The 70,828-nt window shown below is 41.5% G+C and overlaps 1 protein-coding gene across 1 annotated transcript; it reads right to left on the bottom strand.

Moving 5' to 3' along the window:
* Positions 1 to 34,211: 34,211 nt before the first annotated feature.
* On the bottom strand, positions 34,212 to 55,232 carry SELENOT (selenoprotein T). Its single transcript, XM_080656215.1, has 6 exons — positions 54,947 to 55,232; positions 45,361 to 45,471; positions 44,684 to 44,810; positions 40,009 to 40,096; positions 37,570 to 37,723; positions 34,212 to 36,664 (listed from the first exon to the last, which is right to left on the bottom strand). The coding sequence occupies exons 1-5, from the start codon at positions 55,081 to 55,083 to the stop codon at positions 37,599 to 37,601; spliced, it is 588 nt and encodes a 195-aa protein (XP_080512341.1). The 5' UTR covers positions 55,084 to 55,232; the 3' UTR covers positions 34,212 to 36,664; positions 37,570 to 37,598.
* Between the last annotated feature and the right edge of the window lie 15,596 nt (positions 55,233 to 70,828).

The raw sequence follows: 70,828 nt of genomic DNA, 5'->3' as shown, positions 1-70,828 counted from the left end.
TATATATATATACACATATATATATATATATATATATATATATATATATATATATATATATATATATTAGAGGCCTGGTGCATGAATTCATGCATGGGTGGGGTTCGGCCAGCCTGGCCAGGGGGAGGGGACATGGGCAGTTGGCCGGGCTGCCTGCTGGTCGAACTCCTGGTCGAGGGGACAATTTGCATATTAGCCTTTTATTATATAGGATATACACTGAGTGGCCAGATTATTATGCGTTCAGAGATCATAATAATCTGGCCACTCAGTGTATATCACCTCTTATTTATCCACTGGTCTATTGATGGATACTTGGGTTGCTTCCATAGCTTGGCTATCTATATATATATAAAACCCTAATATGCAAATAGACCGAACTGTGGAACAACTGAACAACCAGTCGCTATGACATGCGCTGACCACCAGGGAGTGGGTGCAGAACATGGCGGGCATCAGCAGCAGGCGGCAGAGCACAGAACATGGCAGGCATTGACCATGGTGGGATGGTGGAGCAGGTGAGCAAGGGCGCCAGACCAAGGTGGGGCGCCGGTCGCTGTCATTGGGGCAAACCTCTAGTGGTTACTGAAAAGTCTTTGCTCCTATGCACTGTGGTCCCACCTGGTGCTTGCACCTGCTGCCAGTGCTGGCCATGCTCGCACCCGCTGCCAGAGCTAGAGCTGCTTCTCACACCTGCTGCCGGTGCCCAGCACCGGCCCCAGTCGCTCAGCACCATTAGCAGGTGCGAGTGGCGGCTGCTGGGCCTGATCGCCCCTTCAAGTTTCTCCACCTCCCCTTGCTCCTGAGGGGCAATCAGGGTCGGCAGCTGCCTCTTGCACCTGCTGCTGGCACCAGCCCCGCTTGCATCCGCAGCCAGCGCCAAAGCTGTAACTCGCACCTGCTACCGGCACCTGGCATTGACCCTGATCGCCCCTGAGGGCTTCTCTACCTCCCCCTGCTCCTGAGAGGTGATCGGGGCAGCAGCCACCACTCCCACTCACTGCTGGTGCTGGCTCCAATCGCTCTGCACCATCAGCGGGTGCGAGTGGGGCAGGCATCATCAGCATGAGGGAGCAGTGGCAGCGGTGGCAGGAGTGGGGCTTCCAGCAGACAGGGGACCGGGAGACATGGCAGGAGGGGCTGGGCGGGGTCACAGAGATGGGCCAAGACCCGCCCCTGTGCCCACCGCAGCCTTGCAGCCCACATTTCCTTTCCAGGTGCACGAATTCATGCACTGGGCCCCTAGTCTATATATAGAAGCCTAAGCAGCCATTACCACCAAACGACTGGAATGACTGGAACGACCCATCGACCAGTCACTATGATGCGCACTGTCCACCAGGGGGCAGACACTCAATGAAGGAGCTGCCCCCTGGTGGTCAGTGTGCTTCCACAGTGGGAGCGCACTCGTCTTGGCAGCCCACCAGCCCGGCAGCAGCCACTCACTCCCTCAGTATTCCTGCAGGTCCAATCTCCAGAGAACAGGCCAGGCACTGATGGACCAGTGCCGCCAGCACAATTCCAGCAGCACCACCAGCCTCGGGCACTTAGACGCTCCTCAGGAAGAAACAATATAAAAGTGGCCGCTAGGTGGCTCCCAACAACCAGCATGAATGTCAACCAACGGATCTGGATCCCAGGCCAGCAAGGGCGTCCCACCACCCACCTGGATGGCCAATTGCATCCTGGCCCCCCACCCCCCTTTGGACCCCACCCGTGCATGAATTCATGCACCAGGCCTCTAATTATAAATAATGCTGCAATGAATATAAGGGTGCATATATTCTTTTAATTTAGTGTTCTTTAATTTAGTTTCCTCAGATATATACCTAGAAGTGGAATCACTGGGTCATAGGCAGTTCCATTTTTAATTTCTTTAGGAACCTATATATTGTTTTCCACAGAGGCTGCACCAGTCTGCAGTCTCACCAGCAGTGTACTAGGGTTCACTTTTCTCCACATCCTCACCAACACTTGTTGTTTATTGATTTATTGATGATAGCCATTCTGACAGGTGTGAGGTGATATTTCATTATGATTTTAATTTGCATATCTCTTTTCATGTTGGCCTCTTAGGAGAAGTGTCTATTAAGGTCCTCTGCCCATTTCTTAATTGGATTGCTTGTTTATTTTGGTGTTAAGTTGTATGAGTTCTTTATAACTTTTGGATATTAACTCCCTCTCAGATATATCATTGACAAATATATTCTCCCATTCAGTAGGTTGTTTTTTCATTTTGTTGGTGCTTTCCTTTGCTGTGCAGAAACTTTTCAGTTTGATGTAGTCCTATTTATTTATTTATTTATTTATTTATTTTTATGTACTTTTATTCCTTTGCCCAAGGAGATACGTCAGAAAAAAACATTGCTATGAGAGATGTTAGCAATTTACTGTCTATGTTTTCTTCTGGGAGTTACATGGTTTCAAGTCTTACATTTAAGACTTGATCCATTTTTAGTTTATTCTTGTGTATGGTGTAAGTAGGTGGTCTAAGTTTTGGTTTCTTTTGAGTATCTGTCAAATTTCCTTAACACCATTTATTGAATAGAGTGTCTTTACCCCATTGTATGTTTTTGCCTCCTTTGTCATGTACTGATTGACCATATAAGTGTGGGTTTATTTCTGGGCTCACTATTCTGTTATTTTTATCTATATGTCTGTTTTTATGTCAGAACCATGCTATTTTGATTACTATGGCCTTGTTGTATAGTTTGATATTAGATAGCACAATTCTTGCAACTTTGTTTTATTCGGGAACTTTTGTGGTTCCATATAAATTTTTGAATTATTTGTTCTAGATCTGTAAAAAATGCTATTGGTATTTTGATAGGGATTGCATTGAATCTATAGATTTCTTTGGGTTGTGTGGACATATTTTAATAAGACTAATTCTTCCTATCTATGAGTACAGTATATGCTTCCATTTATGGTATTTGTATATTCTCTAATTTCTTTTTTTATAAGAGAACATTTATTTATAAAGTCATAGAGGTAGAAGTAACTTGTAGAAGAAATTGACTTAGAAAACAAGTTATAGAGGTAAAGGAAGGGCCCTAGGAACTTGGGAGTGAGGTCAGTCATGGTCTGGAGTGAGGAGGAGGGGGAGGGCTGAGGAAAGGCCTGGGTATGCTCCCAGGAGGGAGAGCGCCTATTTTCTAATTTCTTTCATTAGTGTCTTATAATTTTCCTAGTGCAGATCTTTCACCAGGTTGGTACTTTATTTATCTTTATGCAATTGTAAATGGGAATTTTTTTTTTTTAGTTTCTCTTTCTGATAGTTCATTGTTGGTGTATAAAAATGCAACCAATTGCCCTGGCCAGTGTATGCAGTGATTAGAGCATCAGCCCATGCATGGAAGGATCACAGGTTTGATTCTGGACAAGGGCACATACCTGGATTGCAGGTTCATCCCCAGGTCCCAGTCAGGGCACATTCAGTAGGCAACCAATCAATGTCTCTCTCTCTCATATTGATGTTTCTCTCTCTTTCTCTCTTTCTCCTCCTTTCCTGCCCCCTTCCAATCTCTGAAAATCAATGGGAAAAAATATCCTCAGGTGAGGATTAAAAAAATATGCAACCAATTTCTGAATATTTCTTTTGAATCCTACTATTTTACTGAATTCATTTATCAGTCTTGCAAATAATGACAGTTTTACTTCTTCCTTTCCAGTTTGGGTGCCATTTATTTCTTCTTGTCTGATCTTTATGGCTAGGACTTCCGGGACTATTTATATATATAAAACCCTAATATGCAAATAGACCAAACAGTGGAACAACTGAACAACCAAACAGCAAGTCACTATGGCGTGCCCTGACCACCAAGGGGTGCACACGGAACATGGTGGGTGTTGGCAGCAGGTGGCAGACTGCGGAACATGGCAGGCATCAGCCACAGCAGGGTGGTGGAGCAGTTTGAGCAGGGGCGCCAGACCAAGGTGGGGCACCAATGACTGTCATTGGAGCAAGCTTCTGGTGGTTATTGAAAATTCTTTGTTCCCCCACGCCATAGTCCCACCCGGCACTTGCACCTACTGCTGGTGCTGGCCCCGCTTTCACCTGCTGCCAGTGCTGGCCCTATTCACATCTGCTGCTGGTGCTGGCCCCAATTGCTCCGCACCATCAGCGAGTGCGAGCGGGGCCGGTGCCTTCAGCATGTGGGAGTGGCGGCAGCAGGCATGGGGCTACCAGCAGACAGGGGAGTGAGGGCGTAGCAGGAGGGGTTGGGCAGGGGCACAGAGGATGGGCTAAGACCTGTCCCTGTGCCCACAGCAGCCTCGCGGCCCACAGTTCCTTTCAAGGTGCACAAATTCATGCACTGGGCCCCTAGTCTCTCTATATATATATGGCTAATATGCTAAGTGTCCAACCCTCCAACTGGTCACTAGGATGCACACTGACCACCAGGGGGCAGATGTTCAACACAGGAGCTGCCATGACCCGCACTGGCCATTTACAGAGAAATGGCACCACAGACCTGGCACCCTCAAAGCAACACTCGGTTTCCCCCAAGTGGGACACAGGCCCTGACACCACCCTAGCGTGACAGCCCACCAAATTGCAGCCAGCACTGCCGAGACCCCATGGCACAAAATGCAGCCCACAGCCCAGCCCAACCCAGAAACGGTGGCTGTGGGTGCTGGGTAATGATGTCATGTGGCAACACCCAGCTTCCTCTCCCTGGTGATTAGCCTCCTTATAGTTTATTTAGCCCAGGAACACGAGTTGCTTTACAGCCAGGTGCAAACATTTACACTTTAACCAAATGTCTGTGAAGCATTTTCCCATGCCTCATCTCATTTGATCCTCACAGAATTCCTGGAGTAGGTAGATAGGAGACTCAGTGGAATCCTATTTTCTTTTCATTAGCCAGAAAATGGAGATTTAAAAAGCTTAGAAACTTGAGCCAACTGAAAAGAAGAAAGAAATGCTGGACCTTGAAAACGACTTCAGGTTTTCTCACTGCACAGTTAAATATTAGTCAAACACTGCTGCAGTTAAATATTTTACCCTTTGTTCTCCCTACATGATCTACAATAATAATCTACTTCATAGAAACCAAGATGGCGGCATAGGTAAACACCTAAACTGCTGCCTCGCACAACAATTTCAAAACTACAACTAAAAGACAGAATGGACACCATCCAGAACCACAGGAAAGCTGGCTGAGTGAAAATTCTACAACTAGAAGGAAAGAGAAAAGCTCACAGAGAATTGGAGGTACGGCAAAGGGGCTTTGTGCGCGCAGAGAGGAAGGGCGGCTGAGAGCCTGGCTGACTTTCTCTGGCGGAAGGGGGAAGGAAGCCTCCGACCGCACTGAACCCCAGTTCTGACGGCACTGAACCCCAGTTCCGGGCGAACCCCTGGGGACCCACGCTCTTACGGGGGAAGTCTGGACTCTCGGGCGGAGACTCGAGCTGGGAAAGGCAGAAGTCTGAAGGCGCACGCGGGCCAGTGCGCACAAAGGTGGGAAGGTTGCCACAGGCTTTCCCTAGTGGAAGGGAGTCAGAGGATCCTGACTGCACTGAGCCCCAGTTCTGACTGCACTGAACCCCAGTTGCAGGCGAGCCCCTGGGGACCCACGCTCTTGTGGGGGGAGTCTGGACTCTCAGGCGGAGACTCGAGCTGGGGAAGGCGGAGGACTGAAAGCGCACATGCGCGCAAGGGCAAGGCTGACAGGAAGCCAAGACTGAGACTCCACCCCATCCAAGCTGAGCACAGAGGCTATTGCAATTTGGCAAGTCTAATCCTATAAGGCTGTCTCCAGCACTGAACTTCTCCCAGCATAGACACAGCTGATCCTTGCAGCCAACTGGCCCGGAGATCAATTCTTCCCAGTGATACCAACAACAATAAAGACTTAATTACAACAAGGCTGTACACACAGTCCACAAAGGGGTGCACCAAGAGTGTCCACCTCAGGTTAACTGGGAAGCAGACCCACTGGGCCATATTGGAAACCTAGCACAAATATCTACCTTACCAACTCAGGGAATCAGTGAAAATGCAGGGTCAAAGAATCAAATCACAAACGAAAGAAATGGAGGAAAACAAACGACTGGATATAGAATTCAAAACCACTGTTATAAGACTTTTTAAGAATATCCTAGAAAAGGCCGATAAATATAACGAGACCCTCAAAGATATGAAAAAGGACCAACTAGAAATTAAACATACACTGACTGAAATAAAAAATATTATACAGAGACCCAGAAACAGAATAGAGGAACACAAGAATCAAGTCAAAGAATTGAAATACAAAGAAGCAAAAAACACTCAACCGAAAAAGCAAAAAGCAAAAAAAAAAATCCAAAAAGTTGAAGATAATGTAAGAAGACTCTGGGACAACTTCAAGCGTACCAACATCAGAATTATGGGGGTGCCAGAAGAAGAGAGAGAGCAAGATACTGAAAACCTATTTGAAGAAATAATGACCGAAAACTTCCCCCACCTGGTGAAAGAAATAGACTTACAAGTCCAGGAAGCCTACAGAACCCCAAACAAAAGGAATCCAAAGAGGACCACACCAAGACACATCATAATTAAAATGCCAGGAGCAAAAGACAAAGAGAGAATATTAAAAGCAGCAAGAGAAAAACAGTTAATTACCTACAAGGGAGCACCCATACGACTGTCAGCTGACTTCTCAACAGAAACTATGCAGGCCAGACGGGAGTGGCAAGAAATTTTCAATGTGATGAATAGCAAGAACCTACAACCAAGATTACTCTACCCAGCAAAGCTATCATTCAGAATTGAAGGGCAGATAAAGAGCTTCACAGATAAGAAAAAGCTGAAGGAGTTCATCACCACCAAACCAGTATTATATGAAATGTTGAAAGGTATTCTTAAAGAAGAGGAAGAAGAAAAAAGTAAAGAGAAAAATTATGAACAACAAATACATATCTATCAACAAGTGAACCTAAAAATCAAGTGAATTAAAAACCTGAGGAACAGAATAATCTGGTGAATATAATAGAATCAGGGGCATAGAAAGGGAGTGGACTGATAATTCTCAGGGGGAAATGGGTATGGGGGGTTCATGAAGAGAATGGACAAAAATCATACACCTATGGATGAGGACAGTGGGGGGGAGGTAAGGGCAGAAGGTGGGGTGGGAAATGGGTGGAGAGGAGCTATGGGGGGAAAAAGGAGAAATAATTGTAATAATCTGAATAAAGATTTATTTAAAAAAAAATCTACTTCATGTTGATATTTACTGCTGTGATGCTGACAATTACCTGAAAGAGAAATTGGGGTGCTTCACTGGGCTGGAAAAAGTTTAGCTAAATCAGAAAGTAGGTCTAATTAAACAAGTTTACCTATATATATAAAGCTCTTGCTGGCGCCAATCACACACGTGTGTTTCCATCTGTCATTGACGATCGTGAATTTGGTTTTTACTTCTATTATAGAGAAAGGGGGAATAGCGATATTAAAATATTTCTTCTAATTAATTTATTTTCAATGTGCACTAATTCGTGCACTGGGCCTCTAGTGTTGAATAAGAGTGGTGAGAGTAGACATTCCTGTCTTGTTCCTAATCTTAAGGGAAACACTTTCAGTTTTTCCCAGTTGGGTATAATATTAACAGTGTGATGAGATGACATCTTAAACCATGTTACTTCTTTTTTTCTTTAAAAAATATCTATTTTTATTTTCCTTGGAATGTAAAAACAGTCAGAAGAGGACAATCCAGGATATGGATAGCTGTTCTGTGATGTCATGTCATCACTACCATAATTTCTTGGTCCTTATAATTTGCTATCCTGAGAAAAGGCCTTTATCTTCCAGTTACCTCATAGTCCAATAGGGTACTGGAACTCCTGCAACATTTCTTTTAATTTCAGACATGAAGGAAGGGAAAGAAAAGGGGGAAAACAAAGACAGGATGCTCCCAACTAAGGTAGCTTTATAGATAGAGCTCTTCTAATAATCTTCAACTTAGTCTAGTATATGTCTCATTGTCGTGCCTAGGTGTAAGAAAGGCTGTGAAAAATGGTCTCTTAGCTGGACAATTTGACTCAGTGAATAATGGTGTATGATCATTTTAATGTATTGCTTAATTTGGTTTGCTAATATTTTGTTGAAGATTTTAGCATCTGATAATGGTGTATGATCATTTTAATGTATTGCTGAATTTGGTTTGCTAATATTTTGTTGAATATTTTATTTCTCCTAGAAATATGTTCATTTCATCCAGATTGTCCAATTTGTTGGCATATAGTTGTTTGTAGTATTTTCCTACAATCCCTTGTATTTCTGTAGAGTTGGTTGTTATTTCAGTGAATAAAATTGAGGTTCTGTTACTAAAGAAGAAGGGGTGAATGAATTTAGTTAGCTAGCCAGCAGCACTATGCTACCTCAGTGGGGGTTTAGCTCACTGCTCTCAAACCCATAAACTTTTAAGAATTTAACTTTTAGATTTCAGGTGTTTTGTTTTTGTTGTTCATTTACATATATTTTTAAATTGAATTTATTGGGTAGCATTGGTTAATACAATTATATAGGTTTCAGGTATATAATTATACAGTACATTATCTGTATATTGTATTGTGTGTTTACCACTCCAAGTTTCCTTCCATCACCACTTATACCCCCTTTACCCTCCCAACCCCCACTTCCCTCAGGCAATCACCATACTGCGCTCTGTGTCAAAGAGTTTTTGTTTTTTTCTGTGCTTAATCCCTTTACCCATCTTGCCTAGCTCCTACTCCCCATCCCTGACAGCTATCATTCTTTTTCTGTACCCATGGGTCTGTCTCCACTTTATTAGTTTACTAGAGGCCCAGTGCACGAATTCATGCACGGGAGGGGTCCAACTGGCCCTGCCCCCGATCAAGGTGGGGGGGATGATCAGGGGTGAAGCCAGGGGGAGGGGCCACGGGTGGTTGGCCAGCTGGCCCCACCTCCTGCTTGAACTCCCAGTCGAACTCCTGGTCAAACTCCCGGTGGAGGGGACAATTTGCATATTAGCCTTTTATTATATAGGATTTTGTTCACTGGATTCCACATATAAGGGAAATCACATGGTACTTGTCTTTCTCTGACTAGTTTATTTCACTTACATAATAATTTCCAGTTCTTTCCATGTTGTCACAAAAGGTAAGATTTTCTCCTTTCTTACAACTGACCAGTATTACATTATGTAAATGTGTAAATGTACTACAGCTTTTTTATCCACTCATCTACTGATGGGCACTTGGGCTGCTTCCAAATCTTCACTACTGTAAATAATGCTGCCATGATCACAGGGTTGCATATATTCTTTCGAATTAGTGTTTCAGGTTTCTTTGGATAAATTCCCAGATATTAAGGGAAATACTTATTTTTTGCCCATTAAGTTTGATGTTGTCTGTGAGTTTGTCATCTACGGCCTTCAATACATTGAGGTATGTTCCCTCCATGCCTGCTTTACTGAGAATATTATTATAAATAGATCCTAGGAATAAATCCCCCTTGATAATGGTGTATGATCATTTTAATGTATTGCTGAATTTGGTTTGCTAATATTTTGTTGAAGATTTTAGCATCTATGCCAGCCGTGGGCAAACTACGGCCCACAGGCCGGATCCAGCCCATTCGGCTGTTCTATCCAGCCCGCGGAGCCGAAAGAGCGGAGGTTTCTCTTGCTCTCCCCTCCGCTCCTTTACTTTGAATTTATATTAGTTCACACAAACACTCCATCCATGCTTTTGTTCCAGCCCTCCGGTCCAGTTTAAGAACCCATTGTGGCCCTCGAGTCAAAAAGTTTGCCCACCCCTGAATTCTATGCTCATCAGAGATATTGGCCTGTAATTCTTTCTTTGTAGTCTTTATCTGGTTTTAGAATTAGGAGAATGCTGGCCTCATAAAATGAGTTTGTTAGTGTTCTTGAATTTTTTTGGAATACTTTGAGGATAGGTATTAGTTCTGTGAATGTTTGGTTAAATTCTCCTGTGAAGCCATTTGGTCCAGAGAGAACTTTTGTTTGTTCTGAGTTTTGTTATTAGAGCTTCATTTTCATTAGTTGTAATCAATCTATTCAGATTCTCTGATTCCTCCTGACTTCATTATAGAAGATTGTATATTTCTAGAAATATGTCCATTTCATCCAGATTGTCCAATTTGTTGGCATATAGTTGTTTGTAGTATTTTCCTACAATCCCTTGTATTTCTGTAGAGTTGGTTGTTATTTCTCCTCTTTCATTTCTGATTTTATTTATTGGGGTCCTCTCTCTTTTTTCCTTGATGAGTCAGGTTAAAGTTTTGCCAATCTTGTTTATCTTTTCATTGATCTTTTTGTATTGTTTTAAAAGACTCTTTTCTTTATTTCTGCTCTGATCTTTATTTTTTTCTTCCTCTGCTCACTTTTTTGTTATTCTCTTTCTAGTTCCTTTAAGTATAAAGTTAGATCATTCATTTGAATTTTTTCTTGTTTCTTGAGGTAGGCTTGTAATGCTATGAATTTCTTTCTTAGGAATGCTTTTACTGTGTCCCATAGGTTTTGGATTATGGTGTTCTCATTTTCATTTGTTTCAAGGTATCTTTTGATTTCTTCCTTAATCTCATTGTTGATCTATTCGTTGTTTAGTAGCATGAAATTTAGCCTCTATGTGTGTGTTTTTCAGTTTTTTCCTGTGCTTGATTTCTACCAGTAGTTTCATACCATTATGGTCAGAGAAGATGCTTGATATAATTTCAATTTTCTTAAATTTATTGAGACTTGTTTTGTGTCCTGCCATGTGGTCTATCCTAGAAAATGTTTCATGTGTAGATAAAAGAATGTATATTCTGCTGCTTTGGGGTGAAATGCTCTGAAAATATCAATTAAGTCCATCTGATCTAGTATTTCATTTAACACCCCACTGACATCAATGGGTAGATCTTCCAGACAAATAACAACTAAGGAATAGACAAATAACAGAAAAATAATTACCTTAAATGACACACTAGATCTGATGGGTTTAGTTGATATTTACAGAACATTTCATCTCAAAGCTGCAAAATATACATTCTTATTAAGTGTACATGAAACATTCTCAAAGATAGACCACATGTTAGGACACAAAATAAGTCTTTACAACTTCAAGAAGACTGCAATATCAAGCACTGTCTCGAATCATAATGGCATGGAAGTAGAAATCAACACAATAAAAACACTCAAAAACATTCAAACACAAGGAGGCTAAATGGCATGTTATTAAACAATGAATGGGTTACCAATTAGATCAATAAAAAAATTCCTGAAAACAAATGAAAATGAACACTCAATAACCCCAAATCTATTGAACACAGTGAAAGCAGTCCTGAGAGGGAAATTCATAGCATTATAGGCCTACCTCAAGCAACAAGAAAATCTCAAATAAACTATCTAACCCTACAACCAAAAGAGAACAAGAAAAGCCCAGAGTAAGTAAAAGGGAGGAAATGATCAAGATCAGAGAGGAAATAAATGACATAAAGACTTAAAAAAGCAATACAAAAGATCAATGAAACCAAGTGCTGGTTCTTTGAAAAGATAAACAGGATTGATTAACCTTTAGCCAGACTCATCAAAAACAAAGAGAGAGGGCCAAATTTATAAAATCAGAAATGAAAGAGGCAACGTAATAACTCACATCACAGAAATACAAAGGATTGTAAGAAAATACTATGAATTACTATATACCAACCAATTTAATAACCTGGGCAAAATGGACAAATTCCTAAAATATACAATCTTCCAAAACTCAATCAGGAAGAATCAGGGAAAAAAATAATAACTAATGAATAGACAAATAACAACTAATGAAATGGAAGCAGTAATTTAAAAAAAATCCCAGCAAGCCAAAGTCTGAACCAGATGGCTTTACAGGCAAGTTTTACCAAACACTCAAAGATGAGCTAACACCTATCCTCCCAAAACTATTCCAAAAAAATTCAAGAGGAAGAAAGACTTCCAAGTTCTTTTAACTAGGCCAGCATTATCCTAATTCCAAAACCAGATAAAGGCACTACAAATAAAGAAAATTATAGGCCAATATCCCTGAGGAATATAGATGCTAAAGTCCTCAACAAGATATCAGCAAATAGGGTCCAGGAATTCATTAAAAAAATCATATACCATGACCAATCGGGATTTATTCTGGGAAGGCAAGGCTGGTACAACATTCACAAATCAATAAATATGATACAACACATAAACAAAGAGAAGGACAGGGATAAAAATCACATGATCATAACAACAGATGCAGAAAAGCATTCAACAAAAGCCAGTACCAATTTTTGATAAAAATTTTCAGCAAAGTGGAAATACAGGGATCATACCTCAACATAATAAGGCCATATATGACAAACCTACAGCAACATCATACTCAATGGGCAAAAACTAAAACTATTTCCCTTAAGAACAGAAACAAGACAGAAATATTCACTCTCACCACTCTTATTCAACATAGTACTGGAAGTCCTAGCCATACCGATTAGACAAGAAGAAAAAATAGAGGGGAGAAATCAAGATGGCGGCATAGGTAAACACATGAACTGCTGCCTCACACAACAATTTCAAAACTACAACTAAAAGACAAAACAGACATCATCCAGAACCACAGGAAGGCTGGCTGAGTGGAAATTCTACAACTAGAAGGTAAGAGAAAAGCACACTGAGACTCATAGGAGCTGCGGAAGGCAGAGGTACGGAGGCGCGCGCTGGGAGAAGGCTGGCAATTGAGTACGTAGCTGGCTTTCTCAATCAGGAGGGAGACAAAAGCTCCTGACTGCTCTGAACTCCAGTTCCAGGCAAGACTCTGGGGACCCAGACTCATACGGGGAGAAACTGGACTGTCTGGCAGCAGGCAAAACTCGAGGGCAGCTTTCTCTCAGAGGTGCTTACAGCAATTACCACAGGACACTGAGATCCAGGGGCCTCTTAGGCCAGGGATGACGGGAAGCCATTGCTGTTTACTCCACCCTGAGACTCCGCCCCATCCAAGCTGAGCGCAGAGGCTTTTGCATATGAATGGCCTGGTCCTTTGAATTCCAAACTTACCTAACAAACTGCAGCTGAGTCAGTGAGACCCAGAACATCCAAAAGAAGGCCCAAGACCCCGCAGCAGTTTGTATTAGTTCACAGCTGAGCCTCATCTGGGCACCTCCAAAACCCAAACAAAGAAGAGGAATCTGCAGATCTCTCTGTAGCTCCTGCTGGGTGGCCTCAGGCAGAGGCTAAATTAGCACCTTCTTGGAGATCCAAGAGCCAGTGTACCCAGGGGTCAGAGTGGGATCATCCAGATTACAACTCCTCAGCTCCATAAGGGACACACTCAGGGGGCAGACTCAGTGAGCACCAAAGCCCCACTAAAGCAAGTCTTGCCCCATAAGGGTATCTCCAGCACAGAAATTGTCCCATCGTAGACACAGCTGATCCTCACAGCCAACTGGCCTGGAGGTCAATTCCTCCCAGTGATACCAACAACAATCAAGGCTTAACTACAACAAGACTGTGCACACAGCCCACAAAGGGGTGCACCAAGAGTGTCCACCTCAGGTAACTGGGGAGGCTGAGCCACTGGGCCCTATAGGACACCAGCACACAAAGCCACTCTATCAACTCAGGGAAGCAGCCAAAATGCGAAGACAGAAAAACAGGTCACAGATGAAAGAAATGGAGGAAAGCAAACTACTGGATATAGAGTTCAAAACCACGGTTATAAGGTTTTTCAATAATTTTCTAGAAAATGCCGATAAATTTAGTGAGACCCTCGAGGATATGAAAAAGGACCAACTAGAAATTAAGCATACACTGACTGAAATAAGTAATAATATACAGAGATCCAACAACAGACTAGAGCAGGGGGGGGCAAACTTTTTGACTCGAGGGCCACAATGGGTTCTTAAACTGGACTGGAGGGCCGGAACAAAAGCATGGATGGAGTGTTTGTGTGAACTAATATAAATTCAAAGTAAAGGAGCAGAGTGGAGAGCAAGAGAACCCTCCGCTCTTTCGGCTCCGCGGGCCGGATAGAACAGCCAAACGGGCCAGATCCGGCTCACGGGCCGTAGTTTGCCCACGGCTGGACTAAAGGTTTGCAAGAATCAAGTCAAAGATTTGAAATACAAAGAAGCAAAAAACACTCAACCAGAAAAGAAAAAAGAAAAAAGAATCCAAAAATATGATGATAGTGTAAGGAGCCTCTGGGACAACTTCAAGCATACCAACATCAGAATTATGAGGATGCCAGAAGAAGAGAGAGAGCAAGATACTGAACACCTATTTGAAGAAATAACACCTGGTGAAAGAAATAGACTTACAAGTCCAGGAAGCGCACAGAACCCCAAACAAAAGGAATCCAAAGAGGACCACACCACGACACATCATAATTAAAATGCCAAGAGCAAAAGACAAAGAGAGAATATTAAAAGCAGCAAGAGAAAAACAGTTAGTTACCTACAAGGGAGCACCCATACGACTGTCAGCTGATTTCTCAACAGAAACTATGCAGGCCAGATGGGAGTGGCAAGAAATATTCAAAGTGATGAACAGCAAGAACCTACAACCAAGATTACTCTACCCAGCAAAGCTATCATTCAGAATTGAAGGTCAGATAAAGAGCTTGACAGATAAGAAAAAGCTAAAGGAGTTCATCATCGCCAAACCAGTATTATAAGAAATGCTGAAAGGTATTCTTTAAGAAGAGAAAGAAGAAGAAAAGGTAAAGATAAAAATTTTGAATAACAAATACATATCTATCAACAAGTGAATCTAAAAATCAAGTGAATAAAAAATCTGGCCAAAACCGGTTTGGCTCAGTGGTAGAGCGTCAGCCTGCGGACTGAAATGTCCCAGGTTCGATTCCGGTCAAGGGCATGTACCTTGGTTGCGGGCATGTCCCCAGTGGGGGGTGTGCAGGAGGCAGCTGATCGATGTTTCTCTCTCATAGATGTTTCTAGCTCTCTATCCCTCTCCCTTCCTCTCTGTAAAAAATCAATAAAATATAAAAAATAATAATAATAAATAAAAAAATAAAAATAAAAAATCTGATGAACAGAATAAACTGGTGAATATAATAGAATCAGGGACATAGAAAGGGAGTGGACTGACAATTCTCGGGGGGGGGGAAGGGATGTGGGGGGTGCAGGAAGAGACTGGACAAAAATCGTACACCTATGGATGAGGACAGTGGGGGTGGGGGGTAAGGGCAGAGGGTGGGGTGTGAACCGGGTGGAGGGGAGCTATAGGGTGGGGGGAAGAAGAACAACTGTAATAATCTGAACAATAAAGATTTATTTTAAAAAAAGAAAAAAGAAAAGGCATCCAAATTGGAAAGGAGGAATTAAAACTGTCATTAATTACAGATGACAAGATATTGTACACAAAAACCCCTAAAGACTCCACCAAAAAAGTACCAGATTTAATAAATAAATTCACCAATGTAGCAGGATATAAAATTAACATCCAGAAATTGATGGCATTTTATACATCAATAATGAACTCTAAAGAAGAGAAACTAAAAAACAATCCCATTTAACATTGCAATAACAATAACAAAACAAAAAAATAAGATACCTAGGAATAAACTTAACCAAGGAAGTAAAAGACCTGTACTCATAAAACTAAAAGACATGGGGAAAAAATAGTGAACGATATAAACATTTGGAAGCATATACTGTGTTCATGGGTTGGAAGAATTAACATCATTAAAATGTCCATATTACTAAAAGAAATCTATAGATTCAATGCAATCCCTATTAAAATACCAATGATATATTTTACAGATCTAGAACAAACATTTCAAAAATTTATATGGAACCAAAAAGGACCCCAAATAGCCTCACGAATCTTGAGAAAGAACAAAGTTGGAAGGGTCACAATACTGGATGACATACTATACTACAAAGCCATTATAATCAAAACAGCTTGGTACTGGCATAAGAACAGACATATAGATCAATGGAACAAATTGACTCACACCATTATGATTTATTAATATTTGTCAAAGGAAGTAAGTGCATACAATGGAGTATAGTTTCTACATCTCCTAGCGCCGTGGTCGGCAAACTGCGGCTCGTGAGCCACATGCTTGGCCCCTTGAGTGTGGCTCTTCCACAAAATACCATGGCCTGGGCGAGTCTATTTTGAAGAAGTGGCATTAGAAGAAGTTTAAGTTTAAAAACTTTGGCTCTCAAAAGAAATTTCAATCGTTGTACTGTTGATATTTGGCTCTGTTGACTAATAAGTTTGCCGACCACTGTCCTAGCGCAAGGGCAACAAAGGAAAAAAATAAACAAATGGGACTACATCAAACTAATAAGCTTCTGCATAGTAAAGGAAACCATCAACAAAATGAAAAGGGAACTCACTGTATGGGAGAACATATTCACCAATGACATATCTGGTAAGGGGTTAATTTCCAAAATATTTAAATAACTCATACAACTCCAAAAGGAAGACAATTAAATTTTTAAAAAGAGGCAAAGGACCTAAATAGATACTTTATTATATAAAATAGATAAAAAATATGCTCAACAACACTAATCATCAGAGAGTGGCAAATTAAAACTACCATGAGCTATCACCTCACACCTGCCTAAATGGCTACCATCAACAAATCAACAAACAGCAAGTGCAGATAAGGATGTGTACACTGCTGGTGGGAATGCAGACTGGTGCAGCCATTATGGAAAAAGGTATGGAGTTTCCTCAAAAAATTAAAAATGGAACTGCCATTTGACCCAGCAATCCCACTTCTGGGAATATATCCTAAGAATCCTGAAATACCAATCACAAAGAATATATGAAACCCTATGTTCATAGCAATAACTAAGATTTGGAAACAGCCCAATTGCCCATCAGTAGATGAATGGATAAAAAAACTGTGGTACATTTACGCAATGGAATACTATATGGCTATAAAAAAGAAGGATATCTTACCCTTTAAGACAGCATGGATAGACCTAGAGAGTATTATGGTAAGTGAAATAAGCTAGTCAGAGAAAGACAAATATCACATGATCTCACTTATATCTGGAATCTAATGAACAAAATAAGCTGGTGAACTAAATAGGTCCAGAGGCATAGATGCATGGAACAGACTGGTAGATATTGGGAGGGAGGGTGGGCTGGAAGAGATTAACCAAAGAACTTATATGCATATATACATAGCCCGTGGACACAGACAATACTGTGGTGAAGGACTGGGGTTGGGTGGGGTTGGGGCTGTATGGAGGGGTCCAAAGGGAGAGAAAACTGGGGACATCTGTAATACTGTCAACAATAACAAATAAGAGTTTGAAAATAGCAGCAGAGTAAGTGGAAACTACACTGACACTCTCCCAAGACAAAACTGGAAATACAACCTGTTAGAAGGGTTATCATCAACAAATCAACAAACAACAAGTGTTTGCAAAGATGTGGAGAAAAGGGACCCCTAGCACACTGCTGGTAGGGATGCAGACAGGTGCAACCATTATGGAAAACAGTATGGAGTTTCCTCAAAAAATTAAATATGGAACTGCCACTTGACCCAGTGATCCCATTTCTAGGAATATATCCTAAGAAACTCTAAACACCAATCAGAAAAAATATATATGCACCTCTATATTCATAGCATCACAGTTTATAATAGCTAAGATCTGGAAACAGCCCAAGTGCCCATCAGTAGATGAGTGGATAAAAAAGCTGTGGTACATTTATACTATGGAAAACTATGCAGCAGTGAAAAAGAAGAATCTCTTACTCTATGAGACAGCATGGGGGGACTTGGAGAGTATAATGCTAAGTGAAATAAGTCATTCAGAGAAAGACTAGTATCACATGATCACACTCATATGTGGAATCTAAGTAACAAAATAAACTGATGAACAGAATGGATCCAGAGACTCAAAGCATGGAACACAGTGTGGAATCTCAGAGGGAACTTGGGGGAGGGTGGGGGAGTGGGAGGTAATCAACCAAAGACCTTGTATGCATATATGTATAACCCATTGACACAGATAATAGGGTGCTGAAGACCTGGGGTGGGGGCAAGGTGGAGGTGGTCAATGGGGGGGGGGGAGGACATATGTAATACTTTCAACAATAAAGAATAATTTAAAAAAAAATAAAAATTTAAGTATGGAACTGCTATTTGACCCAGTGATTTCATTTCTAGGAATATATCCTAAGAAATATGAAATACCAATCAGAAAGAACGTATACACCATTTTCATAGCAGCACAATTTACAATAGCTGAGATCTGGAAACAGCCCAAGTGCCCATCAGTAGATAAGTGGATAAAAAAGCTGTGGTACATTTACACCATGGAATACTATACAGTATTATAGTAGAAATAATACTACTACTATAGTAGAAATAATAATACAGCAGTAGAAAAGAAGGGTCTCTTACCCTTTGAGACAGCATGAGGGGACTTGGACAGTATTGTGCTAAGCAAAATAGGCCAGTCAGAGAAAGACAAGTATCACATGATCTCACTCATATGTGTAATCTAATGAACAAAATAAACTGATGAACAAAATAGATCCAGAAACATAGAAGCATAGAACAGACTGTGGAACCTCAGAGGGAAGGTGGGAGAGGGTCAATGGATAGGAAGAGATCAAACAACTTTATGCATATATGTATAACCTATGGACACAGACAGTAGGGTGGTGAAAGCCAGGGGTGGTTGGTGGGGGCAGGCTAGAAGGGGTCAATGGGGGAAAGAAGGGGACATCCTAATAAAGAGGGAATATGCTAATTGACTGCCACGCCATCAAAGATGGTGGTGCCCACAGCCACAAGATGGCGGTGCCCAGTCCCCTCAGCCCCGCTGGGGCTGCAGGCGCGCGGCCAGGACCTGGCCCACTCCCAGGTAGGTCCGGCCGCTCCGCACGCCTGCCTCCAGAGTCCCCCAGTCCCCTTAGTCCCTCAGGGCCGGCCCAAGGCGCAGGCAAGCCTTGGATGTCAGCTGCCCAGCCGAGGCTTACGCTGCCGGCAGTGGCAGCAGCAGAGGTGTGATGGGGGCATCGCCTTCCCCTGATCGCCGGTCGCCTCCTGCCCCTGAGGGCTCCCGGACTGTGAGAGGGGGTAGGCTGGGCTGAGGGACCCCCCCCTCCAGTGTATGAATTTTCATGCACCAGGCCTCTAGTATGTAATACTTTCAACAATAAAGATTTAATTTTTTAGAAAATGAAAATGAAAAAATAATAACAAATGAAATAAATTAAATTAAAATTTAACACATGCAAGTCATTAGACATGCCCTCATGGTGTTTATCTTCCAGTGAGAGAAACAAGGAAGTAGATAATTTCAGATTGTAATAAATGCAATGATAAAACCAAAGAGAGTAATGTGGATGAATGTGTGCCATGGTGTAAGTTGGGAGACTATGTTATGTGGTCAGAGAAGACCTCCTGGAGGGGCCAATATATAAAGGTTGAGAAGAAACCAGTCATACAATGAGTTGGGAAAGAGTGGAAATAACTTTGCAAGCATGTTCCAGTAATAGTAGGAAGGCCACTGTGAATAAGGGGGAGTGTGGTACCAGGTGAGGCTGGCCACATAGGAGAAAGCCAGATAAGCCAGGGCTGTGTGCGCCAAGGTAAGGAGTTTGGATTTTATTTCCCAGACACTTGTCCTTCTCTTAAAGGAACACTAATTTCAAATGCCTGCAAAGTTGACCTAACAACTCATGGCCCTGTACTTTTTCTCTGCCCAACCATTAATGAAAGCTGGGAGCAAGGATAGAAAGCAACTGGAATGCTCGATTGTATTTGCAGAAAACATAAATTGTTGTCATCTTTGGAGAGCAATTCACATTATCTAGTAAAGCCGAGGGTGTGCATACCCAGCACATGGAAGTTCCTTTGCTACAGAGCTAAATCCTAGAGAAACCCACCTTTACACAGAGACAAAAATAAGCTTGTTCATTGCAGCATTGTTTGTAATGCAAAAAAACAACCAAATGTCCATCAGCAGAAGACCAGGTAAATTGTGGTGGGTTGTAAACTGAATGTTTGTCTCCCTCCCAAGTCATTTACTGACATCTAATCCCCATGTGAGGGCATTTGGAGGTGAGGCCTTTGGGAGAGAATTGGGTCATAAGCTGGAGCCTTTAAGAATGGGATTAGTGCCCTTATGAGAAGAGGCCCACTCTTTCCTCCACGTGAGGATACAAGGAGAGCTTAGCAGTCTGCAACCTAGAAGAGGGTTCTCACCAGAACCCGGCCATGCTGGCACCTTACCCTCAGACTGCCAGCCTCCAGAACTTCGAGAAATAAATTTCTGTTGTTTATAAGCTGCCAGCCTGTGGAACTTTGTTAGAAGAGTCTGACTGACTAAGACATGGTTTATACATACAGCAGAGTTCTGTATAGCAATGGGAAGACATGAGCGGAATCAATATGAACAACCCTCAAAAATATTTTCACTTTGAATAAGAACATCAAAGGGGCAGAGAAACACGTTCAGTATTTTTCTATTTACATGAAGTTTTAAAACATGCAAAACAATCCCGTGTATCAGTTAGTTAGACATGCCTATGCAGGAACCGTATAAAGAAAGCATGGGAATTCCGTCAAACTCCTGACGGGTGCTTCGAACTGTAGGTGCATGTGATGGGGAGGTTTACAAGGGGTGGGCACTGAGGAAGGTAATTATTTTTTTGTATATTTTTAATACCTGCAATTGTTCTTTTTTCCTTTTTTTAAAAGACTAGTCAGAAGCAGGCAAGCAGACAGAGAAAGGCCATTTGAAGCAGTTAGTTACTAGTATTGGGGAGAAGCCGCAATTCTGAGTCAGCAGAGGCTTCAACTGAACCTTGAAAGCAGAACAGGGAATCTGCCACAAAGAGGGAACTTACAAAATTTTTTTCTCCTTATCAAAGGTTTTCTCCTTATTCAAACGTTCCTTTAACACAAATGTTATTCTTGTTTTTTAACTCCATGCTTACATAATTCTCCAGAAATCAAGACCAGGTCAGAGTTTAACAATGAACAACGTAGGCATTTCCTACCCACGTTCTTGCAATGCTGGATGATCTGGAATGCACATAGGTAACATCTCCCTATCTAAGAAGGTGTGATACACTCTCCTGTGTCCACACTACCTGACTTCCTCACCCAATGCCAAAGCCAGATGGGGATGCCACACACTTCAAGTTGTGACAATGCATTCACTGCAGCATTCACAGGTGGGAAAACACTACAATTCCTCAAAATCAAATGGTTCTTTTTAAAAAAATATGTTTTGGACCTGGCCAACGTGGCTCAGTGGTTGAGATTCTACCTATAAACCAGGAGGTCACGGTTCAATTCCTGGTCAGGATACATGTCCAGGTTGTAGGCTCCATCCCCAATGTGGGGTACACAGGAGGCAGCCGATCAGTGGTTCTCTCTCATCATTGGTGTTTCTATCTCTCTCTCCCTCTCCCTTCCTCTCTGAAATCAATAAAAAGATATACATTTTTAAAAAATGTTTTTGCCCAACCAGCGTGGCTCAGTGGTTCAATTTCTTGGTCAGGGCACATGCCTGGATTTCAGGCTCAACCCCCAGTAGGGGGCATGCAGGAGTCAGCTGATCAATGATTTTCATCATTGATGTTTCTCTCTCTATCTCTCTCCCCTGTCCCCTCCTCTCTGAAATCAATAAAAAGATATTTACCCTACTAGGGATTGAGCCCGCAACCCAGGCATGTGCCCTGACCAGAATCGAACCGTAACCTCCTGGTTCATAGGTCGATGCTCAACCACTGAGCCACATCGGCCAGGCCCAAATGATTCTTTAAGAATTCTTGTGACCAAAAGGTGATATGACAGCTTTTCATGAATTCTATAACAAAATAAGGTCTAGGAGACAAGATAAAATAACTCTTCATATTGATATAGTTGAAGTCTTACATAATCCTGCAAATTCCCAGCAACACTAAAACTGAAAGATGGGAGTTCTTAGGTCTCATAGCTAACCAGGGAGTGAATCTGGAAAGTGAACCTGGATCTTCAGATCCCACCTCCAATGTTCTTCCCTCCTTCCTCACCTGTGCACTCTTTGCCCAGGGCCTGAATGCTAAAGTGGAAACTGTCAGACAATCCTGGGGCAAGGCCCAGCCCTACCAACTAGCTTGTGCCCTTGGAACAGTTACTTAACCATCATGAGGCTCAGTTATCTCTCTGTAAACTAAAAAGGAAAAAATCAACTGCCCATGGTCATAGTGACCATTAGAGAGAACATATGTCCTCTGCCCTGCCTGTTGTAAGCTATGCCCAGTGATGGGAACCACGTGATTATTACAGAGCCTGGAACAGCTTGTGCAGAGTTGGGGAGAAGCCGCAATTCTGAGTCAGCAGAGGCTTCAACTGAGCCTTGAAAGCAGAACAGGGAATCTGCCAAAAAGAGGGAATTTACAAATTTCTTTTCTCCAGCCTCTCATTTATACAGTCCTGACTGAACCAGGGAATGCAACCACCTTTCTTCTGAAGACAGAAATGGATTATAGAATTCGGTTAATTTGATTAAATAATCAATAGGAACTGAAACCTAGTATCTAAATGGAGTGATTTAATTATTGCTATAAAGTAAGCTATATTAATAAGTATTAAAAATGGTGAAGGTGATTTTGTACCATACCAACATTTTTTTTCTCCTTTACCAACAAAGAATCCATTTAAAAAGTGCTGTACGAAGCACATCCACACATTTTTGCAGCCTTTATTGTTTATCAACCCTAAAGCAGATAAAGTTGTATATATGGATCAAATTATGCTTCATTAAATTATAAAGATAAGATTTAAAATAAATTACATTCTGAGAGAGAGAAACCAAGATGGCGGCATAGGTAAACACCTAAACTGCTGCCTCGCACAACAATTTCAAAACTACAACTAAAAGACAGAACGGACACCATCCAGAACCACAGGAAAGCTGGCTGAGTGAAAATTCTACAACTAGAAGGAAAGAGAAAAGCTCACAGAGAATTGGAGGTACGGCAAAGGGGCTTTGTGCGCGCAGAGAGGAAGGGCGGCTGAGAGCCTGGCTGACTTTCTCTGGCGGAAGGGGGAAGGAAGCCTCCGACCGCACTGAACCCCAGTTCTGACAGCACTGAACCCCAGTTCTGGGCGAACCCCTGGGGACCCACGCTCTTACGGGGGGAGTCTGGACTCTCGGGCGGAGACTCGAGCTGGGAAAGGCAGAAGTCTGAAGGAGCACGCGGGCCAGTGCGCACAAAGGTTGCGGAGGTTGCCACAGGCTTTCCCTAGTGGAAGGGAGTCAGAGGATCCTGACTGCACTGAGCCCCAGTTCTGACTGCAGTGAACCCCAGTTGCAGGCGAGCCCCTGGGGACCCACGCTCTTGTGGGGGGAGTCTGGACTCTCCGGTGGAGACTCGGGAGCCGGGGAAGGCGGAGGACTGAAAGTGCGCACCGCGCGCTCGCCAGTGCACACAAAGGCTGCGGAAGTTGCCACAGGCTTTCCCTAGTGGAAGGGAGTCAGAGGCTCCTGACGGCACTCAGCCCCAGTTCGGACTGCAGTGAACCCCAGTTGCAGGCGAGCCCCTGGGGACCCACGCTCTTGTGGGGGGAGCCTGGACTCTCGGGTGGAGACTTGGGAGCCGGGGAAGGCGGAGGACTAATAGCACGTGGGCGCGCGTGCCAGTGCGCACAAAGGCTGCGGAAGTTGCCACAGGCTTTCCCTAGTGAAAGGGAGTCAGAGGCTCCTGACGGCACTCAGCCCCAGTTCTGACTGCAGTGAACCCCAGTTCCAGGCGAGCCCCTGGGGACCCACGCTCTTGTGGGGGGAGTCTGGACTCTCAGGCGGAGACTCGAGCTAGGGAAGGCGGAGGACTGAAAGCGCACATGCGCGCAAGGGCAAGGCTGACAGGAAGCCAAAACTGAGACTCCACCCCATCCAAGCTGAGCACAGAGGCTATTGCAATTTGGCAAGTCTAATCCTATAAGGCTGTCTCCAGCACCGAACTTCTTCCAGCATAGACACAGCTGATCCTTACAGCCAACTGGCCCAGAGGTCAATTCTTCCCAGTGATACCAACAACAATAAAGACTTAATTACAACAAGGCTGTACACACAGTCCACAAAGGGGTGCACCAAGAGTGTCCACCTCAGGTTAACTGGGGAAGCAGACCCACTGGGCCATATTGGAAACCTAGCACAAATATCTACCTTACCAACTCAGGGAATCAGTGAAAATGCGGGGTCAAAGAATCAGATCACAAACGAAAGAAATGGAGGAAAACAAACGACTGGATATAGAATTCAAAACCACGGTTATAAGACTTTTTAAGAATATCCTAGAAAAGGCCGATAAATATAACGAGACCCTTGAAGATATGAAAAAGGACCAACTAGAAATTAAACATACACTGACTGAAATAAAAAATATTATACAGAGACCCAGAAACAGAATAGAGGAACCCAAGATTCAAGTCAAAGAATTGAAATACAAAGAAGCAAAAAACACTCAACTGAAAAAGCAAAAAAAAAAATCCAAAAAGTTGAAGATAATGTAAGAAGACTCTGGGACAACTTCAAGCGTACCAACATCAGAATTATGGGGGTGCCAGAAGAAGAGAGAGAGCAAGATACTGAAAACCTATTTGAAGAAATAATGACCGAAAACTTCCCCCACCTGGTGAAAGAAATAGACTTACAAGTCCAGGAAGCCCACAGAACCCCAAACAAAAGGAATCCAAAGAGGACCACACCAAGACACATCATAATTAAAATGCCAAGAGCAAAAGACAAAGAGAGAATATTAAAAGCAGCAAGAGAAAAACAGTTAGTTACCTACAAGGGAGCACCCATACGACTGTCAGCTGACTTCTCAACAGAAACTATGCAGGCCAGACGGGAGTGGCAAGAAATTTTCAAAGTGATGAACAGCAAGAACCTACAACCAAGATTACTCTACCCAGCAAAGCTATCATTCAGAATTGAAGGTCAGATAAAGAGCTTCACAGATAAGAAAAAGCTGAAGGAGTTCATCACCACCAAACCAGTATTATATGAAATGCTGAAAGGTATTCTTAAAGAAGAGGAAGAAGAAAAAAGTAAAGAGAAAAATTATGAACAACAAATACATATCTATCAACAAGTGAACCTAAAAATCAAGTGAATTAAAAACCTGATGAACAGAATAATCTGGTGAATATAATAGAATCAGGGGCATAGAAAGGGAGTGGACTGATAATTCTCAGGGGGAAAGGGGTATGGGGGGTTCATGAAGAGAATGGACAAAAATCATACACCTATGGATGAGGACAGTGGGGGGGAGGTAAGGGCAGAAGGTGGGGTGGGAAATGGGTGGAGGGGAGCTATGGGGGGAAAAAGGAGAAATAATTGTAATAATCTGAATAAAGATTTATTTAAATAAAATAAAATAAAATAAAATAAAATAGAAAAAAAAAGTTAAAAAAAATAATAAAATAAAATAAATTACATTCTAGGCCTAGCTGAGTGGCTCAGTTGGTTGGAGCATCAATTCATACACTAAAGTTCCATCCCAGGCCAGGGTGTGTATGGGAGGCAAATGATCCATGTTTCTCTCTCACATCAATGTTTCTCTCTCCTCTCTCTCTCTCTCTCTCTCTCTTTCTCTCTCTCTCTCAAATCAATAATGATAATTTTAAAAACATACACTGAGGTGAGGATTAAAAATAAAAATAATAAAAAAATAAATTACATTCTAATGAATAGCCCTTGGCCCTCCAGAAGGAAACAAAGCAATCCTTCTAGACCAGTGATCTTCAAACTTTTCCTTTCTCATGCCCTTAAAAATTAACATGTTAAGCGTCCAGCCTGTTTTGTCTTCAGGATGGAAAGTATAGTGTCAGTCAGTGCTTAACATGTTAAAAAAAATTTTGTCATGTTCTAAAGGATAATTTTATTGGAACCAATTAATATTTTTCACTCAAAATTGTGAAGATGAAGCAACGTAAAATAGGAGGAAAGGGAAGCTGGTCTTCAAGAATTTGTGTCTCCAGGTTTTAATGGTATAAAAACCATGTCAAGCCTGCAGCTAGTCAAAGAAGAATGATGAAAAGAAGAAAATCTTTATTTCAAACAGGTTCAGTGGTACGTGTGCTAAAGCAGCAGCTGGCTGAAGCAAACAGTTTCATTTCAAACAGCTTATCTATATAGTGTATATATAAAAGCCCAGAGACCATTATGGCAGAATGACTGGTACAACCAGAATGACCGGTCACCATGACACGCACTGACCACCACGGGGCAGATGCTTAACACAGGAGCTGCCCCCTGGTGGTCAGTGTACTCCCACAGTGGGAGCGCTGCTCAGCCAGAAGCCAGGCTCACGACTGGTGAGTGCAGCGGCGGTGGCGGAAGCCTCTCCCGCCTCCGTGGCAGTGCTAAGGAGCAGTGAGCCAAGCGATAAGGAGTGAGCAGGTGAGCAGCAAGGAGCAAGGGGTCCCAGATTGTAAGAGGGATGTCCAACTTGATAGTTGGACATCTCCCAAGGGGTCCTGGATTGCGAGAGGGCGTAGGCCAGGCTGAGGGCTGCCCTTCCTCCCCCGTGCACAAATTTCGTGCATCAGGCCTCTAGTCCTATATAATAAAAGCCTAACAGGTCTCCTCGGGCAGTCATTCGACCAGGAGACCGGGAGTTCGACTGCTCGCTATGACGTGCGCTGACACCAGGGCAATACGCTATGACCTCTCTCTGGCTACCTGGGGGCGGGGATGACGGGGATGGAGGTGTGGTGAGAATGTGGGGTGTCCACCGAGCTCGCTCTCACTCCCCCTGCTATTCTCCCCCGGGACGACAGGGCTCGCACGCTGGGGAAGCCCTTGCGCTCAGATGCCAGGCACCCACGAGGAGCCCGCCCTGCACCCGCATGGCCTCTTCCAGGTGAGCTGGGCCACAGCTGCTGGTAGCACAGAGGCCAGTCTGTGAGGCCAGCTAGGAGACAGTGCGCTTCCTGCCCAGCTTCCATGTGGCACCGCTGGGTGGCCCAGAGGCCCACGCTGTACCCCGGCCCATGGTGTCTGGCTGTCTCACCACATTTCCACAGGGGGATTCAGGCGCTGTGACTCAGGCGGAGGGGGGTGCGTGGGGGCCCGGGGACCCAGGTACTGTCTAGGGCCCAGAGGTCAGCTGTTACCTGCCTTCCCACACCAGACGCTCACGCTTCAATCGCCAGCCAGGCCTAGGGTCCGCATCCATGCATGAATATCCTGCACTGGGCCTCTAGTTAGATTATAAGACACTATAGGAAAGAATCCCCTGCTGTATTTCCTTTATATTTCTCCCGCAACTAGCCCATGGAAGTCATTCCTAACAAATACTTAAGACTTGACTGTAGGTCTCAAGAAAGCATGAAATTTGAATTCTAATCTTGATTCTTATTAACTGTGTGACCAGAGCAACCTACTTAAGTAAGCCCTTAAACACTATCCTGGAGTCCATGATACTTATCTTTGTGGTGAAATAAAGATAAATGTATGCAGACCATGCAGTGCAGTCCCTGGCCCATGCTTGGTGTTCAGTCACCACCTGGCTTAGGCCTGGAGGAAGTCCCAAGGTCAGTTCTCTGAAGATAAAAGGCAACTTGGGGCAGTGGTTATGGGGGGCACTGGCCCTACAGCTTCCCAGTGCCCAGAACCCACCCTTCTCATAGCTGTGTGTGCTGTGGTGCATCAAGGCGGTTCAGAGAAACAGGAGTCTTGGCTGCCCCAAGGTGGTCATTAAAAAATTGTTTCAAATGCATGTTCTCCTTTGCATAGTTTTCAGTTGACATCTATAATGATTTATCATAAATTTAAGCAGTTGTGAAGAATGTAATTTCCAATGTATTATAAATTGTGACATTTTGGAATAAAACATCCTATATAATAAAAGGCTAATATGCAAATTGTCCCCTTGACCAGGAGTTTGACCAGGGAGCAGAACCATCCAAACTGCCCTCGGCCCCTCCTCCTGGCCGGCCCCGCCCCTGATCAGCCCCCCCACCCAATTGGGGGCAGGACCATTCAGCCAACCCCCTGCATCCCCTCCCCCCAGGCCAGCCGGACCCAACCCATGCATGAATTCATGCACCAGGCCTCTAGTTATTTTATAAAATAAATCCAATGGAATTTAAATACAATAACAATGATACCCACCATTATCCACTGAAAAATTATATTAACTAGCTCTTTAACATTCTATTTTTTTTTGAACTTACACTTTCTACTTCTTCCAAAGAAGTTTTTTAGACTATGATATATTTTTAAGCTTGAAGATCAATTATTAGTTATTTGCTTATAATTCTTGACCACAAAAAGTATATATTTATTTGTAAAATTTTAAACTTTACTTTCTATGACCTCACTGCTCTAAGTGTTCAAAAATTATTTTGATCGCCCTAGCTGGCTTGGCTCAGTGGATAGAGCGTCCGTCTGTGGACCGAAGGTCCCAGGTTTGATTCCGGCCAAGGGCACATGCCTGGGTTGTGGGCTCGATCCCCAGTGGGGGGCGTGCAAGGAGGCAGCCGATCGATGATTCTCTCTCATCACTGATGTTTCTATCTCTCTCTCCTTCTCCCTTCCTCTCTGAAATCAATAAATACATTTTTTTAAAAAAATTATTTTGATTGAGTTAACATCATATTAGTAGCATATAACTGATCAAAACAACATGACAAATTTTTATAAGTTGAAAGTAAAATTTCAATGAAAATTTATGACTCACCCTTTTAAAATTTGGTTAAAAACAAAGAATTGCAAACCACTTGACAATCATCTTCAAACTGGCAGTTGTCAGTTAATTTACAGGCCCCCCAGCCACTAGTACCTAAGTTGGTATAAGAAAGCTTTTCTCACAACAGTGTGTGTGTGTGTGTGTGTGTGTGTGTAATTGTATCTTAGTATTCATGATTAAGAACCCCCTCCATTTTGTACCTCACATGGGTGGGAAATTGAATGAATCATATTTGGGGTGTCAACTCTAACCTGGATATTCAGCTAAAGTTCATCCCTTAGAGAAGCCTTCACTCCTGGGGGTCCTTATACCCCCTTTTTGAAGATCATTATTCTCTCCATTTTGGTGTATATTTTTAAATTTCCACATAATAAGTAAAACAAAAAGAACCCGCACATTATACACATACACACACACATACATTTTATATTTATACACATTTGTACTAGGATGGCCAGGTTCCACCACTGGATTCTAATTTTAAGTTGGTCTAGGATGTAGATGGGTATCAGGAGTTTTTTAAAGCTCCATGCAGCTGATGCTAAACTTCAAACAATTGATAATGACTAGATTAGGGATAAAATAAGGGAGAAAAACTAGTTCCCTAAAAGCATAATTGGCACAGATTCCTGCCTACACTGGCACCATCACCAAGTGTGGTGCCAGCAGAGCCTTTTTCCCCCCTTTGAGCTTGAACCATCACCTGTACCATGAAAACCTCTGGGACAGGGCAGTTGCCTGGGAATTTGAGGACAGGGGAAGGATTGGTTCTTCCAGATAAAGCAGACTATCTCTTGCAGAGATCAAACTGACAGACTTAGCCTAAAAAAAAAATAAGTGCTTTATCAAATCACTTTTTTTTTTTTTTAAGAATCAATGCATTCATTTAAAGTGCAGTATCATTTCATTATCTTCTTTATTGCAGGGCATTCTATTCCCCTAGAAGCAATGTGTCTTGTTTTTCCATGATTGTTTTAAAGATATTTCTTTTCATTTTTGGTTTTCAAAAGATAGAAAAACAATAGAAAAAAAAAATCAACAAAACCAAAAGTTGATTGCTTAAAAAGATCAACAAAATTGGCAAGCCTTTAGCTAGACGGGCAAAGGGAAAAAAGAGAAAAGACTCAAAATAACTTAAAACAGGAAAAAAAGAGGGGACATCATTACCAAAGTTACAGAAATACTGTGAATAACTGTATGTTAACAAATTGGATAATTTGAGTGAAATGGACAAATTCCCAGGAATACACAAAATACTGAAACCGACATAAGAATAAAAAATGTATTTGGCCTATAAGAGATCAAGTTAGTAATTTTAACACTTCCACAAAGGAAAGCTCAGCCCGAGATGGCTACCCTGGTGAATTTTACCAAACATTCAGAAGAATTAATATTAATTCTTCACAAATTCTTCCTAAAAATATAAGAGAAGTGGACACATATCAACCCTCCTTATAAGGTCATTATTACCCTAATCCAAATCAGACAAAGATAGCACAAGAAAAGAAACTAAAAGATCTCTACTGTCGATGAAGAGAGATGTAAAAATTCTCAACAAATGACAGTGAACCAAATCCAGCAACATATAAAAAAAAATTAGACACCATGACCAAGTGAAATTTATCCCAGGAATATAATAAGGTTGGTTTAACATCTGAAAATCAATTAATGTAATAGACAATAGTATGGGATAAAGGGGTGAAATATGATCATTTCAATAAATGCAAAGTGGTCTGGTCACATACAAGAATCAACCACTGAATGCATAAATAAAATCTAAAATCAATTTTTTAAAAAAGGAAACAAGTTACAGAGGCAAAGAGTCCTCAGAGTCAGGTTCAGGGGATTAGCCCAGGATGAGCTGCCACTGCCCAATGATCCGCTAGTTGCAAGTCTTGTAAGGACCCTTAGAGTTTAGAAGAAAGCAGAAGCACAGGTCTGAGGAAAGGAGGGTGGGGTGGGCATGAGAAAGAGAGGGGGTGGGCGGGGAACTACGTCCCTTGCCTTAAGGGTTTTTTATCTCTTCTAAAGGTGGGGAGTTTTAGGGGAGATCTCAGGGGAGGGTCTCAACAGAATATTCAACAGCTTTCCAGGTGTGTCCATGCTGACATGCCAAAATGAGTGTACAGATAGGGGAATTTGTTGTCATTATCTGGTCAGTTTCACCGCTTTACTTTTACCTTGGGTCTGTCTGTATCTAATTGGGCTTTTTTGTTTATTCCCCTGACTTTATCGCCTCTGGGGTTTGGCTGGCACTAATGGCATCAACTGGGCCTCTGTTATCTATCTCCTTGATCAGGGACTTAAGCTACTCACTCACTCTGTGGTTGGGCAGGAGAGGTATAAACTATCCGCTCTTAGGTGTCCTTGATTAGGGAAGGTAAGATCTTACAATTTATTAGTAAGTTAATTGCTCAGCCTCGTTTAACTATTTTGTCTCAGGTTCCCTCATTCCATTCACCAAGGAATTTTCCTAGCTTCTTACTATCCTGCCTCAACACTACAAGTAGAAGGCAGTGAAAGATGGGGTGCAAATGCCATGACACTTCCAGAAGGAAGTGGAGTCAGAATTTGGCACCATAAAATGAAAAAATGTAAACACATAAAATCCCAAGAACTGACCACTTGGCCCATATCCTGGTCTATCTCTGCCTGAAAAAAACTTGCTTTCATTCTCATTTGACTTGTTCTTGAAAATTTTCTTGCACAAATCAAGAGCCTGAAGGTAGCCTGACACACAAAAGGTCCCGAATCATGCCAGGGCAGAGCCATCCCCCGATCCTGGTCTGATGACAGAATCATAATTTCTATAGAAATATGCATATGCCTTTCTTGATTCAGTCACAGCAAACATAGAAAGCTACAGCTCCTGATAATGATCAACAATATGAAATCACAGACCCTGGTTCAAAGGCCAAACATCTAAGGTTTCATCAAAGTACTGAAAGGCATGGCAGTTAACATTTTCAACACCAACATCTTTCCTGATGAAGACATGGTGCATTAAAAATCTGTATTTTAATACTTTAAAAATAGTGTCTCATCTCCAGATCCTATGGGCTATTAAAAGATGAAATATAGCAGCATTTTCTTATATATATATTTAATGTTTAGGGGGAAAATGTCATCAGCACATTTCTCTGCAAACAGACCTGCTCATAGCAACAACAACCAAAGGAGTAGCTTTGTTTCTTTTTTTCTCTTAAGTTGCTAGTACACAAACTAAATGAGTATAGCCAGTGGCTCAAGGGAGAGTTGGTAGCAACCTGTAAGCCAGATTCTAATACCGTTATTAACCAAGCCAAACAACCCAATGCTAGCTCTACACATTTCTATAATTCCCAAATAGCAAAGAACTTGGTATGAGCAGCTTACAAACACAAAGCCATAAATAAACGTGTCTAAATCAATTATGATTAAGAAGGAGATTGAGTGGAGTAAACAGAGTAAAGAGTTAATAGATGATAAAATTATTTGAATGGATATCAAGTGAGGAATACAATCCAAAGTAAGGAATGTGACTCAACTTGCATCAGAGTACACTTCTGTTTATCCAAGCTCTTATTTCTCCCCCATCCATCCTAGCTCCACTTAGATAAAGAGTTCTGATAATCACATTTGAATCCCTGATGCCAATTCTACATTGGATTTTTCAGTGACATGAATCAATAAATCCTTTGTGTGTGGGAGGGGGTTAATAATTAAGCTCAGATTGGCTTTCCCTAGTAATTTAGAGCTCTATCATGATTACTACAATAAAATAAGAAGTATGCAATTTATCTACTTAAAACTATTACAAATTTAAAGATCTGTTTTATGTGAATATAAAGATCAGTTATCATTATAAAATATAAGCATAATGCAAACATGTTACCTGCTTTACTCTAGAAAATCTAGCAATTCACACCAGTTATTTTACTCAAAGATTTAACATTTCCTTTTAAAACATCCATCCAAAAAGATCCAAAATACTAACCAAAGGTTAAAAAACATGTCACATAAATTGGAACAATATAGTCCTCAACTTGTTTCCTTAGAAACATAATATGTGATAGAAGGAGACTTAGCTTGGGGTGGTGCACACACAATACAATATACAGATGATGTATTATAGAATTATACACCTGAAACCTATATAATTTTATTAACCAGTGTCACCCCAATAAATTCAATAAAAAATAAAAAAAAATCTTACCTGAAATCAAATAATATAAAATGTCAACTGTAATTGAAATTTTTTAAAATACATTAAAAAAAGAAACACTCTTCCTCTCATCTGATTCTCTCTTTTGAGTTCCAATTTTATTGAATTCTTGTTCTTAAGTTATTCTAGAAACATGAAAGCAAATGTACAAAATTTCCTTCTGTCCCATGAACTACATTTTCTTCCAGGTGAGTCCTAAGTCTGGTGTTCTCTGTTGTACAGTGCTCCTCAGGTGGACCACAGACTGAGAACATCCACACTATCAGGAAGCTTGGTTGAAATGCAAATTATCGGGTCCTATTTCAGACCAACTGAATCAACATCTCTAAGGATGGGATCCAGGGATTTGTACTAATGATTTTTAGGCACACTCAATTTTTAAAACCACTGCTTGCTGGAGTATGCTTACAGTTACCACACTGTTTTCTTTTATCTTGTTCCTGCTTAATCTAGGCAACAGAAGAGATTCTATTAAGTCTTGACTGAGAGTGGATGACATAAGATTCATCCCACAGTAGGTGAGACCAGTTTATATTTTTCTTCAGGATCCTGTTCAGAGCTAGATCTATTTTTATTTGCTTCTCTGGGCCAAGAGAAAAAGAGCCAGGGACTGTGAAGAAAAAAACCTCGGCTGAAATTTTTAAAAATATCTGAACTTTGTTCTCTCTTCTGGAACTATTAAATTGTCTATACCAGTCAAGAGGAAAACACCCTCATTTTATTTCTCTCCAGATTTAGAGATGATAGTATGACTTTCTCAGGAATTGTGGAGGTTGGGGGTAAAGATGAGCAATGGCTCCTTTTTGTTCCACCCCCAGCACAGAAGCCACCAGAGCTGATGACAGCTAAGCAACACTGAAGCACAGTGGTCTGCAGACTGAGGAAGCAGTTTTAAGATCCAAGAGTGGTAGGAGTTGAGTGCCAGACTTTGGGTTAGCACTGGTTGGTTTAAGAAGTTATTATAGCCCTAGCCGGTTTGGCTCAGTGGATAGTCAGCCTGCGGACCAATGGGTCCCGGGTTTGATTCCGGTCAAGAGCACGTACCTTGGTTGCAGGCCCCTCCCCAGCCTGGGCCCTGGTTGGGCTCGTGCAGGAGGCAACCAATCTATGCATTTCTCTCACATCGATGTTTCTCTCTGTCCTCCCCCCTCTCTTCCACTCTTCCTAAAAAAAATCAATGGGAAAAATATCCTTGGGTGAGGATTAACAAAAACAAAACGAACAAACAAAAAAAGAAGTCATTATAAAGGAAACATTATTTGAGGACAGAAATTTTTACAACAGAAAGTTTTCCAAATACAGTTAACATATAAAGTGCTCTAGCATAGATTTAATTACACAATGGAGGAGTTCCTTTCACATGAGCTTAATAAAAGTTTATTTTCACAATGTTTGAGAGGTAAGCCCCAAACTTTACAGTCCCTCAGATTTCTCTCATAAGATTTTTTAAAAGCTTTAAAATTAAATATCAAATCATGCTTTAAAATTCTGTAGGCTATTTTTAAATCTAAATTTAAAATTATGACAATGATAAAATGCCAACAAAGTCCCAACTAAAAACATTCAAAATAAGAATTGCCATTAGGATCCTGTTTTATTTTGATAGTGGTAAAGGCTGATTAACTGCTGTTGTTGTTAGTGCCATAAGTAAATACCACATGTATATTTTGAAAACATATTTGTCTTGCACATCTTGATATTGAGGTATAAAGCCATGTTTTGCCAACTTTTTTTATTAATCTAACAAATAATTTCTGCCACAATAGTAGCTGTGGTAAAAACCCCAATAACATTAGCAAACCTGCTGCCATGTTCTATGGTCTTCTAATTAATATAGTACATAGACATTTATAAACTATAGAGCCACACAAATTTGCAAGCAATTAAAATTCTGAAATGTTAGGAATAAAACTATATTATAAATAGCTTCATTTAAACTTTCCCTTTTCCCTTAAATTAGTCTTTTCATAGTCATTCTTTCCATTTTCACTAAAACTCCATTAAATCCTAGATTTAAATATGGCCAAAGATAAAACAATATTGAGATGAATATCAACAAAATAGCTGAGTTTTATCAAAGTGTAAGCTACCTAAAGTTATTCTCTAAAAGACAATTTATCCACCCAGGGCAAACATGGAAAAAGTTAATCAAATCTTCGGTTTCTTCATGATTGACCTGCCAGATATAGTACATGGGATCATTTCCAAGGCTCCAAGTTGAAAGGTATGAATACCAAAAGATTAACTGTCACTAGTGGAATGTCCATCAGCTGAAGAAAGACCCTGGACACACTCAGCAGTGTGTTCAACTTGCAGAAGATAGGAAGTTTGAGCTGGTACAAATCAAGTTAACAAGGTTTTAGCCCTAGTTGAAGATAACAAAATGTTATTACACCCGAAAAATAAAAATCTGTAAACCCCCAGGTTAAATTGTATGAAATTAGGTTAACAGTCTGCAGTCTTAATGAAAAGGATAAGCCATTTTAATCAATTTTCTGCAGGCTAACTTCCTGTCACCATGTTCCACCTTGAGGCTGTCACATCATGATCATTACCAGACATGCATTCAGCAAATATTCAATGACAAAGTATACAGTTGTACTAAGTGTTTGTTTGGGGGACCCAATGTTGAATCATCTCCGAACTTTTCCATAAATCCCTTTACTTCCACTAGCACTTTTATTCCTATATGGAGGCTGCAGTATGACTGTTGCTATATGACCTTTTTTCTACATCATGATCCTACTTCTGCTAAATTACTCTTACAATCTTTTTAGAACTCTGAAAAGATATTAAACTCACTGAATAAAAAAATTTTCAATTTTGTCCCTCAAATAAAATTCTGGTATGTTAGGCAAGTTAAATTAGACAAGTGATCTCCATTCATCTAATATTAATGTTGTAAAGAAGTTCAACTAAACTTTCTTTAGTGAGACGAGTTTCAATTACCCTAAAAAATGGTAAGTGATCTATTATTTGTTGTGAATCTAAATCCCTAATGAAATTATCTGTAAGTCAAAAACAAAAATTTAAACAGACGACGGTTAAATACAATGTTAACAGGTACACTGGGCAATAAATTCAAAGTTTTTATTTAATTTATATCTGCTTACTTTTTATTGAGTTTAGTATAAAGGCCCAGTTAATCAATTCATTAGATTGGTCAAGGCAAGACACTTGAACTATAACAGGATTTTAAAAGCAGTTGGTCTTTTAGTCGTTTCTCTGGTGTTCACACGCATGTGCGCACATACAAACACACAAACTGTTAGAGAACTTTGCATATAGGATCTCCCCCCCATAATTTTGTATAATGTACTGTTCAAAATCTGCAGTATTTTGAAACCTATATAAGTAGGACATGACCAAATTAGAGATGTCTGATAAACTCTTATAAAGTGAGAACTTCAGCTTATTCCCAAAAAGATCAATTCTAAACAATAAAAAAGGAAAATTCATATAAAATCACAACAGATTTAACAGACATCCTTGAAAAAAAAATCAAATTCTAACTCATTTTGCAATTTTTTCAAATATGACTAAGGAAAAATGGTACAAGTAGTAATGTTGACATTTTTAGAAAACTATTAACTCATTGGATTGGGAGGAGAAAAATTACTATACAGTATTATTGCACTCCACGAATGTGCAGAATTCCAAAATGTGCCAGCACTAAAAACTGTCTTGCATTGAGGTTTTCCAAGAGGTACAACGAGCCTGCTAAGAAACATCTGGTCTGTACTAACAGTTTGCTGTCTTCAGTACAGGCCTTCATAATGTCAGTCACGCTGCTCTTGCAAAAATCCCGTAATGTCTGAAAGACATATAAGAAAAAGAATATTTTATTTCAAACTTCACTCGTAAAATCAACTTCTTGATCAGAAAAGAACTGAGAACATCTCTGCTAAGCAAAAGATAATACCTCTCCACATTCACACATATTTGCTTATAAATTCTCTATCTTGAGCATAGTAAAAGAATTTTTATTTCCTTAGGAACTAGTTATTTGAAGGTAGGGAGAGAATCTGTGTGTATATATATATATATATATATATATATGCCTAAGCGACTGTTATGACCGAACCAGAACTGGTCGACCAGTTGCTATGATGTGCACTGACCACCAGGGGGCAGACGTTCAATGCAGGAGTTGCCCCCTGGTGGTCAGTGCATTCCCACAGCCAACCTCCCATGGCCAGCCAACCTTCCCCGGTCCCTCCTGCCATCCCTCCCTCCAATCCCTCCCCCTAGTCCAGCAGCCGGCAGGCCCCGGCTGGCCTGTCCCCGATTGGGACTGGGTGAGACAGCCCCGAAAGACCCTGATTGCCAGCCAGGCCTACAGACCCCATCTGTGCATGAATTTCGTGCACCAGGCCTCTAATATATATATATATATATATATGTATATATATATATATATATATATATATATATATATATATATATATATATATATAAATAAACAAATAGTATAATATATCAATTCTGGCCATTAGAAGTTCATAGTCAAAAACAATATTATAAGCCCAATTATTAAGCCTTGAAGATAACTTAATACAATCTTATTTGATCTCTTTCTAAATTTTAATGAAGAAAACATCCATCTGTTAAATCCCAAGATGGAAACCTAAGTGATAATATATGTAATATCTAGTATCTTACTTATTCCTGATGCGAATAAACTAATATCTATACATAGTACTTATATTTTTAACTTACAAAAGAGTTTTCAGTGCTGATAGGTGGGGCTATGATCGATGATGTGGGATTGAATCCATACGGACATTGAGCTTCATTTCATTGTCAAGAATTTGAACAAGCTGTTGCATGGATGGAAGGTGACCAGATTCCAGCTTAGACCATACAGGTACATCTATAAAAATAAATTGTACCAGCCCTCAAAATTAAACATGATTCTGTAATAAACATTCATTCTACAAATATTTATTGTCTATGTACACAGCTAAGAATAAAAATGTGAGCAAAAGAATTAGGCTTCTTGCTCTTAAGGAATTTACATTCTAGTAGGAGAACTGAAAAAAACTATACAAATAGCTACAAAATCACAATTGTGTACTAAGAATTAAAACTAGAAGATGCTATGAGAGGGAGACCTGAGAGGCTGGAAAGGAGGCATTGCATTTACTTTGTTTGATTAATCCTCACCTGAGGATATTTTTTCATTGATTTTTAGGGAGTAGAAGAGAGAGGAAAAGAGAAACATTGATGTGAGAAAAACACATCGATTGGTTGCCTCCTGCATGAGCTCCAACCTGGGCCTGGGCGAGGGAGGAACCTGCAACCAAGATACATGCCCTTGACCAGAATCAAACCCAGGACCCTTTGGTCCTCAGGCTGACATTCTATCCACTGAGCCAACCTGGCTACGGCGCACCTACTATTATTAAAAGGAGAGATTATAATTAGAAGTGAGAACTGAGCCCTAGCCAGTTGTATCCAGTGGTTCGAGCATCAGCCTGAGGAACAAAGTGTCATGGGTTCAATTCAGGTCAAGGGTGTGTATCTCAGTTGCAGGTTGTCTGGCCCCATGGGAGCGCATACGGGAGGCAGCCAATTGATGTGTCTCTCTCGCATCGATGTTTCTCTCTCTCCCCCTCCTCCCTCCCTTGCACTCTCTCAGGAAATCAATGGAAAAAAATATCCTCAGGTGAGGATTAAAAAAAAAAAAAAAAAAGAAAGAAAGTGACAGGTGAAATATAGAAGAGTGGTATAAGGGAGGCTGGAGAGGTAGGCAGGAACTAAGTCAGAGATCAACGAATTGCAAAGGGACAGATAGTAAGCATTTTCAGCTCAAAAAGGTATACAGTCTGTCACAGCTACTCAACTCTCCTGGTGGCCTGAAAGCATACATATATGAATGGGCATGGCTGTGTTCCAATAAGACTTTGTTTACAAAACATGCAGCATTAAGATATGGTCCACAAAATCTTGGTTTGCTGATCCCTAGGCTACATCATACAGGGCCTTTTTGCCATCCATGTTAAATGTTCTGGTCTTTATCTTGAGAACAAAGTAAAGACAGTTAATGAATTTGAGGCAGTGAAGCAAGAAGATGAAATATGCATTTTTTAAAAATCACTCCATTTGGAGCAGGTATCAGCCAATTTTTTCTATAAGAAGCCAGACAGTAAATATTTTCAGCTTTATGGATCAAGAGGCAAAATCAAGGATATTATATTGGTACTTTTATAACTAGAGAGATAAAATTAAATTTCTAAATGTTTTTCATTGATGAAACTCAAAACTTTAGGAATAAACACTAATTTGAATTTCATATAATTTCTGTATATCACAAATATTCCTGTGATATTTTTAAACAATTAGAATGTATAAAAACTATTGTTATCTTGAAATATAGGCCATATTTGCTAACCTCTGGTTAGAGAATGTATTAGAGGGGAATAAGATAATTGTGGCTTAGACTAGAGTGGTGCCAATGAAGATAAAGAGATGGAGGACCTAAGGATGGGGACTGATTTTTGAGAAATGTAAAAAGTGGAAGTGAGAAGACTTGGTAATCTATTAGGGTACGGAGAGTAAGGGCAAAAGTGATTTTACCCTAGGTTTCTGACATGGGCAATTGGGCAGAATGATAATAGTGCCATTAAATAAATGAGAAATGCCAAGGAAAGAACAAATTGGAATATACAGGAATTACACGAAGCAGAAGTAATCAAGAGTTTGGGAATAGAAGTTTAAGATTCTGGGTGTAGCATCTAGAAGAGAGATCTAGAACTCTGTAGAGCTATACATTCAGGAGTCATCATATAGATGTTATTTTTTTACATATGTTTTTATTGCTTTTTTAGAGAGAGAGGAAGGGAGAGGTAGAGAAGATAGAAATATCGATGATAGAGACACATCAATTGGCTGCCTCCTGCACACCCCCTTCTGGGGATCAAGCCCACAACCCGAGCATGTGCCTTGACTGGGAATCGGACTAGAGACACTTGCTGCATGGGACGACACTCAATCCACTGAGCCATGCCGGCCAGGCCAGATGTAATTTTAATGCCATGTGAGTGGATGAGGTCCATATAAAGAGATGATTTAGCATATTATGAAAACCAGAAGAGCCTGATGCTCACTATAAATCACCTAAAATTTATCACAGAATGCAAACTATTCAGAACTCACCATTCAAAGTTATTTCAAATGCACCTGTTGACATACACTGGTTCTCAATCATGTTGCTCAAGAAGAAAACCATCATACATGCATAGACCTAAAAGAAAATATAATTAAGTACAACAGGCATGAAATCAAAACAGCATGACAACTTAAGACACATTAACCTTTAAGTAGTCTCATTTTTTTGGTAATTGCTATTTTTAATTCTATTTTAAAAGTTTCTATACAAACTATTACTGCTATCCCATATGTTCAATAACATACACAGAAAAAGAAAAATGCAATATTAATTCACAGCTCCACACATGCTAAAGAACTTATATATGACTAGTGGCCTGGTGCACGAAATTCGTGAACATTAAAAGGGAAGAGACCTAGACTCGGCTGGCCCCACCCCCATTGGGCAAGACCAAGACTCGGATGGGCCCACCCCCGTCAAGCCCCACTGGCGGGGGGCACAATGTCATGTCCCCGCCCACCCGTGTGCACCTCACCGCGCATGCAGCCCTGCCCACCCACACCTGCTGCGCATGCAGCCTCCTGCTGATCGGTCGTTACGGCGTGAGGGTGTCATGACTATTAGCATATTAGCTCTTTATTATATAGGATGTTCATAATGTAGAAGCAGAATTTCTAGAGATCGCTTAATAGTCTTAGTAAATTTAACAAAAGAATACCAGTGTAAGAAGGGTTCATTTGACCATTTTTATAATATGATAAACGAATTCACAAGAGACTACTGATGCAACAATCAGCAACTCCATGTTTTCAATACAACCTGCCCATGTTCCAAACAAATCGTTTTAAGTCAAACTGAAATATGTATTTGGTCTTCCTCCCAAGTTATAGCACAGAGCATCTAAAAACCCTTGAAATTTCCAGGGTGATGGGAATGGGAAAGGTGTCTTTTCTTATATTAATGAAGTGATTTTTGAACAGTACCTAAGGATGGAGCTGATTGCCAGGAAAGAGGAAAGCCAGCTAGGTGATTAGAGCATTGGACATTTCCGTTTCAGGGAAAAGAAGAGGGACGGGAGGCCAAATTAGTTGCCAATTGCCAATGATTTAATTAATCATGCTTATGTAATGAAGTCTCCACAAAAACCCAAAAGGACTTGGATTGAAGAGCTTCCAAGTTGGTGAACCTTTAGGTAAAGACCAGAGGCCCAGTGCCTGGCCTGTGCCCTCTTGCAATTAAGGAGCCCTCGGAGGGAGCAGGCCTAAGCCATCAGTCAGATATCCCTAGTGCTGCCATGGAGGCAGGAGAGGCTCCCGCCACCACCACTGTGCTCACCACCTGTAAGCCCAGTTCAGGGCTTCTGGCGGCGCAGCATGCCCCCTGTGGGAGCACACTAACCACCAGGGGGCAGCTCCTGCATTGAGCATCTGCCCCCTGGTGGTCAGTGCACTTCATAGCGAGCGGTTGAGTGGCCTTAGCATATTACGCTTTGATTGGTTGAACAGCCGAATGGACGACCAGACACTTAGCATATTAGGCTTTTATTATATAGGATGCAAAAGGAAAAAGAAAAAATATGCAAGGAGAATGGTACGCCTGGAGAGGGCATGGATGCTCCCTTCCCATATATCTACCCTACTCATCTCTTCCACCTGGTTGTTTCGGAGATATCCTTTTACAATAAGCTAGTAATCTAGTAAGTAAAATGTGTCTCTTGAGCTCTGTGAGCCACTCAAGCAAATTAAACAAACCCATGGAGGTGGCTGTGGGAACCTCCACTCTGTAGCCAGTTGATCAGAAGCACAGGTATCAACCTGGGCTTGCAACTAGCATCTGAATACCACAGTGTGTATGTGTGTATGGGGGGAGAGGAGGGTGGAGGAGATATATCTTGTTGGACTGAATTCTTAACCTGTGGAATCTGATGTTACCTCCAGGTAGATAAGTGTAAGAATTGAGTTGAATTCTCAGACACCCTGCTGATGGCCAATAATTGTTGTAATGGAAACACACACACATACACACACACACACACACACATACACACGTTTAAATTGGGTCCATGAACCCAAGAGACAAACTAAGAAAAAAGTAGATAAGAAAGCACAGGCATAAGTGACTGCTACGACTGAATGACTGGAACGACCGGCCAACTGGTCGCTATAACGCGCACTGACCAGCAGGGGTAAAATGCTCAACACAGGAGTTGCCCCCTGGTGGTCAGTGCACTCCCACAGCCAACCTCCCATGGCCGGCCAACCTCCCGCGGCCCCTCCCTCCCAGCTGGCCAACCTCCCACGGCCATTCCCCCCTGCCGGCCAACCTCCTGCAATCCCTCCCCACCCGCAATAGGCCCCGATTGGGACTGGGCAAGACACCCCAATCGCCAGCCAGGCTGAGGGACCCCACCCATGCACGAATTCGTGCACCAGGTCTCTAGTATTAAATAATGTTCATTTGCCTTCGAATGCAAATCTTTACCCTTCCAAAAGATACAAGAAGCTCCCTGATGGACAGAGAGGTTTTAATTTAATGAAATCACCTGATTAAAAGAAGGATGAATGAGGATGTCAATTCACAGAAAGGTGTTTCAGAATAATAATTCAAAATGTCCATAGCAGATGAGAAAGAGTTTTCCCTGCCCTCCTTCCCCTTGAGCTAGGTGGTTTTGATTTCATAGACGTTACCCTAGCATTTGGAAATAGAAGTCCAGGGAAGAACACACAAGGAAGTGTCATGTAAGCTATAGCTGTCAAGTACATTCATCTTCCACAGTAGATGTCTATAGAAGTAAAATGCACTGAAAATATTTTGAAATCAACAGAATAAATGTAACAAAATATTATCAATAAGTACTTAACTTCTAATTCTTAATGCTATGAGAATCAATGTTTTGTTAATAATAAGGCAGAGGTAGCACCTGAGGTTCCCTAAGGAAAAATTGTACAGCAGGAGTCAGCTAAAGATAGTCTCAATCTAGAAGTAAAGAACAAGACCACATAGGACTCCAAAGAATAATACTTCTTAGAAGGAAACTTGTGCAATCTCATCAAGAGAGAAATAAAACTTAGTCCCATTTCTTACAGCAGAAAGGCAGACCCTCCAGAAAATAAGAGTTTAAATAAAACAGATGGAAAGAGATCTAGAGAGAATGTATGCTGTGGCAGGACCCTACAAAGAAAAAAAGAAATAGCACAAAGTCTTATGCATATATTGATTGTTTCAGGTAATTTGCTAAACAGAATCCCCATGAACAGAAGACTCAAAGGACAAATAATAACAGAGTATGTGTGTATGTTTTGATAAGAACAATTTAGTAAAATCCCTTCTTTAACACCATTAAAATCATTAATACTCATATCAGTAGGTATAAAAGGCATACATTATGTATATACTAGAGGCCCAGTGCACAAATTCATGCACCAGTGGGGTCCCTTGGGCTGGCCTGTGGGATTGGGCAAAAACTAGCTCTCCGGCATCCCCTGAGGGGTCTCAGATTGCAAGAGGGTGCAGACCAGGCTGAGGGACCCCACTGGTGCACGATCAGGGTTGGGGAGAGACACAGGAGGTTGGCCAGCTGGGAAGGGACCATGGGAGTACTCCAGGGAGTGCTCAGTCCCGATCAGCCAGACCCCAGCACCATGCTAACCTACTAGTCGCAGCATCTGCCCCCTGGTGGTCAGTGCATGTCATAGCAAGCGGTTGAGCAGCATATCATTAGCATATTATGCTTTGATTGGTTGAACAACAGCCAACCAGTTGACCGGACACTTAGCATATTAGGCTTTTATTATATAGGACCAGAGGCCCAGTGCACGAATTTGTGCACGAGTGGGGTCCGGGCCTGTCGGAAGAGACAGTGGGAGATTGGCCGGCCGGCCGCCCCAATTGGGGCCCGATCAGGGCTGGGCTGTCTGGGGGGAGGGGCCGAGAGTGATTGGCTGATGGGCCCCACCTCCGATTGGGGTGGGGGAGCCAATGGGGGTGTCAGAGACCGGGTGAGGGGCTGTGGGAGATTGGCCAGCCGGCCCCGCCCCTGTTCGGAGTGGGGGAGCCTATCGGGGGCAGGGCTGGCTGGGGCAAGGAGCTGCAGGAGGTTGGCCAGCCGGGGGCGGGGCTGCAGGACAATCAGAGTGGGTGGGCCAATCAGGGGTGGGGCCGGCGGGTCGTGGGGCGGAAGGGCCATGGTGGGGTTTGGCCAGCTGCCCCTCCCTCGATCAGGATGGAAGCAGCTGATCAGGGGTGGGGCCGGCTGGGGGGAGGGGCCATGGGAGGTTGGCCGGCTGGTCCCACCCCCCAATTGGGCCAGTTTGCTGGCCACAGTGGGTGTCATAGTGATCGGTCATTCCAGTGTTCCTGATGTTGGTTTTTTATGTATATAGATTATGTATATATTATATATATATTATGTTTTGCTGGATATGATTAGCCTAATTATACAATCAAAATCAGGTTTTAAATTACTGTGTCCAGGTTCTACTTAAGTAATATTTCCCTATCCTTCAAATAATAATAAAAACTTAATCATTCTTACATAAATATGAAAACTAAAGCCAAAAGAGGTTAAGTGCCTTGCCCAGAGATAAAAAGTGGTTTAAATTGAAAAAATATATGTAAACAGGTTAATCAGCAATAAGAACTTTAAAAAAAAGGAAAACTCATTAAAACATATTCAGTGACAACCTAAAAACTTACAGTTGTCAAAGCTATTAATTTACATACCTTATTTTCTTGGCCCCATTGCCAGATGCTAGGAGCTTGCATGCCAAAGAAAGCAAAAGGATCCTTGCCAACAATTATTAAGCCTATTAAAACTAGTTTGAAGATTGACAGGAAAGATGCTATGTGTCTATCAAGAGAAAAGAAAAATTCATCAGAAGCTGCAAATTCTCATTTACTTCAAAATTTCATTAACTCCAATGTATGTGTACAGACATTTTCTAGACACCAAATTTAAAAGTTATTAATTATAACTAGTGAAAAAGATAGTGACTAGTTTATTGAATAGTTTTAAAATAAAAATGTTATATATTTTAAATCAATCAAAAATTCACTTATAAGATTACTTATATAGCACTGGCCTTTAAAAAATACTATTATTTTAACAGTATAGAATTTTATGCCACTGACTAACTATAAAAATGTGGGAGTTCATGGTCTATCTCCATAATAACAATTACAGAAAAACACATCTTTTGAAGAATTGTCATCTAGAAAATGATTTTCCTCTTCTCCTTTCCACAGAAAAATTCTTCTAAATTTGCTTTTTATGACCGTATTCTCTGTGTCTTGTTACAACCAACTAAGAAATAATAATAACCAAGAAAGTTAATTGAACCACTTCACAAAAGTTTATGAAGTCAAATTCTTTTCCTCCCAAGTCACTAAAATTTACTTACCTATATATTGGTTGAGGGAGGTAATTCTCTCCTTCAATGCGGATGTCTGGGTACCGCTGGCTAATAACCCGCATGTACTCCTCAAACACCCGCCTATAACCTCAGGAAACACTGCAGAAAAACAAAAGTGCTTCCTGTTAAGTGGTTTAAAATATGCCTAGATTGCTTTTGCAGTTAGACAAAGCCTAAAATTACCAAGATTAAAAGTGTTTCTCAAGAACAGTCACAAATTAATAATGATTGATTCTGGATAATGGGTATGGGGAGGTTTTTCCCCACAAACTTCACATATTTAAGTTACCTCACCCTCAAGTAAACCCTTCCATTAATATATTAGACTTTATAGATTTGGGTTACTGTTGATCAACAGCAAATACCTACTCACATATGTCAGTGTACTTTGAGCTCTCTAATTAATTTGGCTTTTTTAAAAAATCAATGACTACATAAACACTGAAATAAAAACAACTCTTATTCATCTGAAATAGGAACTTTCAAAAATGGGGACAAGAAACTTAAAAAAAATACCAATTCAGGAGACATGAAACTCTGGTTCTTATTCCCCTTCTGCCCCTAACTGGGCAAACATACCTGCTTAATCACAATAAGAGGAACTTAAATAACTTTTAGATCCCTTCTGACTTTAAAATTTAACAAAGATTGAGAAGATAATTTTCAACAATATGATAGTAATCTATACCATTACTCCAGAAATTAAGTCAACAGCACCCCATCAACTTCATTAAAATCTCTGAACTACTAGATTATGAATATGATATATGCTGCCCCGACAAGAAAAGGGGAAGAATGCCACCAGTGCATATGTAAGAGAGGAAAAAAGTATACTGATCAAAGCAATTGAAGACACAAATAAAAAGATATCTCATGTTCATGGGTCAGAAGAATTAATATGGTTAAAATGTCCACACTACTCAAAGCAATCTACAGATTCAATGCAATCCCTACCAAAATTCCAATGGCATTTTTCACAGAAATAGAACAATCCTAAAATTTTTATGAAACCACAAAAGACCCCAAATAGCCCAAACAATCTTCAAAAAGAAGAATAAAGCTGGAGGCGTCATACTTCCTGATTTCAAAATATATTACAAAGCCAGAGTAATCAAAACAGTATGATACTGGTGCGTTCTCCCTCCCAGATGCATCCTGGGACCTTGCCCTTCCCCCTCTTCTTCCCTCACAGGTGTGCATCTCCTAAATTCTAAGGGTCCCCAAGAGACTTGCAACCAAGAGCAATGGGCAGGAGCAGCTCCTCCCAAGCTAACCCCCTGAACCTGTCTCCAAGGCTGCCTTTTCTCTAATTTTTCAATGAGATGACAGCAGTCCCGCCTTGGCGCATTTCTTTTCACTGTGACTTATTTCTCAGTGAGCTAAAGCAGCCCCACCCAGGCTGTCTCCTCTTGCTTCTTCTGCCCTAAGCCCTTCCTTGTTTCACTGTCCCCAACTTTAATAAATATACTCTCAAATTTAAAAATATTAAAAACACACACACAAAAAAAAAACCAGTGTGGTTGTTGCATAAAAACACACAGCTCTAACCAGTTTGGGTCTATGGATAGAGCATTGGCCCACAGACTGAAGGGTCCCAGGTTCTATTCTGATCCAAGGCATGTATCTCAGTTGCAGGCTGGATCCCTGGCCCTGGTCAGGGTGCATGCGGGAGGCAACCAATAGATGTGTCTCTCTCACACCGATGTTTCTCTCTCTGTGTCTCTCCTTTTCCCTTCCACTCTCCCTAAAAACCAATGGAAAAATATCCTGGGGTGAGGATTAACAACAACAACAACAAAAAACAAAAAACAGACACACAGATCAATGGAGACAGAACAGAGAGCCAACAAATAAACCCATGTATGGTCAACTAATTTAAAACAAAGAAGCTAAGAACATTCAATGGGGAAAGGACAGTCTCTTCAAATAATGGTATTGAGAAAACTGGACAGCCACATGCAAAGAATGAAACTGGATCACTACCTTATATCATACACAAAAATCAACTCAAAATGAACTAAAGACCTGAAATAATAAAATTCTAAAAAGAAAACATAGGAGGGAAAGCTCCTTGACAACAGTCCTGGCAATTATTATTTGGATTTGACACCAAAGCAAAGGCATCAAAAGCAAAAATAAACAAGTGGGACTACATCAAACTAAAAAGCTTCTGCACAGCAAAGGAATCCATCAACAAAATGAAATGGCAACCTACAGGAGAAAATATTTTCAAATTATCTGATAAGAGGTAAATATCTAAAATATGTAAGGATCATACAACTCAATAACCAAAAAATTAGGAAAAAGGCCCTGGTCGGGTGGCTCAGTTGGTTGGCGTGTCGTCCTGTACACCAAAAGGTTGTGGGTTTGATTCCCAATCAGGGCACATACCTAAGTTTCGGGTTCAATACAGATCAGGTGCATACAGGAGGCAACTGATCAATGTTACTCTCTTACATCGATGGTTCTCTTTCTCGTTCTCTTTCTCTCTCTCTCAAATCAATAAAACATAACCTCAAAGTGAGGATTTTTTTAAAAAATGGACAAAGGACTTGAATAAACGGCCAACATGTACATGAAAAGGTGCTTAATATCACTAAATACAAGGGAAATGCAAATCAAAACCACAATGAGATAGCACATCACACCTGCTAGGATGTCTATCATCAATAACGAGGAGATAAGTTTGGAAAGGACATGGAGAAAAGGAAACCCTGTACACTATTAGTGGGAATGTAAACTGGTGCAGCCACTACAAAACAGTACATAGGTTCCTTAAAATATTAAAAATAGAACTACCATTTGAACAAGCCACCTCACTTCTGGGTATATATTTGAAATAAATTAAATCACTATCTCTAAGAAATATTTGCACCCCCATATTCATTGCAGCATTATTTACAATAGCCAAGACATGGAAACAACCATGCCCAATGAATGAATGAATGAATGAATGAAAACATGGCACAGGCCCAGCCCATTGGCTCAGTGGTTGAACATCAATCTACAAACCAGGAGGTCACTGTTTGATTCCTGGGCAGGGTACATGTCCGATTGTGGGCTTGATCCACTGATGTTTCTATCTCTCTCTCCCTCTCCCTTCCTCTCTGAAATCAATAAAAAAAAAATATTTTTTAAAAAACATGGTACATATGATACAATGAAATATTATTCAGCCAAAGAAAAAGGAAACACTGCCATTTGGCATAACACGGATGGACCTTGACCACATTATGCTAAGTGAATTAAGTTAGAGAAACACGATTATTATAGATTTCACATATAAGTATGATCTACAAAAAGTTGAACTCGCCCAATCAGTGTGGCTCAGTGGTTGAGCATCAACCTATGAACCAGGTCACAGTTTGAGTCCTTGTCAGGGCACACGCCTGGGTGGCCGGCTTGGTCCCCAGTAGCGTGTGTGCAGGGGGCAGCCAATCCATGAATTCCCTCTCATCACTGATGTTTCTCTCTCTCTCCTCTCCCTTCCTCTCTGAAATCGATAAAAATATTTCTAAAAAAGATAAAAAGTTGAACTCATAGACAGAGAGTAGACTGGTGGTGGCCAGGTAGTGGAGGTTGGGAAAATGGGGAGATGCTGGTGAAAGGATGAAAACTTCCAGTTTTAAAATAAATAAATTCTGGGTATCAAATGCACAGCGTGATGACTATTATGAACAATACTGTACTGTACACTTGAAAGATGCTAAGAATAGGTATTAAATGTTCTCACCACAACGAAGATAATTATGTGAGATGATGATGTGTTAACTAACCTTTTGTAGTGTTTCACAACATACCTTGTATATGTATATCAAATCATCGCCTTCAGTATATACAATTTCTATTTGTCAATTACACTTCAGTAAAACTGGGAAGGGGAAGGCAGATGGTATCATCATATCAACAGAAGAGCTTACAAATTCAGGTAAGATTGTTAAGTAATTAAATACATTAAGTTCTAAATTAAGGAACACATAAATATAAAGCAATGAAGATACCACTTGGTACAGAGAAAGCAGGATAATTAGCAATTAAGTTATAGTAGAATAAAACCTCAGATGACAGCTTTTTTTTTTAATTGCTGGTGTTTTATTTATTTATTTATTTTTATATATTTTATTGATTTTTTACAGAGAGGAAGGGAGAGGGATAGAGAGTTAGAAACATCGATGAAAGAGAGACATCGATCAGCTGCCTCCTGCACACCCCCTACTGGGGACGTGCCTGCAACCAAGGTACATGCCCTTGACCGGAATCGAACCCGGGACCCCTCAGTCCGCAGGCCGACGCTCTATCCACTGAGCCAAACCGGTTAGGGCAGACAGCTTTTTTAATTACACTGTCATCAATGAAAAATGCCAATCATCATCATCAACCCAAGAAAAGGGCATCTGACAGGGTGAGACAGTCCAACTATCAATAGATCTCAACTTAAAAAAACTCACTTTTAAAAAAGTGAGAAGTTCAGTCTTTCTTAACAATTAATACTTCCTCTATATTTAGAATAAAAATTTCATGAAAGATTGTGTCACTAAAAAGAAATTTTTTCAAAGGGAGACAAATCTCCATAGCTAAGTTCTCAAAAGAACTTATAAATCTCTAGACTAGATACCTTATCTTAACTAAGCATTCACCTTATCTAATATTTTCTTATTACTGTTCTTAGATTCACCAAATATTTTATTTTGCCACAACTGTTTTTTCTGTACGAAATTTTAATGATGCTTCTATTATACAAATAATCTAGATTACCCAGGTAACTATCTACCTTGAAACCAAGAAATGCCACCTGAGTTCAATGCCCAAGTTTGCATTGGTGTTTACAATGAAGTTGATTATTTAAAATAACAGTATCTAACTTTTAATGCAGTATTTTCAGAACTAGAGACCTAATTGAGTTGAAACTCTTTTTTAATAGATGAACGGAAAAACATGAAGCCCAGAGAGATCAAGTGACTTTTCCATGGTTATACATCCATGTATCATTTATTAATTCACTCAAATATTTATTGAATGCCCACTATGTGTCAAGCATTATATGAGGCAGTGGGTAGGTAGTGGTGAGTAACCTTAGTTATGGCTGAGACTAGAATACAGACTTCATGACATGAGATCCTAGGCCACTTCCACTAGATCCCAATAGAACTATCAGATAATACAAGAGCTATCCTTCCCTGTGTCCAGGAAGTAAGTTCTCTTTGACCACAATGCCACAGTCAATTGCTCATATAGTTGGCCTCCTGGTGGCAGAGATCTCTGAGGTTCTTCCATGGTGAAGACATAGACTCTCCCTCAAGGAGACCTAAGCCTGTGGGTCACATTTGCTCTAGGAGTTCCAATCCTTCACCAAGGGAAGCAAGCCTAAGAGCCCCAGCTAGAGAGTAGTGTCTATGTGCAGACAACACTATTGGTAGATTCCTACTAGTTACCCATTTTTCTGGCTACTGGGATCAGAAGCCTGACTCTATCCTCGGTTCTCCCAGTCCCATGTCTCAGATCTTTGCACCAAACTCCAGATGAAACTAGCCCATAACCTTGAAATTCAAAAAAAAGACTTTAAAACTGTAACTTTCTTATTTTGAAAAATGAAGTTTATAAGACAAACAAAAAACACCATATTTTTATACATAAGTAAACTTTATTCTCTATATTTGCCTTCAGACTCATAAAGAAAAACCAAGGAACTTTTTTCCTATATAATTGTTTTCCTCAAAATAATTTTTTCTTTTTTAAAAAATATTTTTCTATTGATTTCAGAGAGGAAAGAAGAGGGATAGGTAGAAATATCAATAATGAGAATCACTGATTGGCTGCCTCCTGCACACCCATCACTGGAGATCGACCCAGGCATGTGCTCTGACCTCCTGGTTCATAGGTCGACACTCCACCACTGAGCCATGCTGGCTGGGCTCAAAACAATTTTTCTATTTTGAAATAGCAATCAAGACTGCTGACAGGATATAAAACATACATAGTGTTTATTGAGATGGGCAAATGTTAAATTAAAGGCAAAAATACATGGTAAGGAGCAGTAGTCATTCCATAGCAACTATCATACCCATATCTTTCAAGTTATTCCATTCTTTTTGGGACAGTGAATAAAACTATGACTTCCAGTATACAACCAACAAATAAGTATCTAAACATGCTAAAAATGTTGCAATAGCTGCCCAGTCCTTCTGCCCCTGGGCCAAAGGTCCTTAAAAAGTAAATTTAAACTTTGAAAAAAATCTTAAAGTTAAGTCCTAATCACTTTGCAAATCTAGTAATATGAAATATCTTACTTATGGAGTCAACTTTTGCAACTGCTCAATCTAAAATATTTTTCACAATACTTTTCTAAAAGAACTTGCATATAAATTAGGTGATTTGTGTATAATGAATAGAAAGAAAATTTAGGAAATACAGAAAAATCCTTTGTCCATGCTATTTCAAATAGATTCTGTGCTTTTTAAAGTCTGTCATGTTTTTCAGTCTCCTAATTCATGGTGCCAACCAACCCACTTTTCCCTTTTCTTCTTCTTATTCTTTTTTGTTGTTGTTTTTAATCCTTACCCCAGGATATTTTTTCCATTGATATTCAGAGAAGAGTGGGAAGGAAGGGGAAAGAGGGGAGAGAGTAAAGTAAACATCATGTGAGATATACCAATTGTTTGTTCCTGGCACAAGCAAGTATTGAACAATTATTTTTTTTTAAAAAAAAAATCAATCTTTTTTTTAAAAAATATATTTTATTGATATTTTACAGAGAGGAAGGGAGAGGGATAGAGAGCTAGAAACATCGATGAGAGAGAAACATCGATCAGCTGCCTCCTGCACACCTCCCACTGAGGATGTGCCCGCAACCAAGGTACATGCCCTTGACCGGAATCGAACCCGGGACCCTTCAGTCCGCAGGCCGACACTCTATCCACTGAGCCAAACCGGTTTCGGCTTGAACAATTATTTATTGAAAAAATATTGATCATAGAATAGGAAAGTTTGTTTTAAGCTATTTTGCACAATGATCTTTCTCCCTTCAATTCCATTTGTGTGTTGTATTACTCTTTTGTTCTATTAGCAATTACAAATGTGTACAATTAACAGATGATCTATTGAACTAAAGTTAAAATACTCAAGAAATATAAAATAAGGGGAAAAAAGCAACTGAAAGGAAGGTAAAAATTAGTTATCTTTTGCTAACAGTGGTGATTAGTGAATGACTGCATTTTACAGCACTCAGATTTCAAATAGAATTAAAAGAATTTTCACATATTTATCCTCAATTGTCTTAGCGTCCTCCTTTCCCAAACGATCTTGCAAATGAATGTCCAAAAGATTCCAACAAAACCAATATTCATCTTACTATATACAGATTAATCTCTGGGGGGCAGGGGGGGTAATAAACAAGCTAAATTTACTTGTATTTGATAGGGAAATGAATAGTTATTTCTCATCTACATATTTAAAAACACACACACACAGGATCACGTGGTGACTGTAGAGCTTGCCAGGGGAGAGCCAGTTGTGGGGTCCAGTATTAACACCTGACAAACTCCAGGACTCACTGCCCCCCAGCGAAGAAAGGTGACAAATGTGAGGGCACCAGGCCTTTCTTCTCGCCAGGGTCTGAGAGGTTCTTTCCACAGGCCATCTTGTTAATCTATTCTAGATCCCAGGAAGCGGGGGAAGAGTGGGATCTTGGTACTGACGACTTGATCCTGTTGTTCACCTTAGGCCATGACTTGATCCTGTGGTTCACCTTCCAGCCGTGGGCAAACTACGCCCCGCGGGCTGGATTCGGCCCGTTCGGCTGTTCTATCCGGCCCGCAGAGCCGAAAGAGCGGAGGGTTCTCTTGCTCTCCCCTCCACTCCTTTACTTTGAATTTATATTAGTTCACACAAACACTCCATCCATGCTTTTGTTCCAGCCCTCCGGTCCAGTTTAAGAACCCATTGTGGCCCTCGAGTCAAAAAGTTTGCCCACCCCTGCTAGGCCATGCCGCTCGCTGCCTGCCTGTTCCCTCCCAGGGACTGACTCCTAGCCTCAGTCCTAGACTGTTCCCCTTGGCAGGTAGGCTCTCACATAGGGTTCTGCACTTACTAACGTTCCCATCACAGGGGCCAGGAAGGATTATCACAACCACTGCCCTACATGAAGGTATTGGCCTAGCCACAGGGAATTCCTTGCCCTGATACCTTCCCACACCCAGAGAAATAGCTCTCAATTTTTAAATTTTTGTTTAAAATAAAGTCCTTAGTTAGCCATGAAAAACAAAAAACAAACCTAAAGCACTTTTGTATTTAATATGCTCAGGGTGACTGCAAATGAAAACTCTTATTAGACTTTTGGGACAAGTTTGTTCTTACGGCAAAAAAAGAAACAAAAATTAAGTATCAAAAGTTCAAATGAGCCCTGACCCGTTTGGCTCAGTGGATAGAGCATCGGCCTGTGGACTCAAGGGGTCCCAGGTTCGATTCCGGTCAAGGGCATGTACCTTGGTTGCAGGCACATCCCCAGTAGGGACTGTGCAGGAGGCAGCTGATCGATGTTTCTCTCATCGATGTTTCTAACTCTCCTTCTCCCTTCCTCTCTATAAAAAATCAATAAAATATATTTTCAAAAAGAAGTCACCTTTTTACGATACAGGATTCTAATTTCTGCGTTTTTACAATTTTTATTTGTTTATTTAATATGAGTCTTTCAAACCTCCAACCCCATTTACCATATTATACTGCATTACTGCTCTGCTTCTAATACATAACTTGGTAACAGCAAAATCACTTAAAGTACAATGTCGAAAACTGCTGGGATTGGTTGTTTTTTTGTTGTTGTTGTTGTTGTTGTTTTCTATTTCTCTGAATGCACAAGAGAAAACCTGAAAGGTACAAAGGCAACTCTTTGGAAGCGGGTCCGGGAAAATGAGGGTGATGATCCAGTTGTCCCGGAGAGAACGGTTGTCAGAAGAGCAATGTACTGCTTTTTCACACTTTGGAAATTGCAAACTGAGAATCGGCCTCCCCGCCCGCTCCACGCCCTCCGGCTGTCAGGAGCTCTACTCCCTCACTCCAGAACTCCGGCAGGTAAAAGGCATCTATCACTCGCAGGTCCCCTCCAACGACCCGAATTAACCTTCACCTCGCGGGGCAATAAGGCTGCCTGGCATAACCCTGGGAAAAGGCAGAGGAAGAGAACTGGGTGGCGAGCGCTAGGAGCGCCTCAGCCAACACCGCGCCGACTCATGCCCAGCTCCGCAGGCAGCAGGGGCCGCCATTGGCGGGACCCCGCCGACCAGTCCTCGGTACTGACAAGTGTCCCCACGTCCTCGCCTTTCAGTATCTAACCTTCTCATGCCCTCCCTTCCGCATTCCCACCATTCTAGGAACCAAAATGGAAGTGAGCAGTTGTGCTTGGAGAGAAGGAGGGAGGCTTGGCCGTCCTGGGAAGGACCCCGGGGAAGGCAGGCTGAGGAAGGCTGCTGGCGCTGATCTTCCCATGCAGGGGAGGGTCAGCCCGCTAGGCCGCGAAGCCGGGGACTCGCGTAGCGAGAGACACCGAGCAGAGGCGCTGCGGGGCGACGCACGTACTCACCAAATCTGGAACTTGAGCAGCGGGCCAGTGGCGTACTGCATCTTTAATCTCTTGCTAGGCACGCCGCCCAGGTTGGTCGAAGCATCGCTCCGGACCAGCGCGGACGCCGCCACCAGGAGTAATAGCAGAGGCCTCATCTTACTCGAGCCAGCCACTTCAGCCGCACTCAGTCTAAGACTGCAGCCAGCCAAGGCCCAGCAGGAGCCGGGAGCAGCTCCCACAGCGCAGGCGCGGTCCGCCAAATTCGGGGAGGAAGGCAGGAATGCGCCTGCGCTGCCCGATTCCTGCGCATGCGCCGGGAGGGAGAACGACTTGTTTCACTGTGCGGCACCACCATCTTGATTGTGTGCGTAAGACGCTGGGGTGAAAAGAGAGAAGCAGGGAGGGCAAGTATCACCTGGTGGGATGTCCGAGTAGCCTATTAATTGTAGCTCCTGGCACACCTGGGTTCTACACACAGTTTCTCACTGGACTTGATTCAAGTGTGGGAGAGAAAAGAGAAAGCCCAGGCCCTCATAACCGGAATGCATAACTGTTATAAGGGGTGCCTTACTATGGACTTTTATTTGATCTTATAATATTGCTCTCTCGTAAAATAATTTTTTAAAAAAAGAACTTTGGAAAATTTCAGTTGTATACAAGAACAGAATGACCGTAATGACCTTTAAGAATTAATGGTATATTTACTATCTTGATTGTCTATAGCTCTAACTTCTCCCCCCAGGGAAGCAAATATCACATCATTTCATCCATAGATATTTAAGCATGTACTTATTTAAAAAAAATAGAAAACCACTATTCTTTAAAAATAAAAACCTGACCACAATACCATTATCCCACCTTTAAAAAAAGTTATTGTTTTTAATATCAAATATCCAGTCAGTGTTCAGATATCTCCTGTTTTAGTAAATACTTACTTTTCTATTGTTCATTTATTCAAATCAGGTCCAAAGCAAAATTAATCTATTGTCATTAGTTAATAAGTCTTTTGGTCCTGTCAAAACCTTGAAGTCCAAGAATACACCAGGAATTGAAAAAGTTTCCTATATTATTCATTGCAGCAAAGGGGAACACACACCCCTGGGGAACCAAGGGCAGTCTCAGTAACAGGGTGTTAGAAAGATGATCCTATTTGGGCTTTGATTGGATGATTTGGGAAGAGTGTCGGGGGTGGCAATGGAAAATTTGGTCATACCTTTAAAAAAAATCTCAGTATTAATAAGCATTGGTAGTTCTGGTTCATTTAGCCCAGGTATTGCAATCATGAAATACATCAGATATGAGTTGGAGGAACAGTTGAATAGGAAGTTCTCAATAAATGTATGTACATAGTTCCTCATATTCAATAGCTTAAATGTAGTACATGATCAAAATGTTTTTCCTAATTTAAGGATGCAGTGCAAGTCTGAAAACATTGCACAACAGTTAATTTGAGCTCACTTAAACATTAAGTGACTAATACAAACCTTAGATGTCTTAGGACAATAGGAACTACAAAACCGTATCTTAATCAGTATCAATGGGAATTAAACTTTTGGAGTAAGAGAAACAGATTTAAGTAAATGTAGTAAAAAAACACACATCATGAGAAAGTTCAGATAATTTAAGGGTACAATAATTTTTTAAATTATTAATTTTTTTATTGACTTTAGAGAGAGAGGAAGGGAAAGAGAGATAGAAACATCAATGAGAGAGAAACATCTATTGGCTGCCTCCTGCGCGCCCCCTACTGGGGCTTGAGCCCAAAACCTGGGCATGTGCCCTGACCCGGAATTGAACCAGAGACCTCTTGGTGTATGGGAAGACACTATCCACTGAGCCACACCAACTAGGCAATGGTACAATAACTTTTTAATTAAAAAACCTATTAGAAATTCTTTGTAATAATGAATTAGAGGAAAAATATATTTCAATGGAATTTGATAAAATTCAACTCATTAATTCCAAAATTTCTCAGCACCTTGAAGGAAATGTTTTTAATCTGATAAAAGGTATGTAACAAAAAGTGCAAACATCATGCTTAATTTGAAACATTAGAATACCAGGAAATTCCCATTTCAGTTGGAAACAGGTTAAGTAACACTCTCACTGTTCCTATTCAGCATTGTGCTGAATTGTAATTATGAACTATACCTAGAAACTTTACCTATACCTATAACAAGAAAAGAAAGGAAAACATATAGGGACTGCAAAGAAAAAAAAAACTGCCATTGTTTGCAAACAATATTATCATATATGGAGAAAACCAAAAAAATCTATAAACTTTGATTACAGCAAGGTTGCTAGATACAAACTCAATTTATAAAAGTCAATAGTTATCTCTCATGAATAATTAGAAAATATAATTTTATTTTATTTTAAAATATATTTTATTGATATTTTACAGAGAGGAAGGGAGAGGGATAGAGAGCTAGAAACATCGATGAGAGAGAAACATCGATCAGCTGCCTCCTGCACACCTCCCACTGGGGATGTGCCCGCAACCAAGGTACATGCCCTTGCCCGGAATTGAACCCGGGACCCTTCAGCCCGCAGGCCGACACTCTATCCACTGAGCCAAACCGGTTTCGGCAGAAAATATAATTTTAAAAGTATCCTTTAACTATATTTTCTAGAATAAATCTAAACTGAAGCATGCGAAACCTTTATACACACACACACACACACACACACACACACCTTTCTATTCACTCTTCAAGGCAAATACAGTTGCTTTGGTGAAGTCTGTCTTCCCTGCACTGTGCCCCTGCAGCACTCGTCACTGACCTCCCTATTTAGTTATCATATTTCATTGAAATCACTTATCACTACCTTAGCCTCTTCTGCTCTTAGCTGACCTTGGTAAGGACAGAAACTGTCATTCATCCTTGTAGCCCAGGTGACCATGGAGTTCTTGCAATAATAACAGTGATAATACAATAATCTATAAAAATAAAAGCATAATATGCTAATTAGACTGGACGTCCTTCCAGACAACCTTCTGGACGAAGCCAGGGCTGCAAGGGAAGCCTGGGTCCAGGGTGCCTGCCAGCGGCCGGAGGAAAGCCCAGGTCTCGGGTGCCAGAGGGAAGCTGGTGCCGGCAGCCAGGGGAAGGAAGGCCTACTCTTGCACGAATTTCATGTATCGGGCCTCTAGTAATAAAATAAGAACAAATAATATCAGCTACTATTTATCAAATGCCAACTGTATACAAGGTGCTGATAAATCCTTTACGTATATTGTTTTTATTAATTTACTAAGTAAAAGTGACACAGCAAATGTTTGAATGTAATCATGTCATGATGATTAAGATTTAAACAGTGAAGAAGAAAGGAGAGAACATAAGCAAAGGCCATGACTGCTGTCCTGGAGGTGTGGTCCCTCTAGCAGGAGAATGGGAAATCAGATTGGGAATGTAGGTGGGACAGATTGTGGAAAGTCTTGAATGCCAGGCTAAGCATTTGGAATTTTTTTTTTTCTATAGAAAATGGGAGCAAATTAAGATTGGTCACATTATCAAATGACTGTCTTAGTAATACTGAGGCAGTACCTATGTGCATAAAAGTTGAAGTAGAAAGCATCTACAAGTAGGGCGTCATACATAACATGGAGAAATTACCATAGAACAGTCATTGTAAACCACCTGGCATAGGGCAAAACCAGGGCACAAGGAATAATTAGATTTGGTGCATTATTGAAGAAAGACTTCTGAAAGATGACTATAAAATAAGAAAATATGCTAAGTGGGGCCAATGAAATGTGCAAAAGTAAGCAAATGAAGAATCTTATTAAGCCTAGAAGGTTTCTGCTGCTAGGGCTCAGACATATGGGGTGTGGCTGGCAGTCAGATGTGTGTATCTGGGGGTGGGGTGAATGAATGCTTCTGGGAAATAATGCATCTTAATAGAAAAAGAGACCAAACATTAAGAACCTAGACAGCAACAAAGCACAGATCTCTGGTGGAAAGATAATTCCAATCCCAGCACAGTGACTGGCATTTAGAATGCATCCCCATGCCAGCCTAACTAAATTCAAAAAGTGACAGGTCTAAAAGTCTAAAAATGTGGCACAACATTGGAACCCTAAAAGTACAATTTTCAACAACTCTCCCCCCAACAAAAGAATATAATGCAAAGGGAAGAGAGAGATTCTCCATCTTATTCAGAGACACAAACTGTGGCACAATGAAGGCTCTAGCAGTTCAGGGTTGTGATACACAAACTGTGCCAAGATAGCGAAAGAGACCCCAGTGCTCAGTGGAGCAGTCCTCAGTGCCAGCAGCAGGTGGGGTGTCCAGCAGAGCAGAGGTAGCATTCATGGAAGACCTATGGTACACATAGGGTGAAAGGATTCAGAGAAGGCCTCCCAAGGTGTGCCACTTTGGCATGTGGATTATTTTGAGTTAAAGGCAGTTCAGACCCTGCAGGCTCAAACGAAACTCTTACCTCTCCCTTAAAGAATTTAAATATTGGGCCTTGCCCATAACAAGAGTTATTAGCAGAGATAACTTTTCTTATGTTCTACCTATAGACCAGGGAAAGCTTCTAATTATTGAACATCTGCTCTTCTTATCATCCTATGAATGACCTCCCTCCCCTCTGAAGCCCCAATGTCATGTCTACCTCTTTTTCCATTTCTGCTTCTGAACCTCTTGGGTACGTGGGACCTCTGACTCTCTCAGGTATGTAGGGTTCCCACACATATATATTTAATTAAATTTGGTTGTTTTCTCTTGTTAAATCTGTCTCATGTAGATTTAATTATTAGTTCAGGGGGAAGAACTTAGAAGGGTAGAGGAAAGTTTCTTCCTGCCCCAGAGGGGGCACTGGCAACAGAATTAATTGATTTCCTGAATATAAATCAGACATCCCCAAGAGTCTACCAGACATACTTGGAAGCGGGGTGGGGGGCATTAAATGAATTGTATGTGGGACCAATGAGTTAGTGATAATGAGGTTGCATTATTAATGTTACTCTATTTAATCTCAGAGGCAGGGGAGAATTGGTCCAAATTCAGATTACAGTAAAGAAGCCCATGTCCATAAAACCATCAGCAAAACTGGCCTGAAGGAGTTTCCCAGGAGAAACAATTAATACCATTAATATAAGAAAGGGTCAGAAGGTAGATGATAAATGTAAAAAAAGGAAGAGACACAGCTAAGAGACTTTTCTGGAAGAAATATTGGCTAATTTGGTGGTTGCTGATGGATGATCTAGAAAGTGAATGTTATGCGCTGAATATTTGTTCCTCTCCCCCCTCCTGAAAAAAATTATATATTGAAGGTGTCAATGTAAGAAATGTTCAAACTGGCAGGGAATTTTTATGAGTTTATTTTAGCTAAACTCCGGACATGGTAGGGAGCAAAATCTCAAATGCTCTGGAGAATAACAGTTTTGCAGTTTGTTTTTAGCACGTCTTTGGGTGCTGGCACCATTTTGGGGCTCAGCCCATCTGATATCCAGATGACCTAATCTATACTAATAAAAGGGTATGCTAATTAGACCAGGTCGACTGGACATCTTCCGGTCATCCGGTCCTCCTTCTGGACAAAGCCACAGTGGCAGGGCGATCAGGCCAGCAGGGGATTGCAGTTAGGGGCGATCAGGCCAGCAGGCAGAGGCAGTTAGGGGCAATCAGGCAGGCAGGCAGGTGAGCAGTCAGGAGCCAGCAGTCTCAGATTGCAAGAGGGATGTCCCAGATTGGAGAGGGTGCAGGTGGGGCTGAGGGACCCCCCCATGCATGAATTTCATGCACCGGGCCTCTAGTAAATTTATAAACCCTTACCACTTTGGCCTGTGCGTTCCTCCTTCAGTGAGCCTAACAAGATCATATCTATCCTTTGAACTGTCACAATCCAAGTTTTGCCATCAGTCTCATTTGGCATACACCATTAAGAGAATATTAACAGGATGTTAACAGTTCAGTAATCATAAATAGTTGAACTATATAGAAAAACCTAAAGGACACATATAATTATGGCTATGACTAATAGTGAGGGGGGAAACAGGGGGCAGCCTCGGGGAGGGGGGCCTAGTAATCTGAATCTGTACCTAGTTAACCAGTATCCTATTGCACATTCTTGTTAGCCTATAATTAAGTCACTGCCCCTTCCTTAGGCAATAATCTGTTTTCCTAAATATTCCCAGTTTAAAAGGGCCACAAACCAAGAATTTAGCCAGAGGGGAGGTCACTGGCACCACTCAGGCCAGGCCTTTACCTGTAATCTTACTTCCCCATTCTAACTAACTTAGGTAAGGCTGCAAAAGCCTGCCACAAAAGCCTGGAAGTTAGGAAACAAAGAATTTTAGGAGTATATATATATATATAAGGAGTAATCTCATTGTATAAGGTGTTCAGGCTTTGGATCTTCGAATACCCTGAGCCAGCAGCGCTGCTTTGGATAAAGGTTTCTTTTTTTTCCTGAATCTTCTGAGTACCCATTGTGTGTTTTCTGGTTGCCTGGTAAATTCTGCAACAGTATCATTAGCAGACCATTAAGCAAAATCGATTCTGAGTTCAATATCAATCCATAGGTAAACAGGCCTTGTTGATGTCTTGGATAGCTGTCTACCTAATGTCAGCAGCTTCTCATGCTAAAAGACTTTGATGGCCATTGTAAGGTGGAGGTATGTCAGAGACAGGGGTAGATGTCTATTCATGGTTAGGTCCTTGACATGGTCTTTTCCACAAGGTTGGAGAGTGTCTTTTATTTGATGTCTTTCAAAATGCCCCAAATCTCCAGGTGTCAGTCAATGATCTTTAAAGTCTTTATCTCCTGGGAGATCACTGTGAAAGGAAGCAGTTACCTATTTGGCATTTTCTTGAAGTGACTTTATCAAACCTTGTCAATACTGTAAGATGTCTCCTTTTAATAATTCAGCTCATAAGTTGTTTAATTTCACTTCAGCTTAAATGCACTGAGATGATGGCAAGGGGATGGGAAGAACCAAGCCACCATTTTGAGCATAGTTAAAGGTATAGGTCAGTGGTCGGCAAACTCATTAGTCAACAGAGCGGCAAATGAGCCGCAGTTTGCCGACCACTGGTATAGGTAAACGCAGTACTTGCCTCCTCCCACAACCACATCAAAACTACAACTAAACTACAGAACAACCATCATTCAGAACTGCCTGAAATCTGGCTGAAGAAAAGTCCTACAACTAGGGAATTAAAGAAGAAGCCACATGGAGACTGGCCCTCTCAATATCCCCCACCCTCCAAAGATAGAGGCAATTTGCATGATTAAAAACCCTTCCCTTTCTCATTCTCAAAAAAAAAAAAAAAAAAAAAAAAGACATTCAGGCCAATAATCCTTTATTTTCTTTTGTTAATAGCTCCCTTGCCCCACCCTGCTTTGTATAAAAACCTTCCATTTTGTACAACCCCCTGGAGTGCCCTTCTAGTTGCTAGATGGGATGGTGCCAATTCATTAATTGTTTAATAAAGCCAATCAGATAACCAAATTTACTGGTTGAGCTGGGGGATATCTGAAACACAGTAAAGACTCTTTTTTAAGATGTGAGGGAACTGGAATTCTAGCAGCTTCTACACAAGGTTGGCTTCATGTGTTGGCAACCTGCGTAGTTGCACAGCTCTATGTGCTTAGAAGGGCCCAGCACTTGGTTTAATGCTTTGCAATCACCATGTTAAAATTATTAATTTTTGAATAAGAAACTCTGCATTTTTATTTTTGTACTGGGCCCCACAACTGCCCAAGCCTGGTCACTTGTCAGTATTACCCAATTCTCTGTCTAAATGCCTTGAGAAAGACTTTCATTGACAGTGTTTAAAATGCAAATGTCTGCTTAAATTTTGTGGTCAAAATAGTATATTACTTCAGTCATTAAATATGAATGGGCAGTCTCCATTATAGTTTCAGGACTAAAGGGATGAGGCACAAGCCAGACACTTCAGGTTTCTTTAGTAGGTGTCTGATGTTCCTGCTGGGAAGAAGAGGATGCAAAAACAAAACAGGATAGACACAATAAAAGGTTCTCTCTGTGGTTACCACAATTCTGGGATTTGACCTGCTTAGCTTAAACTGAATGTAGAAAAATAAACAAAATTATGCCTAGAAGAAATTTTGCCTGAGTGTGTAAGACTTTTAAAACTTTAAAAATACATATGACTATATCCCTCATATGTGGGATATAATGATCAACATAAACTGATGAACAAAGATAGATCCAGAGACAAATGGCAGGGTTGGGGGGGGGCAGTTAGAGATCAACCAAAGGACTTGTATGCATACATATTAGCATAACCAATGGACACAGACACTGGGGCGGTGGAGGCTTGCCCTCAAGGGTAGGAGTGGTGGCGGGGGGTCAATTGGGGGGGAAAAGGAGACATATATAATACTTTAAACAATAAAAAAATCTCTATATATAAAGAGCCAGGGTCTGTAACGTCCAAAATGACCAAAGAGACAACCGAACGCCAAGCTGCACACACAGCAGGCTCGGGTGGGCAGGGACTGGCAAGCAGGCTGAACTGCTGACCTCTCAGAGAGAGAGGCGGGGCTGATCAGCAGCTGCCATGGCTGTTGGCAAGGCCTGGAGACAAAAGCAGGGTCTGATCCACAGCCTCTGTGGCAGCTGTTGATCAGCCCTTGCCTCTCTCTCTCTCTCCGGGCCTCTCCAGCAGCCATGCCTCTCTCTCTCTCTCTGAGAGGTCAGCAGTTCAGCCCTCTCACCAGCAGCCTGGGCGGCTGTTGATCAGCCCTGCCTCTCTGATCAGGCCCAGAGATAGGCCCAGAGACACTGACTGGCATAGAAACCGACCAATCAGAACCTAATCTGGGTGAACTGCGAGGAGCCAATGGCTGCCTAGGAGGCGGAGCTGTTGACACTGGCTGGCATAGAAACTGACCAATCAGAACCTAATTTGGGTGAACTACAAAGGCAGAACCTAAGGTGGGGGCTGAGGAGGGGTTTTAAGGGCAACAGCTGTTTGGTGTAAGGTGTAAGAAAATGGTTCAATTTTTTAGTGACCGGTTTGGCAGTATAGTGCATATGACTGGCTATCAGTCCAGATATAGGGATTATGTATTTTTGTCTGCCAAGAGCATCTCCTCCTGCTGAAAAAGGCTTCCCCACCCATTTAAGCAATCCTAACATATATAATCTATCTATACTAGTAAAAGGGAAATATGCTAATTAGATCAGGTCAACCAGCCATCTTCCAGGCGTCCAACTTCCTTCTGGACAAAGCCATGGTGGTGGGGGCTGAGGCAGAGGCAGTTAGGGTTGATCAGGCCAGCAGGGGAGGGCAGTTGGGGGCAACATCAGGCCGTCAGGGGAGGGCAATTGGGGGCAAGATCAGACCAGCAGGGGAGGGCAGTTGGGGGTGAGATCTGGCTGGCAAGGGAGGGCAGTTGGGGGTGAGATCAGGCTGGCAGGGTAGGACCAATGGGGGTGAGATAAGGCCGGCAGGGGAGGGCAGTTGAGAGCATGATCTGGCCAGCAGAGGAGGGCAGTTGGGAGTGAGATCAGGCCGGCAGGGGAGGGCAGTTGGGGGCGAGATCAGGCCAGCAGAGGAGGGCAGTTGGGAGTGAGATCAGGCCGGCAGGGGAGGGCAGTTAGGGGCGATCAGGCAGACAGGCAGAGATGTTAGGGGTGATCAGGCAGGCAGGCAGGTGAATGGTTAGGAGACAGAGGTCCCAGATTGCGAGAGGAATGTGCAACTGCGGACATCTCCCAAGGGGTTCCCGACTGGAGAGGGTGCAGACTGGGCTGAGGGAACCCCCCCCCCCCCAGTGTACAAATTTCATGCACTGGGCCACAAGTCCTATCTAATAAAAGAGTAATATGCAAATTAACCGTCATTTCAACACACAAGATGGCTGCCCCCATGTGGTTAAAGATGGATGCCCCCATGTGGACACAAGATGGCCACCACAATATGGCTTGTAGGGGAGGGCAGTTGTGGGTGATCAGTCCAGCGGAGGAGGGCAGTTGGGGGAACCAGGCCTGCAGGGGAGGACAGTTAGGGCCAACCAGGCTGGCAAGGGAGGGCAGTTAGGGGTGACCAGGCCGGCAGGGGAGGGCAGTTAGGGGCAATCAGGCTGGCAGGGGAGCAGTTAGGCGTCAATCAGGCTGGCAGGGGAGTGGTTAGGGGGTGATCAGGCTGGCAGGCAGAAGCGGTTAGGGGCAATCAGGCAGGGAGGCAGGCAAACAGTTGGGAGCCAGCAGTCCTGGATTGTGAGAGGGATTTCCGACTGCCCGCTTAGGCCCAATCCCACTGGGATGGGGCTTAAACAGGCAGTACAGACATCCTTTGAGGAATCCCAGATTGGAGAGGGTGCAGGCTGGGCTGAGGGACACACACACCCCGCCCCCGCCCCCCCCTTCCCCGCCCCCCTTGTATGAATTTCATGCACTGGGCCTAATATATATATTAGGCTGAAGGAAAAAAATACATATGACTTTTCTTTGGAAAAAAAAAAAGAAAACCACACACACACACACACACACACACACACACACACACACACACACCTTATTTCCCAAAAGATTTGTGCAGGTATTCCCAAGTGCCTGATTTGCAACTATTCCTGGGTTCCATAGTACTTTTTCTTATTGCAAGAGTGCTCACCATCCTTGCATTCCTCTCTAGCTCAAACAGGAAGCTGAGATGGTATCCTAGGTGTGATGCTCCTACCCAATTCCAATGTCTGTTTCCTTCCCTTTCTTTCCCTCTTTCTCTGTCCATCTCATGTATTATCTTTTTCTCTATAATGCCTTTGTCTCATTCCTTCCTGTTTCTATATTTTGCTCAGTGATCATAGGAAAATCTTTCTTCTTTCCCTCTCTTCATTTTATTTGTAAACACCAAATTACATCAATTATGGTTAAATTTAAGAATAGTGAAAATTTATATCAAGGGAAAGAGAAGATAAGTTTATATGTATGTGGTAAAGAACCAGTATCTAGAGCACACAAAAATGACCAAAAGCACCCTCAGGAATCTACTAAAAATTCTTTATTTTCTTCATTTAAATCTACTTAAATAAAAGTTAACATTTAAATTTTCAAAAAAATTCTCATTCTATTTTCTTATATTTCTTAATCTGGCATTAATTTTAAAAAATTAAATTCTAAATTGCCTTTTAAAAAATCCATCTATACCTAGTTCTTTTATTTAAGATATTCATGGGCTCACCTCAGCACCAATAACCACTTATAGTATTACGTCTATGAGAAATACATTTCATTTTGTAAACAGTTAACCTACAAATAAACTCTTCAAACATAGTTTATTTGCAGCCAATAGGAGATCACTGACAGAACTCAGAGGAAGTGTAGAAATAAGGCTAAAGAGGATTAATTCAAAAAGTTTGGCAAAAATAAAACACACACACACACATAAGAAGTCTGGCAATGAAAAAAAGTAGCATCACAGGCTATTAAATTGGCAAGTTTTAAGTGAGTGAACATACAAGTGTATGTGTATTTTCCAGATATGTTCTAAAATTTCTAACTCTTTGTTAATTCTCATATACCCTGATCTTTGGAATCCTCTAGTTGCCATATAAGGAATAGTGTTTTGGGTAGACCTATTAAATGCTTTTAACTTTCAAATTCATTTAAAATATAAAGATATCATATATTATAAAATATAAAAAAACATTGGACATGTGCTTTTCTGACTTAAATTTAAGATAGCAAAATAAGCACATGCATCTGCCTCTCTCCTTTCTCAGCAGCTCAGAGACACGACAGCAAAGTGCTAGAAGCAATGAATCCATCACATTGGTAAGAAAGCAGTTGACCAGAGACTACAAACTCTAGAAAACAGAAAGTAGATGGAACCATACTAATCAGTTTACTTATCATTTCCAAAACATACTAGGAAAAAGGTGCAGACAGAAGCTGGTGAAGCCCTAGAGAGTCTCCAAGAACCAAATAAAGCAATATAAAGGGAAGGAGTGGGCTGTAAAGTTACAACTTGAGTAACTAATTAGAATATGCAGTTGGCCCCCTTTCAGGGGTGGCCTTCAGTGTAAACAGGTCTCCATAACTGCAGCAACATCCATGCCTGACAACCTTAGAGATTCTGCAAAGCTGAGCTGTCCCTATGGAATGGCAATCTTATTGCAGGGGCCTGGGACTGACACCTGAATGATGGTAGGACTACAGGCAGTCTCAGGACAATAGCTGTTAATGGATGGTATCTTTAGGTAGACAGCTGAAGAGTCATAAATAATATGCACACCTTTCTATTTACTTTTGGAAAACTCAACATCTTTTTTCACATGTTTCTTAGACTTTCTGATATAAAATTTCTTTTGAAACAGGTATATTATTTTTACTTGGTAGGGAATATAAGTTCAGGAAGTGTACAATTTAGTTTTTAAAACGTGGCATAACATGTTATCTGAAGCAGGTTGGCCCATGAACTTCTCTCATTAATGTTTTAAGCAATAAATGTTTAAATGTTCAATCTATATAAAAATTAATCTGGCCTATTACCTTATTTTTTTATATATTTTATTGATTTTTTTTACAGAGAGGAAGGGAGAGGGATAGAGAGTTAGAAACATCAATGAGAGAGAAACATCGGTCAGCTGCCTCCTGCACACCTCCTGCTGGGGATGTGCCTGCAACCAAGATACATGCCCTTGACGGGAATCAAACCTGGGACCCTTGAGTCCTCAGGCCGATGCTCTATCCACTGAGCCAAACCGGTTAGGGCCTTATTTTTTTTTTTTTAATATATTTTTAGATTTCAGAGAGGAAGGTAGAGGGAGAGATAGAAACATCAATGATGAGAGAGAATCATTGATTGGCTGCATTGTGCACGCCCCACACTGGAGAGCAGGCCTGCAACCCAGACATGAGCCTGGACTGGGAATCGAACTGTGACCTCCTGGTTCATAGGTTGATGCTAAACCACTGAGCCACACCAGATGGGGTATTTTATTTCTTTTTTTAATTGAATTTATTGGCGTGTGATTGGTTAATATAATTATACTAGAGGCCCGGTGCACGAAATTCATGCATGGGGGGGGTGTCCCTCAGCCCAGCCTGCACCCTCTCCAATCTGGGGTCCCTCTCACAATCCAGGACTGCTGGATCCCAACTGCTCACCTGCCTACCTTCCAGAAGCCCCTAACCGCTTCTGCCTGCCAGCCTGATCACCCCCTAACCACTCCCCTGCCAGCCTGTTTTCCCCTAACTGCTCCCCTGCAGGCCTGGTCACCCCTAATTGCCCTCCCCTGCAGGCCTGATCACCCACAACTGCCCTCCCTTGCAGGCCTGGTCCCTCCCAACTGCCCTCCCCTGCTGGCCTGATCACCCACAACTGCCCTCCCTTGCAGGCCTGGTCCCTCCCAACTGCCCTCCCCTGCTGGCCATCTTGTGGTGGCCATCTTGTGTCCACATGGGGGCAGGATCTTTGACCACATGGGGGCAGCCATCTTGTGTGTTGGAGTGATGGTCAATCTGCATATTACTCTTTTATTAGATAGTATAGAGGTCTGGTGCATGGGTGGGGGCCAGCTGGTTTGCCCTGAAGGTGTCCCGGATCAGGGTGGGGGTTCCCTTGGGGCATGGGGAGGCCTGAGCGAGGGGCCTGTGGTGGTTTGCAGGCTGGCCACGCCCCCTGGCGACCCAAGCAGAGACCCTGGTATCTGGGGTTTATTTATCTTCTACAATTGAAACTTTGTAGCCTGGAGCGGAGCCAAGCCTTCTGCTTGCTCCGTGGCGGCAGCCATTTTTGGGGGGATTTATGTATCTTCTATAATTGAAACTTTGTAGCCTTAAGCAGAGGCCTGGGCCGGCCAAGGTGTGCAGAAAGCTTGGCTTCCTCCATCGCCGGGGGCAACCCTAGCCTCCTGCTCTTTCCAGCTCCGTGGCTGCTGCCATTTCTGTTTGGGTTTATGTATCTTCTATCATTGAAACTTTGTAGCCTCGAGTGGAGGCCTAGGCCGGCAAGGGCAGGCGGAAAGCTTGGCTTCCTCCATTGCCGGGGAAACCCAAGCCTCCCTCCTGCTCTCTGTGGCTGTAGCCATCTTGGTTGGGTCTATTTGCATATTTGCTCCTGATTGGCTGGTGAGCATGGCTTGTGGGTGTGGCTTGTGGGTGTAGCGGAGTGATGGTTAATTTGCATATTGCTCTTTTATTAGATAGGATAGGTTCAGGTGTATAATTCTACAAATACATCATCTGTATGTTGTATTGTGTGTTCATCACCCCAAAGTCACCAGTTATCCCCCTATTCCCTCTCTATCTGCCCTCATCCCCATTTCCCTCTGGTAATTACAAAACTGTTAGCTGTGTCTATGAGTTTTGTTTGTTTGCTTAATCCTTTCACCTTATTTCTTTAAAAAAAAAAGTTTAGGTGTCAAAATGCCAATTTTCACACTCACCTAATAAAAACAATAGTCTCAATAATAGTACCAAATGTAAAAACTGGTTCTGTCTGGCTTGTTCAGTGGGTAGAGCGTCAGCCTGTACACCGAAGGGTCGTGGGTTAGATTCCTGGTCAAGAGCATGTACTTGGATTGCAGGTTTGGGTCAGGGCACCTGCGGGAGGTAACTAATTGATATGTCTCTCTCACATCTATGTTTCTCTCTCTCTCCCCCCCCCCTTCCTTCCATTCTCTCTAAAAAAATAAAATAAAATCAACGGAAAAAATATCCTTGGATGAGGATTAACAACAAAAACAAAAAAGTGAAAACTGATTGAGAAAAAATTATCAAAGAGGTGAGGTTACTAAAGAAAAATATAATAAAGTAGTATTTGAAATTCTTACTATGATGTGATCCAGCAATTCCACTTCTAGGAATTTATGTAGTGAAGAATATAAGAAGCAAAATAACTATATATTATGATTATTTCCTTGTTACTTTGTATTATTGTACCGTGGGGTTAGCAAATCTTTTTTGTAAAGAGCCAGAGAATACATGTTCTAGAGTTTACAAAGCAGATGGGCTATTGCAACTATTCAACTCTGCAGTTGTAGCTTGAAAGCAACTGTGGTTGTATTCAATAAAACTTTTTTTAAAGACACATATATCTGAATTTCATACAGTTTTCAGATCACCAAATAATTGCTTGATTTTTCAACCATTTAAAAATGTAAAAACTAATCTGTGCCACACAGGATTTAGCCCAGGGGCCGTTGTTTGCTGATCCCTGGTCTACAGTATCATTTTTTAAAAGGCTGCATAAATTCCATTCTATAATTAAAATAATTCACTATTATAAGCAGCACTAGGATGAACTTTTTTTCTTGTAGTATAGCTTTACACACATCCCTATTTCCTTAGGACAAATTTCTAGAGGTGAACTATCTGGGTCAAAGGGATATACAAAGTTGTAAGCAACCCTACCCCTCTTTTACAATTTCTTCCTTTGACTTAATCTTTCTTGTCTTTTCATCACCCCCATTTTTTATTTCATCCTCTTTCAGTTCAAAATCTTTTGCTTTACTCTTTTAGCTTCCTTTTTAAAATACAAAGCCAGTGAAGCTGTCATTGACCCAAATGATTTTGTCCTAGCCACTCAACTGAAGCTGAGAAAAGCTGTAAAGTTAATGGTGTTGCTGTCCCTTACTTTCACTGAGTTTACAATGAAAGATAACTACTCTACCCAATACGATTGCATTGCACTGCAGAATAAAAATTTTATAACGACACACAAATGAAAGAGAAAAGAACAGGATTGCAAATATTTCCATCACTGTTTATGGAAGGAAAATCCAAATGATTCTGTCTGGGCCTGTCCTCTACTTAGCTGCCAACCATGATAAATGTGATAAACTATAAATAAACAAAGCAAACTTTTTTCCTATGTAGAGCACCCCAAATAGATACACGTTAAAATCTTTTTTTCCATGAAGTCTTCCTGATTAATTGGTTGTCCTCGACTTTTAAACAACCTGAAATTTGTACAC

Source organism: Plecotus auritus, assembly GCF_963455305.1.
Source record: "Plecotus auritus genome assembly, chromosome: 2".
NCBI lineage: Eukaryota > Metazoa > Chordata > Mammalia > Chiroptera > Vespertilionidae > Plecotus > Plecotus auritus.
The sequence above is the reverse complement of the archived record's forward strand: the minus strand, read 5'-3'. Positions and strand labels throughout refer to the sequence as shown.